Here is a 72089-nt window from a genome sequence, read left to right on the forward strand (position 1 = left end):
TCAAAAGAGATGCAACTTTCTTCTCATGGAAATGCGTTCCTCCATCACTCATGATTGCTCTAGGAACTCCAAATCTTGGGAAGATTATCTTCTTGAAGAGCTTGGTGACTGTTTTTGCATCATCATTTGGGGTGGCAATTGCCTCCACCCACTTTGAGACGTAGTCTACGGCCACAAGGATGTACTTATTCCCATTTGATGTCACAAAGAGTCCTTGGTAGTCGATTCCCCAAACATCGAAGATCTCCACCTCTAGAATGCCCCTTTGTGGCATTTCGTTCCTCCAAGAGATATTCCCCGTTCTTTGATAAGCATCGCAATGAATGATGAATTCCCTTGTATCTTGAAACATTGTAGGCCAATAGAAGCCCGATTGAAGAATTTTTGCAACGGTTCTCCTTGCTCCATGGGGCCCACCGTAGGGTGATGAATGACATCCTTCCAAGATTCCTTGGATTTCCCAGGGATGCATCTCCGGTAGAGCCCATCACTACACTCCTTGTAGAGGTTTGGGTCATCCCAAAAGTACCTCTTCACTTCGAATAGGAATCTCTTCCTTTGGTTGTGGTTCAAATTGGGAGGGAGTACCTTTCCAACAATATAATTGGCATAATCGGCAAACCATGGGGTGATGTGCCTTTCAAGTTGTGTTTGAATGGCCATCAAAATATCGTCGGGGAATGAGTCATTGATCGGGGTTTCTCCATTTTCATCATGAAACCGGATCCTTAACAAATGATCCGCCACTACATTCTCGGCTCCTTTCTTGTCTCTTATATCCAAGTCAAATTCTTGAAGGAGCAAAATCCATATCAACAATCTTGGTTTTACCTCCTTCTTTATCAAGAGATGTCGGAGAGCGCGATGATCCGAAAATACTATCACCTTGGATCCAAGCAAGTAGGAACGGAATTTATCCAAAGCATAGACAATGGCGAGAAGCTCCTTTTCGGTTGTGTCATAATTCACTTGGGAAGGGTCGAGGGTCTTGCTTATGTAATAGATGGCGTGAAGAGCTCTGCCTACCCGTTGGCCAAGAACCGCTCCAACGGCGTAGTTGCTAGCGTCACACATAATCTCGAAAGGTAACTCCCAATTCGGGGGTTGGATGATTGGTACCGAGATTAATGCTTCCTTGATTCTATTAAAAGCTTCAACACACTCATCAGTGAATTGGAATTGGGCATCTTTAATCAAAAGTTGAGTGAGGGGTTTCGCTATTTTTGAAAAATCCTTTATGAAACGACGATAAAAACCCGCGTGACCGAGGAAACTTCTTACCCCTCTAACATTCACGGAAGGTGGGAGTTTCTCTATCACCTCAACTTTAGCTTTATCGACCTCGATGCCCTTTTCCGAAATCAAATGACCCAAAACAATTCCTTCATTGACCATGAAGTGACACTTTTCCCAATTTAAAACAAGACTAACATCTTTGCATTTTTGCAATACAAGAGAAAGATTGTGCAAATATGAGTCAAAGTCCTTTCCATAAACACTAAAATCATCCATAAAAACTTCCATTATGGTCTCTAAGTAATCGGAAAAGACACTCATCATGCATCTTTGGAAAGTGGCGGGGGCATTACATAAACCAAAAGGCATCCTCCTATATGCAAAAGTACCATAGGGGCATGTGAAGGTAGTCTTATGTTGGTCATCCGGGTGTATAGGGATTTGGAAGAATCCCGAATACCCGTCAAGGTAACAAAAGAATTTGTTGGAGGCTAACCTCTCAAGCATTTGGTCAATGAATGGTAGGGGAAAATGATCCTTTCTTGTTACGGAGTTTAATTTTCGATAGTCAATACACATACGCCAACCGGTGATCATTCTTGTGGGTATTAGTTCATTCTTTTCATTTGTCACTACCGTGGTGCCTCCTTTCTTAGGTACCACTTGGATGGGGCTAACCCACAAAGAATCCGATATGGGATATATGATTCTCGCATCAAGTAATTTCATGACTTCTCCTTTGACAACTTCTTGCATGTGGGGGTTCAATCTTCTTTGGGGTTGAATGGTAGTTCTAGGGTCTTCCTCTAGATGAATTCTATGCATGCAAAAGTTGGGACTTATCCCCTTAAGGTCATCTAGACTATAACCTATAGCCTTCTCATGTTGTTTCAACACATCAAGCAATTTTCCCAATTGATCATCATCAAGTCTATCATTAACAATCACGGGTTTGGTCTTTGATTCATCAAGGTAAGCATATTTCAAATTTGGGGGAAGGGGTTTTAAACTAAGAGTTTGTACCTCACTTTCCTCCTTTGGAGTTTCATTGAGAATTTGCTCCATCTCCATTAGACATTCCATTCTCATAGCATACTCAACTTCATTTTCATCAACCTCATCATATTCAAATTCCATGATGGGTTCCTCTTGCTCTTGAGCTTGTAAAATATCTTCTAGGATGGATTGCTCATCTTCTATGGGTTGACATGCTTCCACAAGGATGTTATGCACTAATTCGGATTGTGCATGAGTAAGTTCTTTGTTAGCTAGAGCGGCCTCAAAAAGATCCACCTCCAATTCCCAATACATATTTTTAGCCTCACTTGCTTCCAAGGCCTCCAATGCTTGCATAGGATCTTTGAAGAAAGGTATACTTAAGTGGTCCTCTACAAAACAATCTATAAGATCCATCTCGCAAAATATCGAACAACTTGAAAACGATTAGAACAAACCTTGAGGAGTTTTACTTCCCCAAGGCAAAGAAAAGACACAACTAATAACAATAAAAGGAAATCTAAATCAAGTAAACACCGTCCCCGGCAACGGCGCCATTTTTGATCGGTCCGTTTCGTGTTCACAATTTAAGGTGTGGTCGTTGGGTCACGTCCGAATCAAAACACAATTTATAGCTTCACAAACAACTCTACAATTAGTAAAGAGGCAAGTAAAGGTCGGATCCCAAGGGACGGGTATTGAAACGAGATTTCTATTGCAACTAGTGGTGTCTTAAGGGTGTCACAAATTGGGTTGATGTAGAAGGTCACTAAACTAAAATATCAATGGAAATAAACAAGCAAGATGAATTAAAGGGTTGTAAACAATTGATTAAAAAGCACTAGGGTGTCATGGGATCATAGGGGAATCATGGGAATTGATCATACAAACATGTTCTCAAATTATAAGCAAGCAATTATTGTTGTGATGAATTGAGTTGGGTTATATCTTACAATCCTAGGAAAGTTTGGGTCCCGGAGCCGAATCGATTAGATTGTACAACACCTACAAGTCGACTTAGTCTTCCCTACTCAACAACATGCATGGTCTAATGAGACTCGAGTTGGGTTATGTCTTACAAGTCTCATTGAAAAGATAGGAGATGGTGGTAAATGCAAGGATTCATAGGCTTAGCATTTCATCAAATATAACATGTGCATGAGTTGAGATCAAAACAAGCAAGCAAATAAAACATGAAAGCATATTAATTTAAGCATGAATCATTCCCCATGTTGGTTTCCCCTAATCACCCATTAACCCTAGCTAAGAGACTACTCACTCATTATCATGTTGATCATGCTAGCAAGGTTGTCAATCATACCAACAAAATGAAACATGATGAATAAATGAAAGTAATTAACAATAATTAAAAAGGGATTAAGAGAATTATACCTACTAATGATTCCAATAATAAAGCAAAGATAAAAGAAGTACTTGATGCTTGATTGAGAGGTTGTCAATCTCCCAATAATAACCCAAATAATCTTCAATTACCCAAAATAAAGGATGAACAAAAGAGAGATTAAGAAAATAAAACTTGTATTTGAATTTGATTAATTGTTAATTACAAAATTAAATAGAGATTTGATTGGTATTAACTACTCTAAGAATTGATAAGAAGAACATGCTCTTCTAATTAGACTAATGGGGTATTTATAGTGGAGATTAGGGGGATGCATTAGGGTTAACTAAGGGCTAAACTAGTAATTACACTTTTTAGATTGAGCAGGGAGGAGCCAGTATTTTTCGAAGGAAGGGCTTCTTTCTTTGTAGCTTGGAGAAGACGAAATTGCGCTGTAGAGGAATCCGAGCGGATTAGTGTCGGGACGGGCGGATTCTGGCGGTGGAACACGAGCGGCTTTGGATTAATCCGGGCGGATTGTGGCAGAGCTAACCCGAGTGTCTTGTGATGAAACCGCACGGATTGTGCAGGTGGAGGACGGCCGGATTGTAGTCAATCCGCACGGATTGTTCTTCAGCAAGATTTCTTCTTCTTTTCTTCCCTTTTCTTCATAAATTCCTTGGGGATTTCCTTGGGGACTCAAGGATCCTTTCTTAACATTGCTCATCTACTATAATATGTACAAAGGCCTTCTAATCTTGTCTCTCCTTGATGCTTGGTCATTGGATTCGATCAATTTAGTCTCGTTTTGCCATGAAAATGCAAGATTCTTACTCTTTTCCTACCATGGGATCAAAATCTCAAAGAATATGCAAAACAAAGAACTAAAGATAAGAAATGACCCAAATATGCACTAAAAAGCATGGGAACAAGGCTAATTCGGGGGCTAAATATGCGCTAATTATGGTCACATCACCTTTTCAAGTCAAGTTCCTCAAACGCGTTCTGATTTGAAATTGCATGTTTTATCGAGTCTAAGTTGCGGCACCTTGCCCGTTTCGAATGTCCTTTGATCTGTCAAATTCAACATCCATTAGCACTAAAACAAAAACCTCTGAACTACGAGCATGGTTTGATTTCACCTCTTCAGGTGGATACGTAGGCAGTCCCTCTTATACCTGAGGGATACAACCACAAAACCCAATCAAATCTACAAAACATTTCGAACTACGATCATGGTTTGATTTCACCTATTCAAGTGAATACGTAGGCAGTCCTTTCTTACACAAGAAGGATACAACCATCCCCACAATCAAAAACAACCATCCCCATACGACAAAAAACCCCACATACAAAAAACATCCCCATCAAAAAAAAAAAGAAAAAGGGAAAAACATTCCCCTTTCCCACAAAATACAAAAATAAGCCTTTCTCCCTTCCCACAAAAATTCCATTTCCCAAGTGCAAACGTTTAGGACGATTCGAATCGAATCGCCTTCACCAAATGGATGGAAGAAATAAGCGTTCTCAATTTTCGACACGGGCAATCCCCTTATTTAATTAATAATGGGAGGGATTACATTTCCAACAACAAATAAAGCTCGACGAGTCTAGAACTTATCGAAGCTAAGGTGTCAACTAAAACATCTCACATAATAAAACTAGCACAAAATACATAATAACTAGCTAGTACAACATAATAAAAACTCACAACAATAATACAACATAATAATAAAACGGGTAATGGAGGTCTTCACTATTCCATTCTACCCTTGCCTTTTCCATCGGGGTACATCTTCCCCTTGTTCTTCTTGTTGGCCCGCCTAGCATGGACTTCCTCCTCGGAACGGATCCTCAACGGATCTAAGACGGCGACGGCCTCCGGTCTAGCACAAGACCTCGTGTTCGACCCAAAAAGAGCCAATGCACGGCCCACCATTTTCTTGGGGCCGGAACTCCTCCTCTTCAGTGGTCTCATCACGTCGGGGGCAGATCCATCAACATACTCCTCAAAGAAGGCACGGTTAGCCTTGCCAACCTCTCGGTCCTTCAAGTCGACAACCTCGTCCTTATGAAATTTGGATCTCTCTTCCAAAGACGGAGCTCGTGAACACATGACATAAGAGGGAGTCACCCATGTCGTGGCAACGGGGTTTGGTACCTCCCAAAGCGGCCGAGTGGCCCACCATCTTTCGAAGACCTCCACAAGCTCGGAGTTCCGGAAAACATTCTCTTGGACAAGAGTATCTTGAGCGGGCACCTTTTGTTGACGCCCCATTTGCCTCATGAGCCTTTCGGGATAAATTAAGGAAGCAACCTTCAAACCCACCACCATCAAAGAACGAGGACTAGCACCCGAAGCGGGCAACCCCGTGAAGGACCTCAAGTGCCACCACGGCACCACTCAACGGATGTGAAGGCCACCCTCCTCCGCCAATCTTGCGGTCCAATAAGCCTCAGTAGAAGCAAAACTATCCGGGTACAACTTCTTCCTCATGGTAAGGTGACGGAAGGAATAATAAGAAGGATTAACCGGAGACTCCACATACCTTAGTCTCTCCAATAGCCACACTTGAAGGATCCTTGGGGACCCAAATGAGGGATCTTCTCCACAAGAGCCTTCCTTGTCCAAAGCTTGGATGATCTCTCCAAGCACCAACCATGATGGATCTCTACCATGCTCCATTTGCTCAACCACATTAATAAGGGTCATGCTACCATAGCATTTTGGCCCCTCCTTCTTCAAAACATCAACAAAGAGGTACACATGGACAAGGCAAAAGGCAAGAGCCCTTCTCATAGCCACTTCCGAGACATTGACATCTAATCGGTTTGAAAAGATGTTGATAAGAGCCAACATATCCACACCATGTGGAGCAAGAAGAAAGTTGACTTGACTTGTCGACAAACCCAACATGGAACGGAATTTCTCCTTGTAGCACAACCGAGTCGGAGGAAGCACCGGAACACAACCCGGCCACCCACCAATGGCTCCAACTTCTTGGCAAGAGGACAAATCTCACCCTTCGGGAAAACGAAAACATGGTGTTTCGAATCCCAAAACCGAGAACATGCTTCGAGAAATGAAGGTTGTACCTTGACTTGACGGAGCATCAACAATTGACCAACTCCCATGCAAATGAGTTGATACTTTTCGGGAGGCGACAAATCCCGGCACCATTGTCGCAATGCATTCTCAAAAGCATCCATAAAATATTTTTGTGGAAAAAGAAGAAGTTTTGTAGAGATGTTTTTTTTGTGTTTCGGATGATGAAACAATGAAGCACAAACATCACTATTTATACAAAAACGATCAGCGCGTTTTTCAGAAAAAGGGGGAGAGCTGGCTTCCATCGTTAGGCTGCTCTCGCCTCTTTGGACCTTCCCTAGGATTCCCGATGTTGACTTGTCTCTTTCAACTTGTGTTTTCTCCTGACACCTCAAACATCCCGCCAGGACGCTCGTGCCTCTTTAGGATGATCCAGGACGTTTTTGTGTTTCCTCATACTCACATTTCCTTGTTTTCGCATTTTACGTAATCCGACACGGTTTCCATGATGCAGCTTTAAACATACGGATTTTTTCTTTCATTTTTTAAGGCGGGAAGGGCTAGTCGCCCCGATCCGCGGCGGATCGTTTCCATGACAGTCGAAATTCCGAAATTTTTTTCGCCTTTTCGCAATTATCCATCCAATAAAATTTGAAAATTGATAACACGACGTCAATTTCCTCAAAATTTCAAGCACTCACAAATTCGAGTCTTGACCTCAAAATCAAATACACTCATAAAAATTGTCTTCTAAAATTCATCCGTGACGGTTTGAGTTTGAATTTTTTGAGTGACAAATCAATTTCAATAATTTCGACGCAGTTTAATTCACGACACGAGGTAATTGCTCAAGTTTCCAAATCAATTCCTTTTTAATTCCGAACGTGACGACTTGTCGCCGAATTTTTCAAAATTCATTTCAATTTTTCAAAGTTCAATTTTAACTTCGAGCCATCTTGGTTAATTTGTGTTCAAATGCTTCTATGTGTTTACGTTTATGCATATGTGCTATCTGTTGCCTGTTTTCTACACTAACGATGCAGGAACTAGTGCAAGACAAAAGGAGAATCAACAGCCGACAGCGCTCCTCCGAAACACAACACAAAAAAGCCAAAAATCACAAAATGAGCTACAATCCAAAAACACATATATACAAGCCGCCTCACGCAAAATACATCGACACGCATGATACGGACAACTGACCGTACAAACAGGATCCAGTACAGACATCTATCATACAGACACTGGCCCAAAACAACTATCTATCATACAGACACTGGCCTAAAACAACTATCTATCATACAGACATTGGCCTAAGACAACGAACTAGGGGCTATCCGCCACATACCGAACTAAGCACTCCCTACCCTTCCAATCAGAAAAGAAAGGGAGCAACATAAGGGACAGAGGAGCAACAGCGGAAGCAGAGGTGGTTACCATGACGGTAATACCTCGTTCCTGCTCCACGACAAAAAGAAAAATGGTGCCTGGCAGATTTTGGACGACGCGATAACCGAAGATCGTAACTCAGCACGTTAACCCGACGTTTGCCTCCAATCGTCAGAATTCAAAGGTGAAAAGGGACCAGGACAACGGATACTACCCCGATGTTGAACCCCAATAAGCTGAATTCAACGGCGATTGAAAGCGGCAACATGGGATAACACACCCGTATTGAACCCCACTCATCGGTCATCCGAACCTCTGCAGACAACGACCGACGATCGATACCCGATCATTGGCCGGGCAAAGGCCACCAGGGAGAAACATAACCAAGCCTGTAACAAAAAACAGTCGTTTCTTCCCCTCCAGGATCATCCTCCTCCTCCAGTGCCTCCACGACAGACTCCGTAGGTCCCAAATGGTACTCTACAAAAATAAAAATAAAAACAAAGAACGTCAGCCGAAATTTCGGCATTACGACGGCATAAATGGACAAATCCAAAACAACAACACAACCTGCAAAGCAAAACAAGGGCAATCCCGCCCAAAATCCAACCAAACAAAACCATTCACAAAAAAAAACAAAAAAACGACTCGTCCATCTTTTCAAGCAAAAGACGAGTCAAAACCACCACAAAAAAACGGCATTTCAAGACCCATATAAGGTCCGCCAACGAAACAAAAATACATTCCCAAGGCAATGGGAAATTTTTTTACGGCTCAAAAAGGCAATTTATGCGCCAATTTGAGCACAAGCCAGTCAAAATTCAAAAACAACCGCAAAAAAGGCAAACGTGATTTTATCACGCCTCAAGGCAACCTAAACTACCAATAAGGTCCATTTCAAGGCAAACTTACTCAATTCAAGCTCAAACAGACGCTTATTTTGTCAGACATAAGACCGTCACAAAAGGCAAAAATTCCAATTTTGCCCACAATACCCAACAAAGGTCCACAATGGCAAAAATGATCTTTCCGGACTACAATGCAACCTAGTGGGACCTATTATCCAAGCAAATAAACTTGGCATTGTGAAATGAGACGGTTTCTCACCTCACTCACATTTTTCGAGCATAGGGAGCGGGAGCGGGGACCAAAATGCAAACTAAAAGCACCCCTATACTCCTAAACAGGTTTCTAACCTAATGTAATCATCAATTTCACTCGAAATGGGCTCAATCAAAAACGCCCAAATCGATTTTCTAGGGTAAAATTTCGCCCTAATTCAATTAAGCCAAAAGATCAACAAAAACAAATGGATTCGAGAGGAAATTCATACCTTGAGACGACATCATTGTTGATGGCACGAATGGAAGCTAGCAAAAATCCAACAATGGCGAGTTTTTGCGGGTTTTTGTGTCGAAGGTTGAAGATGAATGAGGAATGACGAGCAGCCAAACCTCGCGTCGTTTTACAGAAAAAAGGGAAGCCCCTTTGATTCGCCAGGTGGCTCGCGCCTCAATCAGGCGTCCCTTACTCTTTCAGCGAATTTTGGGCTTCGGCCCAATTTCCACATAACAAACTTTAAATTTTCATCGACGATATTAAAGATCGTCATTTTCTCAAAAGCAATTACTGAAAATTTAACTTCGCTTTTTTCGAAATTTTCAAACAAACGGCGATCAAGACCGCCAACTTCAAAATAATAGTGAAAACTCAAAATTCACTATTTTCTTCAATTTTCAAAAATAACAGTGAAAATTCAAAATTCACTATTTCATCAAATGTCAACGGCGGCACATAAACCGTCATTTCAAATAATAGTGAAGATTCGAAATTCACTATTTCATCAAATGTCAACGGCGGCACATAAACCGTCACTTCAAATAATAGTGAAGATTCCAAATTCACTATTTCATCAAATGTCAACGGCGGCACATAAACTGTCACTTCAAATAATAGTGGAGATTCCAAATTCACTATTTCATCAAATGTCAACGGCGGCACATAAACCGTCACTTCAAATAATAGTGGGGATTCCAAATTCACTATTTCCATCACATATCAACGGCGGCAGATAAACCGTCACCCCAAACGTGATAGCAAAATTCAAATGTTGCTATTTCCTTCAAAATTCAAACAAACGGCGATCAAAACCGCCACTGCAAATTCAAACAAACGAATGGTGAAGATTCCAAACTCACTATTCCTTCAAATACCAGCAGGGGGCTTCCTCGCGGAACCCGCTCATTTCAACAACATTGATAGTGAAATTCGAAATTCACTATTTCCACGGCGGCATCACGAATTCGCTACTTCCAAAACAAGCCCATTTGACGCGGCTATTATCACGGTCCATTAACCGACCGCTCATGGTTGGCGAGCCTTACTACGCATCATGGTTGGCGAGCCTTACTACGCATCATGGCTGGCGAGCCTTACTACGCGCCGTGGCTGGCGAGCCTTACTACGCCCCATGGCTGGCGAGCCTTACTACGCGCCATGGCTGGCGAGCCTTACTACGCGCCATGGCTGGCGAGCCTTAATACGTGCCATGGCTGGCGAGCCTTTGTCCGCATACACCCAAGGACATATCCCAAAGATGCCTCGGGTACAACTCCTTATCACAGCTGGCGAGCCTTTGTCCGCACACACCCAAGGACATATCCCGAAGATGCCTCGGGTACAACTCTTTGTCACAGCTAGCGAGCCTTTGTCCGCAAACACACAAGGACATATCCGAAGATGCCTCAGGTATGACTCCTTCTTATGGTTGGCGAGCCTTCATACGTAGTCTAACGGACTTTAAACGACCCGTACGGATAGTCGACAGACTCTAAACTGTTCTCGACGACAGGTCCTTGGCTCGTACTCTCGAGTCGCCTTGGCGTCGCCCTTCCCGACGGCAGGTCCTCGGCCCGAATCCTTTCGAGCCGCCTCGACATCGCTTGGGTCTCCAGGTTGTAATCTTCGATTGACCTGGGGGCTCTACTTTGACTTTTGCCCTGTCCAAGCCTCAGTCAAAGTGGGGGCTCAGAGATACCCAAGATCTCGCCGAGACTCGACAAACACCCGATGATTATCGGACTATAACATGCTTTGGAATCGCGGCGTTTGATCGACAGTTTGTGTACAACTTTACGTCGGAAAACTTAAAAGGATTTCGAAAATAAAATATCTCAAAACATTTCAAAAATACCTGAAGTGTTTAATGCACGACGACGGGGTCGCAATGACACTAACTAGAGTCAAAACCGACACCGGACCAAAAACCGACTCAAAAATTCAAATCCCGACTCCAACAACGAGTCAAACCGAGTCAACCACCAAAAACAAAACATTTCAAACCTTTTACCTTAAGTTTTCCCGGATTTATGTTTGGTCAAGTACCAAACATATGACTGCAAAACCTATGATAGAACAAATCTTGATTGTTTTTGTGTGAAAGCGACAACTCACCTCGAAGACCCGCAACGTGGTTCGCGCCTCTTTGAGCAGCCCAGGTGGCAACGTCGCTCAAAACTCACACAGCCACTCATTTCCCTATAAATACCCCTCAAATGCCCCCCATTTGAGAGTTACGCGAGTGTCCGCCCCCTCTTTTCTCCCTTAAAATTCTCGACTCGACTTCTTAAGTCACGATCCGACGCGTATTTACGACCTACCGATTGTAAATACAAGCCTTACACATTGTTTGGTACCGTCATCGTGCATTAAATCACTTGACCGACCACTCCGACCACTACACCGTCACTAATCTTAAAACATTCTCTTTACTTACCAAAAGGGTTTTAAACCGAGTTTTTTCCGACCAAACGAGTTGTTACACTTACGTCGGTCACTCGCCATAACCAAACATGTAAGTATGAGGGTGTAAAAATCCTCCTTTTATCATGTTTTCATTTGTTTCATGACTATAACATGCTAAAACGTGCATAACATGAACAGAAATATGGGATAAACGAGCCAAAACTGATTTTTGGCCTGAAACAGAAGCCCCTTAGGTTGCAGCCATACCCGCGCCTAAATGGGGTGTTCAGGTCAGAGATCAACCATGTTTGTTCTCGTCTTTCCCCTTTAATTCATTTTCATATTTGTAATCGATTTTTACCATTTCAAATATTTTCAAACCCTTTTTATTTTATTTCATTTGTTTTAACCATAAAGCATTTTTCAACCTTGGTTCCTCATACCATGACGGTTAAATCCATGTTTCGGTGATAATATTTGGTTAATGACATTTAAAAGGCATTTAAAACCTTTTATTTCATTTCTTTACATTTTGGGAGGTATTTTAAAGCTTTTCATCATTTCTTTACATTTTCGAAACAAATATATTAGTCACCAACACAAAGTCATCCTTGGTTCTACATACCATGCCGGATTTTAACCCGGGTGCGATGATGAGTATCGACTAATTATATTCAAATGAACTTAAAACAATTAGTTCATAATTATTTTAAAATCTATTCATGTCAAGCTTGTCAAGTCGAACCCGACACCGAATATTATCAAAATAATGATGATTATTCGAGTCTAGTTCTTCAAATCAACAAATGCGGTCTAAATGACCCTTTCAAACCAAATCGGGTTCAAATACCCATTTCTCAACACGTTTTGTAACGTTTTCAAAAGGTCATAACACGGTATACAACCGTAGGCTGACCCGCGCCTCAAGCAGGCCTTTTCTTACTCATTTTCAGAATCACAGGAGGCCCCTTTACACCGCCGGCTGGCTCGCGCCTCATGTAGCCGTCTGGTACAGGGCCTGCTCCCTTTCCAGCATTAGTCTAGGACGATCCCGACTCCAATTAGCCCGGATATAGGACGGATCAGATGACTATTTCAAAATCACATTTGCAAAATGCCTTACTAAGACCAATGGATCACGTTATGCACCCTAAACCTAATACGGTAAATGGTTGTTTAATTTCTGTCTTGCATGCAAATCAATCATTAATCCAACCCGACATCTTATACTTGTTAGGTTTAAATTATTAGGTTTAAATTATTGGATGCGCATTTATGCATTTAAACCGTTTTATTAACTTTTGCATTCAACCAACCAAGATCGATCAGTAGAGGCCGCTACCGCGGGCGGGATTGGGTGTCTGATTAAAGTAGGGCTGAGCAAAATAAACCGAACCGATTTTTTAAACCGAAACCGAACCGATAACCGAATTAAGAAACCCGATAATTCGGTTTTTTTCCGGTTCGGTGCCCGATCCGGTTTTTTTTTGGGAAATCCGGTTCGGTTTCGGGTCCTAAAAAAGCAAAACCGGGCACCGATTTTAAACCGGTTTAGTTTTTTTTCTGAAAAAAAACAATAAAAAAATGACATAAAATAAACAAAGACGTATGATTTGGTTGAATTAATGGGGATGCATGATGGTTTAGGTAGGAATTTAAGAGTTAGGATGGAGAGGTGTGTTGAAAAGCGTCAATTTGGAAGTGAAAAAAGTTAAAAGCGGTTTATAAATTCGGATTCGGATAACCGGTTTTCGGATCCGGTTTTAAAGTTGCTAAAAAACCGGTTATCCGGTTTAATACCGGGGCGGTTTCGGTTTGGGAAAAACCTCTTTTTGAAAACCGGTAACCGAACCGGTTTTCAAATGCGGTTCGGTTAACCGGTTTTGCTCACCCCTAGATTAAAGGGCTTCCCAATACGTACCTTCACCTCTTACTCAGAAACTTTGGATAGTGGACGACCTTATCCAGGGCGTACGAGAGTCATTCTAGAGATAGGATGCTAAAGAGGGACGATTTCCTTATCTTTAGTACTTATGTCAAACGCTGCTTTGTGCTTCGATTTGACCGAGGTATAAAGTGGATTTCGAACGGGTTCCAAGCATCCCACAAATGCTTGGTGGCGACTCCGAACATCTCTAATCGTTTCGAGTCCCTTACCGAGACGAAACTGACCGATCTAAAACGATCCGGTCGAAAGCATTTTTACGCCGCCGAGCGTGGCTTTCAAAAGATCGCTGCCATTATCCACAGATCGGCTAGGCATATGCAGGTGGGCCATGTCCACAACATCGAGGAAGAGGTGCACCAAAGATTGGCCCACAAAATAACGAACTCATAACGAATCTTCGAAAATTCTTATGGAGGGAAACTGAGGAAGAGGCGCAGCACCTGCTGCGTCTTTTCCTGAGCGTAGCTTTCCTGGGTAAAAACCCGATGAAACAGAGGTTTTATTTCATAATTTCAAAACATAATTCTCTAATTACTCTCTCAAATTCCAACTATTTTTTCATCAAAATTTGATCAAAAACTCGCATTTGCCATGACTAATCGAGGTATGTGTATTATTCTTGCATTAATCTTCTATAATTGATCAAATTGGACCGACAAAATCAGGGTTTCAACCCTAACTATGTCGAAAATTTGGGGCTTTTCCCCCAAATGATTTTGCCTTGCAAAATTGACCTTGTAAATGGCTAATTGGTAGTATAAGGATCATAACCATGTATTTGTTTCGAATTTTCGTTGAATTTTGAGCATTTGGGTGAAATTAAGACGGTCTCACAGCTAAACCGTAAATCGCTTCGAAAATAGCCTTAGGATTACCCATTTGCGACGAAACTTGATATTTGAAATCCTTGTATGCTGGGTAAACATCCTATCATCTCGGAATTTTAATTTGTGACGGCTTTTTCAGGACACTTTCTAGGGCAAAATCGTCGTTATAACGAAATGCTGTCGAAATTCCGACTCGAACCCTTGACTAGGCTTCAACTTAGGCTTGACTTGACCCAAATTACCACATGAGCAGCCGGGCTTGTGGGAAAATTGCCAAAGATGGCGAGAAAAGAGCGATTTTCGGAGCTCCGAAAACTAGAAAATCCCCTAATTAAGGCTTGTCGTCACTTGACGCGGTCTAAATTCACTTTAATTTTGCAGGTAATGAGGCTTCTACGTCAGGTAGAGCTCCCATGGACGTGGATACTGCTATTGACCCTTCTCGTTCGCTTGAGGAAGCGTCAGAGTAAGCTTTTACTGCTGCGGTGATGGCTGATGACGACGAGGTCCTTGAGAAGGAGGTTCTTGAGGAGGAGGAGGCCCAGAGACGGGCCAACGTTGGACGGGGTGGTCGTCAGCTGAGGGGAGCACCTGCATGGGTTGAGACTTGGGACAACAGGCACCTACTTTGGGCTGCAGAGGGTCACCTGTCCTACAGGACGGTGAAGAGCTTGGAAAATCGAATTCAGCACTCTTCATTCATCTTCTTTCATTCCTTTTTGTTATTCCTTTTCTTCTTCATTCAAGCTAAAGATAGCTTTTGTTTTGAACCCAAATAGGAGGCCGGGAACATCAGATCGTTCTCGGGCTACACGACGGCGATGGGGTGCTACGAGAGGCTACGACTGAGGAGCGAGCCATCATCGAGCGGGGAGCGTTCGGTGCTTTGGTGCAGGCTTGGAGGGATATCACGAGAAGGAAGCTTCAGGCTAACCTCAGCCTGGTCCGAGCTTTGTTAGACCGGTTTTGGGATACGACCTCCAAATTCCCCATGCCTTTTGGCGAGGTGGGGGTCACGTTGGAGGACTACGGCATGATTTCTGGTTTTTCGTGTGGGACTGAGGTGGTGGAGTGGTTGGAGACAGCCATGAAGGTAGACTCGGTTGAGGCTAGGAGATTGATCGGCTGGAACTTGATGCTGAAGGCTGCTGCGGTGCCTGGATTGGTGCCTAGTTCTTACGTCCGGGACTATTTTGCGGGGAAGACTCCGGCGTCGGTGGTGATCGAGGGGAGGGAGACGGCTCCTCCTCCCTGTACTACAGAGCAGAGAGTCCGTTTGTGGCTCTGGTGGTTCCTGTCTTTGATCTACCTCGGAGACAAGGGAGAGAGGCTATCGACGAAGCTCCTTCCCTTTCTTTCTGACTTGAGCGACCTAGGCCGTTCGGACTGGGTCACTGCTGGTTTTGCGCTCCTCATTCGCTTTATGAGGGCCATGGTTCGTCCGGAGTTGATGGAGAAAGGAACTTCTCCTGCGGCTGTTGGCCCTAGACTACTGTTGGAGGAATAAACCTTCATCTTATTTCATGAAAGATCATTTCCTTTTCATATCGAACCACGAAAGTTCGTTGTTGACTATCTTGTTTTACATGCGTGGGTGTACTCCTACTTTCCGGGCCTCGCGCCCAAGAGGACGGAGCCGGTGGAGAGGGCATATCCCGTTGTGAGGGATTGGGTGATGTGTCATACGAGGAGCCGGCGTTCCTTTCATGACGTCTGTCGACGGGAGGTGAACGCTCTTCAGTTGGACGGCGTGAGTACTTCACCTTGTGTTTGTTTCTCTTTCCCTCTTACTTTTAGAACTGATCATAAGAATGACCCTTCGTTTGATTTTCTTAGTGGGTGCCCAGGCCTTGGGTAGACTACGCTGGCGCTCCTCCCTTTGTGGCTGAGGTCCTTCGACCTAGGAGCTCGAGCCAGTTGCTGCATAGGACGTCGATGGGTCTTGTGTGGTACTTGGGCGAGCGTTTGCCTCGTCAGTGCTCTCGGGATGTCTTGACGGTTCCCATCGATCCTCCTCGGACAATGTTCAGCGATCCTTCTGAGGCTGAGAGGGAGGCTGACCTGGCAGGCGTTGGTGGTGACGCCCTCCTTCTTCCTGGTGCGGACTACTCGGCGTTCCTCTACGGGAGGCTGGCGTACTGGCCGGTCATGGTAAGTGTGTTACTCTTTCTTTTGATCATTTTGAGAACACGATGAATGATTATCGGTTAACGGAAATCATTTGACTTTGCAGGAGGTCGAGGCGGCGGGCATCGATCCCCCAGAGTACCCCGAGACCCTTGAGTACACTGACGCGACGGGGATGACGACGATCTCCGAGCTGCGCGACTTTGATGCGGCGGTGAGAGATGCTGGTTTGGACGAGTGGCAGCATCTGATTCAGAGGGTGAGTCTCCTAACTTGTATAATTTTGTGTAAGAACACATTTGCTTGAGTCTGTCCAATCGTTTAAGAATCTCTTCTTTTGAATGCAGGTTGCGCCATCCCGGTTCATGGCTTTGTGGAGGGTAGCCAACCTGCGCGGCTATCGCTCTTTGTCGAGGCACTTGTTGGCGGCCGAGGACGTCAGGTATGAACCTTCCGTTTACTTCATTTTCGAATTTTCTAACTTTCCTCATGTTTGAAATGATTGACATGAGCCACTTCTTGATGTTTGCAGAGGGAGCGTGAGCTGGAGTGAGAGCTTGCCCAGTCCCGGGAAGAGACAGCTCGCCTGTTGAGGGAGCTCGAGGTCCGCGACGCCGAGGTTGCTGCTCTCGAGGCGAGAGTTAGTGAGCTAGGCGACGACCAGCAGTAGTTTGCTTGTCGTTTTTTTTTGTCTTTGGCTGTATTTTGCACATTTTGTACATTTTTAGGACCCACATTTTGGACATTCGGACTTTGTTTTGGGGCTCGAGCCCCCAGTTTGGTGTACATATCCCCTATTGGTTGTATATATGATGGCCTGAGTGCCTTTTTTTTGGTTTGCGTTGTTTATACCTGCAGGTTAGCTTTGAACAGGTTTGGTAGATGACGGTTTATGCCGTCATGCTGCCGAAATTTACACAGAAATCACATAGAACATACATTTGTACACATGTCCTAAGTTAGCGCAAAACAACGACTCGGAAATGCAAAAATGCAAAAAAATTTGCCGAAAATGACCGGACGGTAAGGAGGGCTACCCCCTAAAAAAGGGAAAAAAAATAGAAACATATAAGTTTGAAATGTAATGTGGAACGAGAGTGAAATAATTCCCCAAAAAGAAAATTAAAAAGGAAATGTATAAGTTTGAAAATGAATAAATTAAATTGGTGAATGATTCCCCAAAAGAAAGTAAAAAAAAGAAATGGATAAGCGTGCTAAGATGACGAAAATGTCGATATCGCCTCGAAATGCGTGCCCCTGGAATTAGGAAACACGAAACATGGCAATTTGACGGATTTACCAAAATAATAACCCGTATGAAATAATGACGGCGCTCAAACATTCTAGGCAATCTTCATCAATTTCTGCAACAAAAAATCATAAACACTCGAATAAAAATCGATTTTCTTCTTTGGATTTCACTGTTGTTGGTCCTGCATCCTCTGTTAAGATCGTCTCAAATCCGGTAGACCTTGAATCGCTGGATTTGGATAACCTTTTACCTGATGATGAAACTGGGGGATGGTCTGTACAGAAGAATGGAAAGAGTAAGGAAAAACTGCCTACCATTGATGAGGAACTGGAAGGTATGATTCAATTTTCTGCTTCTGATGTTAAAAAGGAACTTGATTTCTGGCAGAATTCTGTTGTATGCTTTATTTTGGGGGCTAGTCCTCCATGGGAGGTGGTTGAGGATTTTATATATCGTTCATGGGATGAGTATGGTGTTGATAGAGTCTCGTTCTTGCCTTCTAGGGTCTTCTTGGTGAGATTTCATAAGAAAAAAGATATGGACTCTGTTTTGCATCATGGTCATTATTTGTTTGAGAATAAGCCAGTAATTGTGCGTCCTTGGTCTCCTACTGTACCTCTCACAAAAGCGCAGGTTGAGGTTGTTCCTATGTGGGTTAGACTACTAGACCTACCTTTGAAATTTTGGGGCAACTGTATACCTCGCATATCTGGTTTGATTGGGGATTATGTTAGGTGTGATGGTCCAACAGAAGAACGTACGAGATTGGCTTATGCTAGGGTACTAATTGATGTCCCCTTTGGGAAGTCTTTGCCTACTACAGTCAAATTTCTGGATGAACATGGGGAAGTGGTTACTCTCAAGGTGGAAAGTGAGTGGAACCCTATCCTCTGTAAGGATTATGGTGGGATTGACACTCTGAACAGATGTGTAAGAAGGTTAAGAGTAAGGTGCAGTCTAAACCAAGGATTACTCAGAAGTGGCAACCTAAGGTGCAATCAACCAAGCCAGCTCCTACTAAAGTGGTTGTGGCTAAGTCTCTTTCCCCCAAGGTGGTTACTCCTCGAGTTGGTGTGCCTGTTCCTAAAAAGATAATACAGAGTACTCCTTTGGATAGGCCTAAGATACCTACTGCGCAAGGGTTGAGTATTGGATCTCATAGGCCTAATACTCCTGCTAGACCCATTATAAGATTAAGCATACAGGAATTGATAGACCATGGGTCCAACTCTACATTCTTTGGTTAATATTCTTTTCTGGAAGCTTTAAACAATGCAAATCCTAGAGTGGGGATTGGGACGAGGTCTGTGATTTTGCCCCCTGAGGGGGGTGGGTCACAATGATGGGCTTTTGGAATGTCAGGGGGTTAAATAGTCCAAGCAAACAAAATTATGTTAAATGGTTTTTGCATTATCATGATATTGGGCTATTTGGCCTCCTTGAGATGAAGGTTAAGCCTTCGTCTCTAAATAGGATCAGGGATAATCTTTGTGCTGGGTGGTGTGTTTCTACTAACTCCCAGTGGCATAAGGGGGGAAGGGTGTGGCTACTATGGAAGCCTCATTTGTATCATATCCATTTTATGGAATATAATGCACAATTTATTCATGTGAAGGTGGAGGATTTAAACTCTGGAGGCTCATTTTATCTTACCATGATTTATGCCTTCAATGATGTTCAGGATAGGAAAGGCTTATGGAATAGACTTGCTTACTTTAAGAGTCTTATTAATGGACCTTGGATTGTTTGTGGGGATTTTAATACAGTTCTTAGTCCTTGTGAAAGGTTGGGTGGACAGTCAACTGATGAGGAAATAGCTGATTTCCAGGAATGTGTGGACTGTTGTAACCTAGTGGACATTGCTGCAACTGGTTCTTTTTTCACTTGGAACAACAAGCAGGAAGCAGCTACTAGAGTGTACAGCAGGTTGGATAGGGCATTAGTGAATCATGAGTGGGTTAATGAGAGAGCTGATTATTATGCTCATTTTCATGTTGAAGGGTGTTTTGACCACACCCCTTGCATTATCCAGAGGCAGTCTTTAAAACATCAGAGGAAAAAATGCTTTAAATATTTTAATATGTGGAGTGGATCTGTTTATCCCAACTGTTCAGAAGATTTGGGAAAAGTGCATCTCTGGTACTCCTATGTTTTAGATAGCAAAGAAGTTAAGGATGCTCAAGAATCCATTAAAAGAATTGAATAGAGATTTATTTGGTGATGTTGAGAACAATTGTATTAGGGCTTGGAAACATCTTGAGTATGTGCAGACTCAACTGAGAAGTGACCCTACTAACTCTGAATTGATTGGCATTGATTTATTAGCTTTGAAGGATTATCAGAAGTTGCAAGCTGCTTGTAATAGTTTCCTGGTACAAAATCTAAAGCAGTTTGGCTTGCTGATGGTGACTCTAATACTAAAATGTTCCATAGTTATTTGAAGTCCAGACAAGCTAGAAATAAGTCCTTCAAATTGCTAATATGGAGGGACTTTGCTGTAATGCTCTTGATGACATCCAGCAGGCTTTCCTAACCTTTTATCAACATTTGTTGGGTGAGTCTGCTGACCTGAAGCCAGTTAATGCAGCTGTGGTTAAGAAGGGGCCCATTTTTACTACTGAGCACTGGCAGATTTTGTTGAGTCCAGTGTCTAATGAGGAGATCAAGGATGCTTTATTTTTTATTCCAAATCATAAAGCTCCTGGCCCTGATGGCTTCTCAAGTGCTTTCTTTAAGGACTCTTGGGAGATTATTGAAGTTGATATCTGTAAGGCAATTTCTGATTTTTTACTCATGGAAGGTTACTTAAACAAATGAATCACACTTTGGTTACACTGATCCCTAAGGTGCCTTTACCTGAGAATGTGACTCAATTCAGGCCCATAGCTTGCTGTAACGTCCTGTATAAGGTTATTTCTAAACTACTTTGCTCTAGACTTGCCAAGATACTCCCTCATATTATCAGTCCTAATCAAGGAGGTTCTATTCAGGGAAGGAATATTATTGAAAATATTCTATTTTGCCAGGATATCATCAGGTTGTACAATAGGACATCAGTTTCACCTAGATGACTTATTAAAGTAGACCTAAAAAAAGCTTATGATTCAGTTAATTGGTCCTTCCTCTTTCAGATGCTGGGGGCTTTGAATTTTCCTTCTCACTTTATTACAATGATTCAGGAATGTGTGACCACTGCTTCCTACTCTCTGGTACTTAATGGTGAACCTTTTGGATTTTTTCATGGGAAACAAGGCCTGAGACAAGGAGATCCTCTCTCACCCTTGTTATTTACAATAGCAATGGAGTATTTGTCTAGGGTCCTGAATTTTGCTACAGAGATGCTACCTTTTAAATTTCATTCCCTCTGTAGTAGACTTAAACTGCAGCACCTTATGTTTGCTGATGACTTGTTACTTTTCTCAAAAGGTGATACACAGTCTGTTGAGGTTTTGTTGAGATCCTTTGCCACCTTTTCTGCAGCTTCTGGACTACAAATGAACAAACACAAGTCCAATATTTACTTTTCTGGAGTTCAGATAAAGGTTAGAGACTATATTATTGGCCTTTCAGGCTGTGTGGAAGGGCAGATTCCATTCAAGTACTTGGGTGTACCTATCACTGCTGGTAGACTGGGTAAAAAGGAATGCCAGGTGTTGATTGAAAAAATTGTTGAGAGAATCAGGTCTTTTGGAGCTAGGAAGCTCTCTTATGCTAGGAGGCTTGTGTTGGTTAAATCAGTTCTCACTTCACTTTTTACCTATTGGGCAAATATCTTTTTGATTCCTAAAGGTGTGATGAAGAAGATTGACAGTATATGTCGAAATTACTTATGGGATGGTACTAATGTCTATCTTAGAACCCCTATGGTTAACTGGGAGAGGGTGTGTACCCCGCAAAGTGAGGGAGGACTTGGCCTTAGGTATAGCCTTGACTGGAATAGGGCTACTATTGGGAAGCTAGTATGGTGGATATATAGCAAGCCAGATAGTTTGTGGATCAAATGGGTCCATCAAGTTTATATCAAGGGTAGCAGTTAGGATAGTCATGTTCCTAAGACTCATATGAGCTGGAACTGGAAGACTATCTGCAAAATTAGAGATGATTTTAAGTCTGGGTATGCTGCTAGTACATGGCTTGTTGAAAAGAAGGGTTATACTGTTTGTTCAGGATATGATTGGATTCGATATAAGGAACAGAAAGTTGGATGGGTAAAACTGATTTGGAAGAGTTGGGCTATGCCTAAACATAAATTTATGTCCTGGTTAATCCTCAGGAATGCGTTGAATGTCAAAGCTAAACTGTACAAGCATGGTATTTGCCAGGATGATCTCTGCTGCTTGTGCAGTGCTGGTCAAGAGACAATTGAGCATGTGTTCCAAACCTGTCAGTATGTGTCAATGGTCCTGTCAGTGGTGTGTGATTGGCTATGTATCCCTAAACCTATTGTGAATGGTATAATTTGGGTGGGGAGAAGAAAATGGAGTCCTTTGAAGAGAAGTATCTGTCTTGCAGCTGTCATGGCAGTTTACTATGCAGTGTGGCATCAAAGAAATAAAGCAAGATTGGAGGGCATTGTACTGAGACCGAGTATCGCGATACAGCAGATTCAGCAATGTCTCAAATTAAGAATGATTAGTTGTAAGATTGTAGCAAGTGTAGATGCAAACTGGCTGGCTTCTATAATGTAGAAGCTTATCTTAATTATTATTGTCCATAGTTTGTAATAGATGTTTTTTGAGCTTAATGAGAACTTACCTTCTACCAAAAAACAATAACCCGTATGAATAGGAAATTATTATTTGAGGAATTAGGAAAGATCCAACGCGGAAAAAACACAGAAAGAAGGCTGAGGAAGAGGCGCAGAAGAGCTCAAATCCCTTTGAAGAGGCGCGGGTCTGCGCTGTTCTGATGTATCCGTCCTGACGGATTTTAGGAAACAACTTTTAGTATAAATAGAGACGTCGAGGGAGGTTTTATTCACATAATTCTTCCGTCTTCCCTTTGTCATCTTACATAAAGCTCTCAAAATAAGCATACATCATGAATACTCTCGAAATTCGTCTAAAAGAATGGACAAATGAGTTCTCTAATGTGGAGAAACATGACATGGGTGCTTATAATTTTGGATCACTTTTGAGCTTGAAGTTGATCAAGTTGGCCAAACCGTTCCTAGATGCTTGTCTTGATTATTGGGACCCGAATTATCACGTATTTGCCTTCCCCGGAGGCGACATTTGGCCATTTCCCGAAGAAATTGATGCGATTGGTGGTTGGGACCCGGAACATTTGCCTGCTATTCCCTCTACTTCTCAAGGATATAAGAACAAGTTTAGCGACTTGCTTGGGTTGACAAGAGCTGAGGTGGACCGTCTTGTGACCTCAAAGGGAGTGCGAATGTTGGACATCATTGATCGATTCATCAATAGGGCCGATCCCACTATCTCTAATGTTGCCAGGCGAAAGGCATTCGGGTTTTGCCTACTACATGTATATGTCCTTCAAGGGCATGTTGATGAGGATTTGAGAGGTGATCCTCGTTATTTGAGCTTGATTGAGCAAATGGAGATGCGCAGGAGCCTGGCTTGCCTGTGCTTAGGAGAGATCCTGTTGGGGTTAGATAACAGGAAAGTCAACCGTGACCTTCCTTATCTGGGAAGTCCCATTATTTTGCAGGTAAAAGAATTTTTTCTTTCTTTTTTTTTCGTTTTTTTTTTCTTTTTTTTCTTTTTCTTTTTTTCTTTTTTTTTCGTTTTTTTTTTCGTTTTTTTTATACCTGCTTTTGGTAGGTCTGGCTTATGGAGCGTCTTCGATTGATCAAGCCCCTAGTTAATGTTCCTGCTTATCATGCTTGCTCAATCACGATGGGAACCAGGCTCTACATGGTGGACTTCACTCGAGTCTGCAACTATTGGGAAAACAAATTGAAGAGTGACGATGGCCCCTTGATTAGATGGATCGTACCATGGTGGCATCTCAAATCTGTCACTGGAGTATCATCCTTGGATCCTACCCGGTCTGTGCGCATTCCTGGCTTGGAGTTTATGATATGCATCTTCCCGGAGAGGTTGATGAGGCAGGTTGGATTGAAGCAGATGATTCCGAAGCTTGACACTGTCCCGCAGACTACCGTGGCGCTTACTACTGAGAGTCAAAGAGAATGGGCCATCAAATGGGCTCAAAGAAATATATGGTTCTTGAACTCTTCTGTTAGTGCTCTATGGGTGTCGGATTCCTATCTGTGGTGGTGGAAAGCTACTACTCCGGAGGAGCGCGAGAGATTGAGGAAACGCGAGCCTGTTGACTACAAGGTTCGTGATAAAGAAAAGGAGAAAGAGAAGCATCTGACTGAGGGAGAGGAAGAAGCCGGGTTTCGAGTTGTTCATCCTTCGAAGAAACCAAAGACTTCTCCTGCCGTCGAGATGGTGGTTGACAAGAATGGCAAAGCTAGACCATGAGAGGGACCATTGGTGATTAGGTCGGAAGTGACGCAAGAGCGTCTGGCTCGAGGTCGGGACAAAAAATATGATAAAAACGACAAAGGCAAAGGGAAAATGGAAGAATAGCCTAAGTCTTTATTATTTATTATTATTATTATTATTGTAATAAGAAGGTGGGGTTTTTAGAATCCTAGCCTATTTTATTTTTAAATCTTTTATTATGTAGCGTATTATTATTGAAAGAAATGAAATAAAAGAGGTTGATTGGTTATGAAACCGTTACGATTTTCTATCATTATTCTTGTCGAATTCCAAATGCATTTGCAAATGTCCTTCTATTTACATTTAAAGTAACTAATGGGTTGTATCCTGTAAAGGATTGCCTACATATGTTAGAATTATTTAATCTCATTTATTTACATATTCATATATGAAATAATTTATTTAGTCATAAAATAAATGTTAGATCTTATGCATGCAAACTAAAGCAAGATAAGAGAAGAAATCGTCTTTCTTACATTGGGATTTCGGATATAAGGGCACCAACAAGATTTCCTTCTTGTTAGTTCTTGAGCTTCCTTATAATGGATGAACAAAAGGTCCAAAATAGAACCTCTCCCAAAAGTATATACCCAAGGAACTTCTTAATAACTAATATTATTATGATCTAGTAATAATATAAGTCGTACTATAAAAATTGACACAAAAATATTTTGTATTTCCTCTTGAATATTTTCGGCCAAGAGGGGAGATTTTGTGAGGTTTTATTTCTCTAAGTTTTCACAAATTATAGAGAGAAATCACTATTTTCTTACACTAGAAAAAATGTATTATGAAAGAGTGAATCATAATGGGAAAAAAAACACTTAGCTTTTTCTCATCAAAATCGGTTGGAGGGGGAAGGAGAGACCAATGCATGGTCTTGTGTTCTTCTCAAGACAATACTAGGCATGCATGGCTAGTCATTAGGCTTTAATCATCATGTTTTCCACTTAAAATAAAAACACAATATATTCCTTAAACTCCCTCCAATTTTCGGCACTTTTAACATAAAAAGGATGGTCCATTTTATTTTGTCATTTGTCAATTGTGACATATGTGACATGTTACTTGACATGTGAAATTGTAATGTATTTTTAACATATTAAAAATCAACATACTCATAAAATATGTCATATACAATATCGACTAGTAATTCGTAATCACTTGTACCAAACTGGTTTATCAAATTATAAATTACAACGTCTTGTATTTATAATAAATTATTCATTCAATTTTAATTGTTTCGTAAACAATAATTTAATCTAAGTAACGAGACAATTTGATTACTTAGACCGTATCTAATTTAATCGAATTACAATAAGACACGTTAACTTTACTCACAAAATCATCCGTCAATTTTAAGCAATTTAATTAACTCGTATCGGCATACGATTAATTAAATAATCAATTAAGAGTATTTCCCTATAGGTATGACCTAAGGGGATCAATCGATCACCACCGTCGTGCGACGTAATGTCAAACTCTAGTCGACATATCATTACCGATATGTGTGGACCGATTGATTTGTAAAATATTACATCCCACATGTATTCTTAAAATGAGATTTAAACATGTAATCATCATGATCACTTGATTGTGATCGCATTATTGTCGGAGGACACATATTCCAACAATCTCCCACTTGTCCTCGACAAGTGTGCGTCACCAATTCTCTTGTCCTATTACTATCTCCCACTCAATGCAAGGTGTCTTTCAGGTCGTACTTGCAAGTGATCATATCGAGAGTGGTTTCCTCGATCTGGAGTATAACTGATTGACCTGAATTATCTATCATAGATACCTTCCGAGCGTGGCCACGCATTTTCAGTTCATTACTCCTCGAGTGGCCCTGAGATATTGTTTTAACCCTGACAAGGGGGTGGACAATTCCTATCGCACTAATTCCCTTCGGCTAGCCACAGCCATCATAACCCAAAATATGCCCATTTGACCCCATTTACGAAGGTCGTAGTAACATAAATCAAAGTTAATCTGAAACTGTGCCACCTTAGGTGAACAGTCTTTAGTTAAAAGAATCGACTCATTAGAATACTATAGTAGCTCTCGCCACGACCAGGCTATATAAATTTGCCAGAACTCTATAAGCGGTCACTAGGCCCGACAAAGTGTTCCTAACAGTCTGCCTATGTGATCGACAAGTCATCTCATATGACTCTATGGCACTTGAACTTGCCATCAATCGCATCACACTCTAGTCACTTTAAGACGTCACCTCATACAAGTGACTATGGGCAAATACCATGTTAATCCGAGTTCACTTTAACGGGGTTCAATATTGTCTCTACAACCCGTTTGGATGTAACAAAGTATAAAAGGAGTTTTCAGATTAAAAACTCGAACGACAAATGTGATTATCACATATGAATAGTCAATACCTGATTACTATTTCATATTTTTATAATCCATTTTCATCTTATATGTAGTTGTTCATCTCAATGCAATTGAAATGACATATGACATGACTCATCATGTTAAGCCCATGAGAAGACTTTGGTTAGTAGGTTTTATCAACTTCTTGTACCTAACTCATGATTGCAAGTGTACTCAATTTCCGTTGTAAGCATCTCTCATTGTTCTTTATTGCCTAGAACAATTCTAGCAAATCCATTTCTTAAATAATATAGCCACAATGGTTCCTTAACCATCTTTAGGTGTTTCGAATACGGTTTTGTCGGAAACCATGCGCAATCTCAATTGTCAATTGTCATTTGTGTAACACCCTTATACAAATTGGTGAATTGCATCAAAACACTTAACTTTACACCCTTAATGCTTCTACAAGCACTTAAAGATAATCTATATCGCTACTTGGTAACTATTACTTGAATTCGATTTTAAAACAATTCATCATACTCAAAGCATATGAAGTGTTATACATCATTACTTATTTAATTGATCCGGCAGCGGAAGCAAATGGAATCAATCAAATATGTTCAACTCGATTGAAATAGTCATGAATCTTATCAACATAAGACTTCTTATTTGACGCTAATATCATGTGGATTTATCTCCATAAATCCGGATATTAAGATGTATTATAATACTCCAAAAGTCTTAAATCATTCCCAATGATAAATATGTCATCCACATATAAGACTAATTAAAATTTCCGTAACTCCCACTAAACTCCATGTATAAACATAAGTTCTCGACTTATCGAGAAAAGTTTTATAACATGATCAAAACATTTATTCCAACTCATTGATGTCCTACTTAAGACTCTCTATTAAGTTTCACATTATCTTAGGATTGCAAGAATCTACAAAACTCAAGACATGTATTGAATACATTCCTTCTAATTGAAGAAGTGGTTTTAGATTTACTCGCTATATATCTCATAATGATACACAATCCTTAAGAAGATCCAAATAGACTTAAGCATTTAACCTAGTGCAAAACCCTTTGCCACCAATCAAGCTTTGATATCTAACAATTCACTTGGAATTTATTTCGGATTTTCATGGCTCTAAGCCTTGTATTGAGTTGTGACTTAAACACTCTCATGTAAGTCATATATTCATTACTTTCCAGAAGTAACTTGAATCAAACAATTTCTTTGTAAATTGTAAGCTCTATACTTTCTTAAAAATAACATGAATTCATCATCTTCAACAAGTGGTGAATTTAACCTCCTAGGTTTCGAAGAAACAACGTCATGTAGCCAAGAAAGACAAGTTTCTTGCGACATATTCTTTGTGGCTCTTGAAAATTTTCTCCCACTCTGTCTTCTAGAAATAAACTTGTATTCTAGAAGGACAGCTTTATGAGCCACAATCATGTTGTACTCGTGATTATTGTAAAAATGAGCATTTGTTTCTTGTGTAAACTTACAAACATGGTACCCTACCATTTCATATCTCATATGATTCATTTTAGATTTAATGGAAAAATAATTTAGACAAAATGATAAAATCCCCAAAAGGATCAAGTAACTCAAAGTAACTTGATTAAAGTTCAAACTATATCGAATAGTGTTTTATTTCTTTATCCAACCACACATTATTCCATAATACGTGTTAAGAGAGATTAACTTGTGATACTATATCACATTTCCTTTGGCTTATATCAAAGTCTTCACTTTGATAATCCCATCACGACTAAATCGTGATTCCTGGAACTCTTTGAACTTCTTCAAAGATTTCTCTTTTTACCATATTAAGTGAACACATTAGTGTCAACTTAAATCGTTGGTAAAATAAAATGATCAACCTATTCTGGATCAATGATTTACAACCTCGATCTCCTTTTCAACCAAAAGCACGAGACATCTTGCTTTGAATACAAGATACGCATGTACCATAAGATTAACAATCTAATGGTTCCAAGAGTACTCGATAACTCTTTGCGTTCATCTTTCCAGAATTTATGGTTTAATCTTTGGTTACCAATTTGAGTCTTGTATCATCTACATGATATGTCATTCTAGTTTGGTTTAGAATATAATCACCTTGATGATGGGCTTGCCATACATTAAATCATGGTGTATAGGGTCACAAAAGTGAAACCTCTTTTGTATCTTAACAAGTTTATATTCTTATTTAGAGTTTATGCACTTAATAGTCACAATTAAGTACAACTTTAAACCCAAAAACTAGATTGAGTACACAATGACTCTATCTCTCAACATCATTGTTGCTAGTCGTCATATTCTAATCATCCTATGTATCAAATACAATGATGAAAACCACCACCGGTTTCTAATATTGACGAAGTAGTATTAGCAAAATATATGTCAATCAAATAAACATTTAAAGAAGAAAGTCCCATTAGATGTCCCACAACTAACTTGTTGATTCTTCAATAATTTAGGGTAGTTTCCTCTCTAGCGTCCAACAATTAAGACAATGGAAACTTTATCGGTCAGGATTGATAGGTTTAGTATCGTTATTCTCAATAACTTTACTTTTACCATTACCTTGTATCAATTCCATTCTAATTTTACTTCTTAGAACCTCGTCCTTGTCCTAACAGTTTAAGAGAATGCTCCCACTTATTTCAATGAGTCTTTGCTAAGAGAAGCAAAATTGAAATTCATGAAGACTACTCTTCAATTTATTCGTTTAGTCTTAAAACTTTCATTGAAGTGGTTGCAGTATTTTGGTCAATTTTGATTTCCAACAAATCTAGTTACCAAAATGATTTAACGTTTCAAAGTACTTAACTCAATTAAGCATATGAGAAACAATTTATTGTAAGTAGATATGTTAGTCAAGAATCAAAAACCCTTTTGATCACGAATAACTTTTATCTATACTCTTCACAAGAGATCCTTTCAATGGATAATACGAGGTTTTTAGAAGAAAATTCAAATTTTGTCTTCCGTTACGATGTTTTAATGGAGATTTGAACTAAAATCGAAATGATATCGTATATAAATTGTGGTGAAGAAATAGAATGATGCGAACGATGCGACAACGGAATGATGAAAACTAACATTTATCGTTATAATAATACTTGTAAATAATTTAACAAGATATGAGCATTTATATAGTGACCTCTACCCAACTATAATAAATGATTCCAAGATCCAAATTCATATTAACTTGGGCACGGTAGGGTCGATTCATCCCTTATCAATATAACTCGGTGGATTAACTCTTTAATCGATTCTACTTTTAGAACTCTTGGTCGATAAAATTACATTAATATTTATCTTTAGCCCAAAACACATCCGACAAAGGTCGAGAATACTTTTGTTGAGTTCAACCCAAATTTCAAATAAATGTGTCCATGATCCAAATCCACATCAACTTGGGCACGGTAGGGCCGATTCATCCCTTATCAACATGAATTCGGTGGATAGACATTTATCACCCACTTCCCCTACGTAACAAGGTTTGTACCCCGGTAAAGTCGAGTGCACTCCCTCACGAAATAGGTTTTCATGGTTTCTACTTTTTGGTAAGGCTATGTCTCAATTGTTTATTTTTAGCGAGAGGTCATGTCAATTTATTATCTATCACGTTTTAAGTGAACTAAAGCGGTGAACTATGATAATTGTAATTGACACGGTCGATAAACTCGATTAAAATGCATGTTTAGTTATGGAGATTTAGCGATGCATGCAACATATAAATAAAATGCAAAGCATAAAAATAAAATCCTAGTATGGCCTTCCTAAAATAGTAAATCTAATAAACTATTACAAATTCGGAAACCAACTCCTTTGGTCCCTTGAACTTCGGTCTTGGCACGCATTTCAAGGCAACACCTTCTTTGATGGACCGCCTTCTCAAATGGCACCGTCTTCAAGGAACTCCGGAATAATTAAATTACAAGATGAATTACATAATTTCCTATTATACATTTGTAATAAAAATAAAAATAAATCTATCAAATTACAAAACGGTGATACGAGATCACAATAATTACAACCGAATCGATTTTCCCATACATTTCGGGTAATATCAATTAAAACTAAGGTCATACTAAGTAAAATTACATAATTCAAAAATTACATAAAATTAAAAAATGACAATCATAAATAAAATGCAGCATTATAATATGTATAAACATGCTAGATTTTATACTAAATCGCCTTTAAAGAGCCAATATCGTATATTAATCGGTTTTACGGATTTGCGTGATTTAACCTTTTAAAATCACAATAATTACATAAATTCATATTTATATACAAGTTAATTACCCTAACCATCTTAGGACTCAAAATTAGTCACCACTAACATTTTGACAATAATTAACCTTGATTTCTTAATATTGTTCATAAATGGACCTAAAAATACAAAAATGCTATAAACTTCAAATTAAATTATAAAATTTTCAAATAAATTCAAAATTTGAAATTTAAACTCTTGAACATTCTGGAAAAATAACATGACACTCATAATGTTCAAAACTTAGGTTAAAAATTTCGAAAATTTATCGAGAAAAACAATGTTGCGGTTTATCGATTTTAACAATTATGACCATAAAAATATGAGAAAAATTATTTTCATCAACTTTTCACTTTTAGATCTGAAATAAGTGATAAAATGCAACATGTGACGTTTTTCCTTTAGTCATGAAGTATGTTTTAGCATTATTACTAATTATAGTCACTATTTATGTGATTTTTCATCAAAAATTCATAAATCATGCATAAAGACTTAATTATAGCCAAATATTTTACACACATCTTGTAAAATTGCATATGACAACATACTAAATTTCCATGATCAGATTCGAAATATAACTCATATTAACCTATTTACCCATTTAAATACGATTTTAACTTGAAAAATCCATATTTCGAGCAAAACAACTCATTTTGTCATGAACATTTACAGGCCATCATTAGATAATATATGTGAAAACATATCCAAAAACCACTCAAAAATTCGAAGTTTAGCTATTTTTCGTCCAAAAATGACATTTTTATCATAAAAATCACATTTTAATGTCAATAATATATAAAATGAACAATAAAATCCATAAATAAACCAAAATATCCTAAAAATCAGGACCATAAACTTTTCACATGCAAAGTTATTTTTAGGTTTATCTTCATAAATCCAAATTAATTAGTTTTGTATGTTAATCATATAACTCGGAAAAACTATAAACCGATTTGCATGCAAACAACCTAAGGCTCTTGATACCGCTTGTTAGAATTATTTAATCTCATTTATTTACATATTCATATATGAAATAATTTATTTAGTCATAAAATAAATGAGAGATCTTATGCATGCAAACTAAAGCAAGATAAGAGAAGAAATCGTCTTTCTTACATTGGGATTTCGGATATAAGAGCACCAACAAGATCTCCTTCTTGTTAGTTCTTGAGCTTCCTTATAATGGATGAACAAAAGGTCCAAAATAAAACCTCTCCCAAAAGTATATACCCAAGGAAATCTCTTAATAACTAATATTATTATGATCTAGTAATAATATAAGTCTTACTATAAAAATTGACACAAAAATATTTTGTATTTCCTCTTGAATATTTTCGGCCAAGAGGGGAGATTTTGTGAGGTTTTATTTATCTAAGTTTTCACAAATTATAGAGAGAAATCACTATTTTCTTACACTAGAAAAAATGTATTATGAAAGAGTGAATCATAATGGAAAAAAAACACTTAGCTTTTTCTCATCAAAACCGGTTGGAGGGGGAAGGAGAGACCAATGCATGGTCTTGTGTTATTCTCAAGACAAGACTAAGCATGCATGGCTAGTCATTAGGCTTTAATCATCATGTTTTCCACTTAAAATAAAAACACAATATATTCCTTAAACTCCCTCCAATTTTCGGCACTTTTAACATAAAATGGATGGTCCATTTTATTTTGTCATTTGTCAATTGTGACATATGAGACATGTTACTTGACATGTGAAATTGTAATGTATTTTTAACATATTAAAAATCAACATACTCATGAAATATGTCATATACAATATCGACTAGTAATTCGTAATCACTTGTACCAAAATGGTTTATCAAATTATAAATTACAACGTCTTGTATTTATAATAAATTATTCATTCAATTTCAATTGTTTCGTAAACAATAATTTAATCTAAGTAACAAGACAATTTGATTACTTAGACCGTATCTAATTTAATCGAATTACAATAAGACACGTTAACTTTACTCACAAAATCATCCGTCAATTTTAAGCAATTTAATTAACTCGTATCGGCATACGATTAATTAAATAATCAATTAAGAGTATTTCCATATAGGTATGACCTAAGGGGATCAACTGATCACCACCGTCGTATGACAGTAATGTCAAACTCTAGTCAGCCAATCATTACCGATATGTGTGGACCAGTTGACTGTAAAATATTACATCCCACATGTATTCTTAAAATGAGATTTAAACATGTGATCATCATGATCAACATTTGTGATCGCCTTATTGTCGGACACATATTCCAACAACGTATTATTTAAAAATAAAATCAAACCCTTGCGCGTAGTTCAAGTAAATGTAAAAGAATAATTGTTCTAAGCAAGAGCTTGTAATGAACTTAGAAAATAAGCATGAGCTTTCACTTACTCCTAAAATGCATTTCAGTTTATTTGATGATATGAGGATGACAAATTGTCAAAATGCAAGAGCAAGATGACATTAGCTTAATTCAGCTTGGCCAGGGCCGTTTATTTCGTGCCACAAGAGCGACACGTGAGGTTACACGTGGGTGCGTTTTTGCTCCTATTCTAGGCATAGTAACGTTTCAGTTGGTCGAGGTTTGTCGGGTTGGCAAATTCGTTCCCATCTAAGTCTGTGATCCTAACCGCACCCCTTGGAAGTATGGACTTGACTAGAAATGGCCCGGCCCAATTGGGTTTGAATTTTCCTCGTGGATCGACAGGTAAAAGAGCTCTAATTGATTTGAGGACCAAGTCTCCTTCTTTGATGTTCCTTAACTTAACCCTTTTGTTGAAGGCTCGTTTGATACGTGCCTGATATGTTTGCACATTGTGTAATGCACGCAATCTTCGTTCATCTAGGAGGATGAGTTCTTCAAATCTATCCCTCTTCCAATCGGCTTCTGGGATTTGACTTTCGAGTAAAATACGCAAGGATGGTATTTCTAGCTCGACTGGTTGTACAACTTCCATGCCGTAGGTCCAATAGAAAGAGGTGGCCCCAGTGGGCGTCCTGAGAGATGTATGGTATCCCCATAAAGCAAAGGGTATCTTGCTTGGCCAATCTCGATAGTTGTCAATCATTTTCTTGAGAATCGTGACAACGTTTTTGTTTGCCGCCTCTACCGCGCCATTAGTTTGTGGTCTATATGGCGAGGAGTGGTGATGTTTGATTTTGTACTTGGCTACCAATTGCTTAGTCTCAGCTTGGAAATGTGATCCATTGTCACTGATGATCTCATGTGAGCAACCGTATCGACAGATGATGTTGGTTTGTATGAACTTTGCCACGTTCTTGGCTGTAAGACTGGTGTAGGAAGCCGCTTCTACCCACATGGTGAAGTAATTGATTGCTACTAGGATGAAATAGTGACCTCCTATTCCTGCTGGAGTGATCTTGCCGATGATGTCAATTCCCCAAGCAGAGAATGGTTAGGGAGATGTCATGGTCTAAAGCAATGAAGAAGGGACAGGTTGCACATTCCCAAAGATTTGGCAATTGTGGCAATGTCTTACATATTTGATGCAATCAGATTCCATTGTGGTCCAATAATACCCCAAACGTGTGATTTTCTTTGCCATCATGGGCCACTCATGTGAGGGCCACATTCTCCATCATGGACTTCTTCCATCACTTTCCGTGCCTGTGAATGATCAAGGCAGCGTAAGATTACACCAAGAGGTGTTCTTTTGTATAACTCTCCTTGCATATGAACGTATTGGGAAGCTAGTAAGCGTATGGCACGTTGTCCCCTTTTGTCCATATCCGGTGGATAGGTGCCGTTGAGTTTGAAGTTTAGGATCGCTTGGAACCAAGGTTCCTCTGTGATTTCCTCTTCATCGGTGATTTGGTGCACATAAGCTGGCTCTAACCGTCGTTCGATGCATAAAGGCATTTCTACCATGTTATCCGGCATATTAATCAAAGATGCAAGTTTTGCAAGAGCATCTGCAAATTGATTCTCCTCTCGAGGTAGGTGTAGGTAGGTTACTTGATCGAAGAATTGGGCTACTTGGTCTATTCTGGCTTGATAAGGTGCTAAGCTTTCACTTCGGATTTTCCAAGATCCCGTAATTTGGTTGATGATCAAAGATGAATCCCCATGCACTCGAAGATTCTTGATGCCTAAACCTACTGCCGCTTGCAATCCAATGAGACAAGCCTCGTATTCTGTAGCATTATTTGTCACCTCGAAGTCGAGCTTGGCAGAGATTGGTGTATGCTCGCCTTCAGGAGAAATGAGAAACACTCCTATTCCAAATCCTCTTAAGTTCGATGCTCCATCAAAATAAAGGTCCCAGGAGTCTACATCGGTTTGGAGTATATCTTCATCCAGAAACGACCAAGTGTCTATCGTTTGTGTATCATTAATGGGATTTTCTGCGAAGAATTCGGCAACGGCGCGCCCCTTTATAACTTTCAGAGGTACATACTTGAGATCGAACTCTGAGAGCATCAAAGTCCATCTTGCTAAGCGTCCATTGAGAACGGGTTTCTCGAAGAGGTATTTGACAGGATCCATTTTGGAGTATATTTTGACGGAGTAGCTAAGCATGTAATGGTGTAGCTTCTTCGTTGCCCACACAAGAGCGAGGCATGTCTTCTCGAGTGGCGTGTATTTGCACTCGTACTCCAAGAACTTCTTATTAAGGTAGTAGATAGCTCTTTCTTCTTTCCCTACGGTTTGAGCTAGCATGGCGCCCATGGCCGTTTCGGTTACCGTGAGATATAAACCAAGAGGTTGATCTCGTTGATGTGGCATGAGCACTGGTGGTTTGGCTAATATTTCCTTGATTCGGTCGAAAGCCTTCTGACAGTCATCATCCCACATGGTGTGATCTGTTTTCTTTAAATTCATGAAGATAGGTTTGCAGATCGTGGTGAGTTTCGATATGAATCGACTTATGTATTGCACCTTGCCTTGGAATCCTCTAACTTCTTTCTCCGTTTGAGGTTACGGCATTTTGATTAGAGCTTTGATCTTAGAAGGGTCTATTTCTATTCCTCGTTGGCTAACAACTATCCCAGGAGTTTACCAGATGTTACTCCGAATGCGCATTTCTGGGGATTGAGCCTCATGTTGTACTTCCGTAGCCTTGAGAAGAATTTGCGAAGGTTCGCAATGTGCCCCTCTCTATCCTTGGACTTGACAATCATGTCATCTACGTATACCTCAACTTCCTTATGCATCATGTCATGTAAGAGCGTAGTTGCGGTGCGTTGGTATGTAGCTCCGGCATTAATTAACCCAAACGGCATAACCGTGTAGCAATAGGTTCCCCATTGAGTGACGAAGGCGGTCTTATGCATATCTTCTATGGCCATCTTGATCTGGTTATATCCTGCATATCCATCCATGAAGGATAGTAACGCGTGATCTGCTGTATTATCCACCAATATGTCGATATGTGGTAGAGGAAAGTCATCCTTAGGACTTGCTTTGTTTAAGTCTCTAAAATCAACACAAACACGGATTCTCCCATCCTTTTTGGGTACGGGTACTATGTTAGCTACCCAGTCTGAGTACTCGGAAACTTTGATGAACCCGGCTTTGAACTGTTTATCGACTTCTTCTTGAGAGCCCATTCTGTACTCATTCGACGAAGCTTCTGTTTCACGGGTTTGAAACCTGGTTTGATTGGGATTCTATGCTCTGCGATATCCCTGTCGATCCCTGGCATGTCTTTGTAGGACCAAGCAAAAATGTCTTTGAACTCGTGCAGGAGGTCTATGAAACTGGCCCATTCGGTAGGGCTCAAGGCCGTCCCTATCCTAAGTTCTTGGGGTTCTAGTTCGGTTCCTACGTTGATGGGTTCAGTGTTTTCTATTACAGGTCCCCCTTCCCCCTTTGTAGTATTTTTTTGGCGATGTGGGGAGGTATCTCGATCGAGTCTGGGTCTGGGTCATCCTCAGTATCATCGTAAACATAATTACATTCAAGATAACACGAAGAGTAAGCAGAACCTGATTTATTCATATTAAAATTTGAGAACAGTTGAAACATAGAAGCCATCTGATCTGTAGTCAGTGGCGGTAAAGGGACAGCCGTTGAGACATTTCCCGAACTACTGTTACTACTCGATACTAAGCTAGGAGAAACAAGGGGAGTGGGAATGACGACAGGAGAAGACTCTCTAGGAACTTCTCTAGACTCCGACTCTGACTCTGACTCGAATTCATCGACTTCCAGTTCTCCTTTGAACATCTCTCCTTCTCCAGTGGTGAGCTTGAAGAATCTTCCTTGATTGTTTGTCCACTTGATCGACTTTCTCCATCCTTTCTGCTGATTGGTGTTGGTTTCTGTGATTAACGCGGTAGGGTTGAAGTGATCGTCTTGAAGTATCATGGTAATGATCTCATCCTGCGCGGCTCTAACGAATCGATCTTCTCCAAATAGTAGACTAACAACTTGTTCGTCTAAGCAAGGTGCTTGACGAGTTTTGACGGTAGGAACCGTTTCTGGAGGAATGAAGTAGCAATCGTGGAAGATCTCGATTGCGGCTAGCTTCCATTCGAGATAGTGCCAAGGTTCGGGAAATCCGTTAAAGATATCTTGACTTCCTTCCCTAACGAAGTATCCATTTAGGGTAGGGAGGTAGGATCGCATTTGGATTCCCACATTCTTACGGTTTTGAACTTGAGCGAGCATCTCGAGAACTTCCTCTTTAGTGGGTTTGTATCCTAGTCCAAGGGGTATTCTTTGTGAGTTGCCTTCTTTGTAGGGTGCAAAAGTGTTCCTTCGGATAGGATTCAAATGCATTCCCGGGAAGTATCCCTAGGATTTGAGTATGTGGTTGACCACCAAGTTGGAGTAGGGATTGAAGTATAAGGGTGCCAACTCACTTTCTATGACATTTATGATATGGAAGCCCCCAAGTTCATGTGCTGGATTCCCAAGGACTTGATTACTTAACTTCTTTTCGATTATTGCCTTGATGGGTGACGAAGTGATCGTCACCACTTTACCATTTAGTGGGATTTTGATCTTCTGGTGGAGGGTGGATGTTACCGCTTTGGAAGCGTGAATCCAAGGTCTTCCCAGAAGTATGTTAAAGGATGCTTCAATGTCCACTATTTGGAAGTTGACTTTTCGTTCAATCGGCCCTGTGGCTATGGTTAGGTTAACAAGTCCTACTACCTTTCGTCGTGTACCATCATATGCGCGAACACCTTGGTTGGTAGGGGTCCAATCCGACTCTTTCATGCCCAACTTGTATGCCGTTTTCAAGGGTATGACATTGACTGCGGAGCCATCATCTACCAAAGTCATTGGCACATTCTTCTTTAAGCAAATGACAGTGATATAAAGAGCCAAGTTATGACTAGCACCAAAGGGTGGCAAATCTTCATTCGAGAAATTAATAGAATTACTTAGCTTTGGTGATTCTTGGAAGACCAAGTTGACTACATCATCGGGTGTGGAGTTATGTGCCACATTTAGTTTGGCCAAGGCTTGCAGTAAAGCTTGGCGATGTGGGAATGAGCTTGCCACTAGTTGCCAGACTGAAAGATCAACCTTTGTCTTCTGCAGTTGCTTTACCAAATGGTCGGTGGAGCCATCTTCATTATCATTTTGTGTGACCACATTGGTTGGACCGTTCGCTACGGGACCATTTTGAGAAGTGTTTTGGTATGGGCGTCCCGAACGAGTACGGTGGTCTACATCTTGATCTTCACAATTTTGGACTATTTGCTTACTGATTTTGACTAGGTAGTGTTCAGTGAGATACTCATCTTCATCATTATCGGCCCATATTCCATTGACAGTAGCAAGTTCCCATATTCTTATGATTTCGGCCTCCAATTGGATAATTTGGTCGACTAGTTCATCAACCATGGCTACTACTTCTTGCATTGTAGTGTTTTGAGAGAAGACTAGTGGTGCACGTTCTTTAGGTGTTGCGTTGGGATCACGTAGGGTTTCCACTGCACTCTCTAGTTCCATGACTTGCCTATTCACACTTTTTGCCCATGCAATGAAATCGGTGATGGTTGGGGAAATGGTAGAGTAGTTCCCTTCATTCTCTATTGCATGAATTTCATCTTCGACTGGAGAAATGAGGTGTGAACAATCTATGGTAGACTCTTCACATTTCTTGAAGTTGTTAGGCTAGAATTCCAAGAGGATTCTGAGTGTTATTAGGCTTACCTCCAGGTGGTATTGGTAGGCGGTCGTCTTCAATCATGTCTTGAAGTACATTTTTCAGTTTGTAGCATTTTTCTGTATCATGTCCCTTGCCTCTATGGTATTCGCTGTACGAATTCTCATCCCAGAACTTAGATTTCTTTTCTGGTTCGGGTGTAGGGCCTATGGGTTGAAGTTTACCCAGTTTCATCAACCTTTTTAGAGCATTGGAATATGTGTCCCCAAGATTTGTGAATTTCCTTGGTGGGGTACTCTTCTTAGATGGCTCGAGAAGGTTAACTTCATCAGTTTTGCTAGTAGAGCCGTAAGAACGACTTGTTGAGCCTTGATATCCATGACCTACCGTTTTGGACAAGAGCCCTTTACGGATGTCATCTTCGATCCTTGTTCCTAGTACGGTTAAGTAATTGAAGGTCTTAATGTTTTGGTACCTCAAATGACTTGCATAGATGGGCTTGAGGTTGTCCACGAACTTCTCCACGAGGGTAGCTTCATCTGGACGTTCAACAAGTTGAGTACTAGTCTTCCTCCACCTACTTAGGAAGTCGGTGAAACCTTCTTTGTCATTTTGGGTAAGAACCTCTAAAGTGCGCATGTTGACTTGGATTTCAGTATTATCCGCATATTGCTTGGCGAATTCAATTGCGGTATCGTCCCAGGTAGCGATCTTCTTATGCTCTAGAGAATAGAACCATTTTTTTGGGATGGTGTCAAGAGATGAAGGAAAGATCCTTAAGAACATCTTGGGTTTAATGCCTTTGATAGACATGTAATCCTTGAAAGCACGGATATGGTTCAAAGGGTTTTCATGCCCCTTGAATTTAGGGATATCCGTCATGTTGAAGTTGGTTGGCAACTTGGAACTCACGGCTTCATATATGCGATTATTTTCCCTATAAATGTCATCCCCTTTGAGATACATCAATTGTTTCTCCAATTATTGGAGTCGTTTCTCAGCTGTAGTCATACCTATGGGAGGGTTTTCGTCCCCGAAGTTATTCACAAATTCATCAGACACTTCACTTTCTCGAGGAGGCATCCTCGTTTCCACGGCATATATTCGGCCTTCAATTGTGTCAAGGCGATCATACACTTGGTCTTGAGTGACTTGGAGACGAGCTAGTGCGGCTAGGATTTGATCATTACCATTCTGGAGTTGGTTGAAGTTCACATCGCTTGTTTCAGGCATCTTGGAAACTGGATAAGAGATCGACGACGAATCAAAACACGATCGACCATTCTAGCACACTTACTCGAAAAGAAATGTTTTGACTCGTGAAGTGGGAGTGTGCCACTTGTGTCAAGTGAGTTTTGAGGAAATGACAAAGTTTGAAAATGTTGGTCCTAGTCAACTTTAGTGTAGTTGTAGGAGTGGACTCGAAGTGAGGTTTTGAAATGGGTTTTGAGGCCCGAATTTTGACTCGACAGAGTTTCGACTGGTTTTGCGCTAATATTAGGCCTATGTTTCGAAAATTTTTACATTTTAAAAGGGATTTTGATTTTACAAAAATCGTCATGGTTTTGTTTAGAAATGGTGATCACATATGGTACAAACATTATACAAGCATTATAACGGGATGCTGAGTGCATTTAGAAGGGTTTTGGCTTTAAAGGGTGGGTTGCCATACCAAAAAATCAAACTCGAGGTCTGTGGAGAGGCTCGTACCAAACAAGAGTAAGGCCGATTCCTAGTCCATTTCCTCAAGTAGTGAAAGTCCTTGATACAAACAAGAGTAAGTACCATGGTATGGATGACGTCAATCGCTATCCATCCTTAGGCGCAAATAAGAATTAGGACCGTTTAGACGGGACGATTGGTCGAATGGGTTGGGTTGGGCCTAGGAAGGCCGAAAAACGATCTAGGAAGACCGAGTTATGAAACCGACAATTGTCTTGTACCATCTATTCCCTAACCTTGTTCAAGTTTCACCCTTTTGGCTACACGTAAGTGTATTATCCCCAGCGGAGTCGCCAAAATGTGGACGCGGGCCCACGGGGGCGAAAAGCGAAGTAAGCTTTTCCTCTCTTGGTTTGTTTGCATTTGTGGAGTCGCCACCAATTTATTGTGGAAAATTGGAAACCGTTCAAATACCTCGTGTCATGTCAAGACACAAAGTAATGACATGAACACTAAGCACTCGTCACCCTTAGCATTCTATGTCTAGAATGACTCTCGTGGATGCCAATGAACATGGATGTTCACAGAGATCTGGAGTAAGGGGTGAGGGTACGTATTAGGAGGCTCTTTTGATCGAACACCTAATCCCGCCCGCCTCGATAGCGGTCTCTACTAATGATTAGGAAAATTGTCTATACTCGATATATTGTCGATTTAAATGCATGCAATGCAACATCCATTAGATTAATCCTAGCATATGAGAATTAACTAAGTCGGTTAACACGTAATTTAACATATAATTAATGTCCAAGTAGAGATTTAGATCGATTGCATGTGAAAGCATACAAACAATACAATAAAAGAAATACAATAAAAATACAATAAAGGAAAATTACAGTAATTACATCGGATTTAATGATTTATGTCGAAAATACATTTAAAACGGATAATTTTAGAAAAGAAAGAATAAATGAATAAACGAATAGATATTAGGTGATAATACGAGTAATATTTAATTAAACACGTAATTAATAAACTAGGTCAAAGTAGAAACGGAATTCAGAGACAGAAGTCAACCGGGAACAGGCGCTGCAGAGCTGCGTCCCTTGGAAGAGGCGCAGCAGTCGCTGCGTCTGTTTCTGGGTTGAGTTCTGGCTGTGAAGCCGGAACCGCAACTCGTTAATGCTCATTGATGATTTTAATTCTTGATTAATGGATAATTGACTCAGATGAAAGTGATTAACATATTATTTACATGTGATTGAGGTCATAAAAACGATAAAGCATGAATGAAACTAATTAGAACGAAATATTACAACATTTATAAGATTATTAATTACAAATTAACAAACTAATCAAATTAATTAGACTAAACAGGTTATTAATGATGGATTAATGATGGTGACGGTAAATAACAGATACAAGTATATCAAAGATGAATTCCAGAGATTCAATATGAGTAAATCGAACCTCTAAAACCCGAATTTATTTCAATGACGAAAACCCGCAAATATGAATTATAAGGGATTTAAGTCGGGATTTAATGATGGATTAATTAATGATGATTTATTTACATGTTAAAATTATTATGTTCAAATTATCGGGTTAAAAGAAAGATGAACAATTGAAAACGAAACAAAACAATCGAATTATCAAAGACGAAGGAAGAAGAAAGGAAGCAGAAACTGCGACAGCCTCACGAAGAGGCGCAGCAGGTGCTGCGTCCTTTCTCGACGGTTGTCCTCTGATAATCCGTAAAAAGGGTTTTTAAACAAGGTTTTACAAATCGGTTTTAAGAATAATTTCGACATAAATCTTACAATGATTACGATAATAAAGAACAATAAACAAAAGAAGGATTTACACCCTCAAACTTACATGTTTGACGAAACGAGATGAACTAAGTTAACGTTTAGTGATGCTCGACTCGAATGTAGACGAAAGTGCCCTCTAGGAGGAAAACGAATAAGATTGATTAATGTTGATTGATGTGGAGTTGGTCAAATTGGTCGGTCATGCAAAACGAGGGTCGTACTCAGAAAGATCCGAGCTTACGTGGTCGAAAGTTCAAGCACGTAGACGCCAAAAAGTAAGAACGTGGTCTAGAATGCAAAGGGAGAAGAGAAGGGCGGATACTCGCGTGAGAAATATGTGAGACCGAAGGTCTCTATTTATACTAATCACACGGAGGAAGTAGGGTTTTCGGAGAAACTTTGGAAGTGAATCTCGAAAAGATACGGAAAATACGCAGAAAAGGACTAAGGAAGAGGCGCAGCAGGCACTGCGTCTGTTGGAAGAGGCGCGGCACTTGCTGCGTCCTTTCCTCAGTTGTTTCCTCCCGTGGAAGAAAGATTTCCGCGTTTCTATTATGGAATAGCGGATTAATCTCGTTTCCTTAATATTTCGTGTGAATATTACAGGAGATATTTTACCAAAGATTAAAAGATTGGAAAATATGGAATAAAAATATCCGGAACATTCCAGAACATTCTGACTCGGTTATTAGAAAATGAAGACGGTTTTTGACACGGACTCCAAATGTACTCTAATTGCTGCCAAAATGACCGTATCGGCACGTAGATGACAATTAAGAGGTAGACACAAGTGTTTAAGCAATCACTTGACGATAAACTTACGAACTGTCACAAATCGTTCCGTATACCAAACATGCGGCCCAATCATCACCGCGTGGTTTGCGGGAGGTGCAGAAATGAGGTATCTACAGATCCGAAGTCATTCGAAGTAGTCAATGAAGAAGAGGAAGAAAAGCAGGCCGATCCGATTAGAGAAGAAAAGATCGAGTCTTTCGATGTTGCTATTAAAGAAAAAGAGCCAGAGGTTGAAGAGGGCCTGATTAATAATCCGAATCTGTCCAAGGGTAAAACAAACAATTCTAATCTTATTTCGGATAATGACTTACAACATGTCAACGATTACTCAGGTTTTCGAGGTAGAGAAACTTATCGATCGCCACTCGATGAATCGATTGGCAAGAAGCTTGGTGACTATCGGTGCTGTTCTCTTTTGAGTTCGGTTCTTGGTATTGCAATTGTTGGAAAGTATGATCCCGATTTTTCTATACTTGTGCACGGAGGGAGGAGGGGTGGAAGGCACAAGCTCGGAAGGTACGAGTTGAATTGGCACGAGCATGCATGGAAAGCACAAGAAGAGTCTGAAATCAAACAAGATAGACGTGCTTAAAGTTTGTATAGAAGATGACGAGCTGAAAGATGATCCAAGTCCATTGCCAATATTCATCACCGATCTTGCATTCAAATTTGCAAGGTTCATATTTGATCCCGGAGGTCGTTGGTCAAAGAATCGGGTTGATTCGTTTTTGAAGAAGGGGAGAATGATGCGGGTGCAATAGGGCAGCGAAGAGGAAATAGCTAAAAAGCACTGTTTCCAAGGCCGTGTAGGAGAGCACGGTTTTCTGAAGTATTTAGCTTATTTTATTTACTGTTTTCGAATAAATTTAGGAAAAATTATGTATTTCCTAATCCTAGTTTTATTAGGTTTCAACAAATCTAGTTGTTAACTTAGTTAATAATTAAATACGTTTCCTAGTTAGTTTAGGAAAGACTTAGGGAGATAGCTTATTGTCCAAGCAAGCTTAGATTTAATTTGTAGTATTAATAGGGCCTCTTGTAACCCTATTTTTCATATTATGAGTTTAATAAAAAAAAACGTTCCCTGTGTGAGAACAATTGAGTTCAAGGCTTGCGAGTTTTGGCTTCCCCGTCTTCCTTGCGAGGATTGACCTGAATGTTTCAAGTTCGTACATTGCGAGGCGGAGAACGAGATTCACATACTATTCTTGTTTTTCTTTGTTACTTTTCACGACATTACAACAAACATAATAAACAGTTAAATTCCGCTGCGTTAATCCTAAAATACTTAGACGAACATTCAAACAAACTGTCAGATTTACACGTTTTACATTCTGGACAGACCTTCGATCTGTTCAACCTAATTCGTCCGAGTTATTTTACAATAGCCTGCATGTCTGGCGACAAACAAACAGTGCCCATCACTACAAGCTGCCACTGTGGGAACCACTACTTGTTGCTGCGTTTTGAGTGACTAGTTTTGAGGAAAAGAAAAGAAGAAAGGTAGAGACTCCCCGGCACCTCATTTTCATTTAAATTGGTGTTTTGTATGTTCTACATTGACTACTGTATCATTAAACGTGCTTTACCTGAATAACAGCAGCTCTTTGGTTTATTAAGGGGCCTCATTTTACTTTTCAAAAACAGTAGGTAGAGGGCAGTAGTAGTAGATTTAGAAAACCCTTCTCTTGTTCCTCTTAATCTCTCATCTTCAAGTTATTTAGGTTGATTTTAGTCACTTAATTATAGGTACTATATTTAATAATTTATATGTATCCGACGCTACATTTGTTCAAGTTTACTTCAAGCTTGGTACTATTTCTTTCCTCTTCTCATTTTATTGTTGTTATTTTTCTTAGTTTTACTTTATTTCAATTGTTAATTATACTAGTTTAGACCTCATGCAACGCATGCACGGTATATAAAGTTTTTTTTTAACTTTAGTATATTACTTGTATAAAATTGGTACCTCAATAATTATTCGCATTTTTCATCATTGTATTTTGCTTTGAGAAAAAAATTTGGAACTGAAAATTAATTAAGAGAATTGAGTAATGAGCTTAAATGTGTGTGAATAAAAAATAAATTATGCGACATAGCTAATGATTTCAATTTATAAATTTTTTTCTATTTATTTTGTCACGAAACTAACAAAAGCAGTTTAAAGTTTGTTTTACAAGGAGTATGGGTCAAATCATTCTCTAATAATAGCATCAAAAAAACATTTAGCAATTTATAGTTTATCAATTTTATTTTATTTTAATTAGAAGCTTATAGTTTAAAGAAAATAATATAATTTGATAAAAAAAAATTAATTTTAATGAAAAGATTAAAATAAATTTATCAATATTAGTTTCTTTATTTAAGTGAATGCACTTAATAGTCATTAATTTCTTTATTTAAGAAAACAAATGTATTTTGGACGGAAAAATTTTGAGAACTCTTATTCTCTTAGTAAGTAATAAAGGAATTGAAGTCTTAAAATGAAATCCAATAGCAACTCCTTATCGTCCTTTGTGTTCAACCCGCATATAGTATAACAATCATACCGTACACTTATAGGAGGAAATTTAAAATGTATCAAGTTTGACGTTGTCCGGGACGGTGTCTAGGATTGATCTTAGTTGTTATTTGAATTTACGACTAGTTTCTTTGACTATTTGTTTGTTTGTGCACCAGTAACGAAGTAACGAAGAATGGAATGCACAATGACGCCATAAAACTCATGCTTTTTCCCTTTTGTCTTAATGATGGAGCTAAGAGATGGTTGTATTCACATCCTTCTAATAGCTTCTCTTCCGGGAATGACCTGAAGACCTAGCTTAGCCCTTACATAGCAATGTGCAATAGGAAGGGCCAATTTAGGTTTCGTGGTGTGGACCCTAATGACAATACAATGAATTATTACGACCCTGACGTAGTTTTGTATAAGGAGCGCACTCATCGATTCATTAGCACTCATGCTACTTCTTAACCATCAATGGGGACACTTCAATGGGAAAAGTTCAATATCTTCTATGTTTACTTATTATTGTTGCCTCTATCATACTTACGCATATTTCTTAGGTTATTATATGTGATCCTATAGTATTATTTCAGGCTCATGGATTTGCACATGTTCATATTGAAATATCATAGATCCAAATTAGACACTTTAATTAAAATTCAAATTATCTCATAATTTGTGTTTAGGTGATCTATGTAACATGCATGCAATATTAAAGCATTTTTAATAAAAGATTTAGAAGAAGGAAATCGAATCTCCTTACATTGGGTATGGAAAAATTAGGGCACAATCTAGATCACCTATCTAGATTGTTCTTGAGCTTAAAATGATGGAAGATCCTCCTTACACAAATCTCCAAATAGAAGATCTCCTTCTAGTAGCACCCAAGAACAAAATACCCAAATTTCTAACAAATACTAACTAAATATTGTGCTAGAAATACCCTTGATTATATAAGAATAATACTAACACTTTTAGTATTTTTTAATCTTTTTCTTTACTAACAATTAGTAAGGTTTTATTATGGGTTTTGATATATACAACCCATTGGGTTGTATTTAAGCATTTAATATCTTCTATATTTGGTATTAAGTTAGGAATTTAAGACCAAATTATGCACAATCCAATGTAATTAATGCATATATTTACAAATTCCTTCCATATTTAGTTCCTTAAATACAACCCAATGGGTTGTATATATCAAAACCTTTTTATTATTTTAGAGAGAGAGAGAGGAATTTTTATTTTTTACACAAACACAATGTTCAAGTAAAATGAGAAAATGAACAATATGTGGGTGTGTAAAGAGGAGGGAGGCCGGGTAGGTGGTGATGGGGAGTGGAGTGCTTTTTGCAATTTTTATGTCCAATAACATTTGCATGTGGAAGACAAATGTTGTGAGAAGTTGCACAACCAATAAAACAATGAGGTGCATAATCATTGTGTTCATGCACAATAATTGATGTACACACGGTCCGATGTTACGTAATCGGGTCCATTTGGGTTCTTATATTTATCGCACAAATACGCGCAAATATTATTTTAAACATCGTTTTATGTTCAAATAATTCTCGATTAATTTTGTCCAAAACACTCCGTTAATATATGTGTACAACTACACATATTATTTACGTACTAATATTAATCACATTAATTGATTAGTACAATTTTAGTGAATTAACAGTTAATTAACTAAAACCCGTTTCATAAAATCTATTATTCAATTATCGCATAATTAAATAATAACTGCCGCGCCTCGAGTTCGTAACTCCAAATCTCTCTAAAAAAGATCGACTAACCTTTTAGTCAATAAATCAGGGGACTAAATAAATTGTATCTCATACAATTAATTTGTTGTCAATTGGGGTTTGTTCCTTTAAGTGTGACCGAAAGGGGTCATTTGATCACCACCGTCACACGACAATAACGTCAAACTCTAGTCAGTCAACCGTTATCGATTTACGTTAACCAACTGACGAGGATCATAAAATAAATATCCTGATGATATTCCTTTAATGAGATTTATGATGTAAACGCCCTATTGTGGAGGACACTTACTCCAACAATCTCCCACTTGTCCGACACAAGGTGTGCGCTACCAATTCTCTTGTCCGTTTTAATGTCCCACTCAATGCAAGGTGTCTTTCAGGTCGCACTTGCACATGAACATATCGCGAGTTGTTTTCTCGATTGGGAGTGTGACTACAAGACCGGAAAAATCTACCATAGATTACTTCCGAGCGTGGCTACGCATTTATAGTCAAGACTCTTCGAGTGGCTTTGAGATATAGTAACCCAACGTGGGTGGACAATTCATGTATGCCCTATTTATCTTTGCTCAATACAGATCACCATGACTCAGAAGATGCCCTTTGGCCTCCTTTAACGGCACGACCTAGGACAAAAACCAAAGTCACTCGGAAACTGCACTGACTTGGATAATAGTCTCCAGTCAAAAGAATCGACTCATAGGAACATCTTAGAGATCCCTGCCACGACCATGCGTCTATAATAGAACTAAGGGACTCTCTAAATGGTCACTGTCCGGCAAAGTGTCACACACTCTGCCTATGTAATTGACTAGTCATCACATATGACCTCATGGTGTTGAACTAACCATCAATCAACTTACAATCTAGTCACTCCGAGACGTCACCTCATTAAGTGACTAGGGACAAAATACAATGTTCATCTTATTCACTTGAATAGTGTTCAACATTGACTCCACAACTTATTCAGATAAACAAGGTATTATAAATTTAGTCACACTAAATAAAAGAATTCATAAAAGAATGCTTAAACAATGAATGCGATTATCATCATATATATAAAAAGTGATACAATATCCAATTATTACATATCCATAATTAAGAAAATCTGGTACTCGTCTCAATACCATTGCGACGACATGACCATCATGCTTAGCCTTTGATAAAGGCTTGGTTAAAGGATCAACAATATTATCGTTTGTCCCAACCTTACAAATGTGTATTTCCTTCCTTTCCACATAATCTCTAATTACATGGTATTTCCTTTCAATGTGTCTAGATTTATTACTAGACTTCGGCTCTTTGGCTTGAAAAATAGCCCAGCTGTTATCACAATATAGAGTGATCGGGTCTTTGGCGGAATGGACTACTCCTAGTCCCTCCATAAATTACCGAATCCAAACAGCTTCCTTTGCAGCCTCAGACGTTGCAAGGTACTCAGCCTCTATTGTAGAATCCGCGGTAACGCTTTGCTTGAAGCTCTTCCAGCAAACAGCTCCTCCATTTAGCATAAACACATAGCCAGATTGGGATTTCACATCATCCCGATCGGTTTGGAAACTTGCGTCCGTGTAACCTCTTACACGCAACTCAGTTTCTCCTCAAAACACTAAGAACGAATCCTTAGTCCTTCTATCCAGTGACTCTCACCGGGCTTGGATTGATAACGGCTTGTCATGCTCAAGGCATACGCGACGTCGGGACGAGTGCAAATCATAGCATACATGATAGACCCAACAGCGGAAGTATAAGGGATGGTCTTCATGCGTTCAGTCTCCTTAGGGGTAGAGGGAGACTGTGACTTGCTCAAAGTGATCCATTGGCCCATAGGTAGAAATCCTCTCTTAGAGTCTTTCATATTGAACCGGTCAAGAACTTTGTCAATATAAACTTCTTGGCTCAATGCTAGTATCCTCTTGGACCTATTTCTATAGATCCGGATACCCAAGATTCGTTGCGCCTCTCCCAAGTCCTTCATCTGGAAGTGATTCCCAAGCCACTCCTTAACAGAAGTGAGCGATGGAATATCATTCCCGATGAGCAATATGTTATCCACATATAAGACAAGGAAAGCAACCTTACTCCCACTAAACTTCATGTACAAACACAGTTCTTCAATCATTCGAGTGAAGTCGTATTGTTGAATAACATGATCAAAACGATGATTCCAACTCCGAGATGCTTGCTTAAGACCATAGATGGACTTCTTGAGCTTACACACCTTCTTAGGGTTAGACGTATCCACAAAACCTTCAGGTTGTGTCATGTACACTTCCTCTTCTAGAATCCCATTTAAGAAGGCGGTTTTGACATCCATTTGCCAAATCTCATAATCATGAAACGCGGCAACCGCTAAGATTATCCTAATAGACCGAAGCATAGCGACTGGAGCGAAGCTTTCGTCATAGTGTAGATCATGAACTTGGGTGAAACCTTTTGCCACCAATCTAGCTTTGTAAACATCTATATGTTTATCCACGCCGAGCTTAATTTTATATATCCATTTACACTAAAGGGGTCGCACTCCCTCAGGTAAATCCACCAAGTCCCATACTTGGTTCTCGTACATGGAATCCATTTCGGACCGCATGGCTTCTAGCCAATGCGTGGAGTTGAGATTAGACATGGCCGATTTGTAGGTAGTGGGTTCGTTACCTTCCAAAAGTAACAAAACACCATCCTCTTCGATGTTGCCAAGGTAGTGGTCAGGTGGATTAGAAATCCTACCTGATTTTCTAGGAACGGTTACCATTTCAGAGGAGGGGGGAACGTTATCCTCCACGTTCTCCTCTACCTCATTCTCGGTTTGTGGCTCTCGAACTTTGTTTAGTTCAAATTTTCTCCCACTCTCTCCTTTTCTAGGAAGACGGCATCATGAGCCACAAACACTTTGTTCTCATTTTTATTGTAGAAGTAATAGCCACGTGTTTCCCTTGGATATCCTACAAAAAGACATTTGTCAGACCTGGGTGCAAGTTTATTGTCAGATTTAATCTTGACATAAGCTTCGCAACCCCAAATGCGCAAGAATGACAAATGAGGGACTTTTCCTGTCCATATCTCATATGGAGTCTTATCAGCCGCTTTAGTCGGGCTTCGATTTAGTGTAAATATTGCAGACAAAAGGGCAAAACCCCAAAATGAATCAGGAAGCTCGGTTAGACTCATCATAGAACGCACCATATCTAATAGAGTTCGGTTTCTCCTTTCGGCCACAGCATTTAATTGTGGTGTGCCAGGAGGAGTCCATTGTGATACTATACCACAATCTTATAGGTGTGAATCAAATTCAGAATTTAGGTATTCACCACCACGATCTGATCGTAGGGTCTTAATCTTTTTATCCAATTGGTTCTCTACTTCATTCTGAAACTCTTTGAACTTGTCAAAAGCTTCACTTTTGTTCTTCGTCAAGTAGATATACCCATATCTACTCAAATCATCAGTAAAAGTAATGAAGTAGTGAAAACCTCCTCTAGCGGTGATGGTTAATGGTCCACACACATCCGTATGTATGAGAGCCAAAATCTCACTTGCTCGTATCCCTTTTCCCGCAAAAGGTACACGAGTCATCTTGCCTAAAAGGCAAGACTCGCATATACCATAGGATTCGAAATCAAATGGTTTGAGCACTTTTGATGAAGCAAGTCTCTTAATGCGTCTTTTGTTTATGTGACCTAAACGACAATGCCAAAGGTAGGATTCATTTGGATCACCCGTTTTGAACTTTTTGGTTTCCACATGATAAACGACGTTAACATCATTTAAAACATAAATTCCTCCGATTGAAATGGTCTTGCCATAAACCAAATCATTCAACGAAAAAGTACAACTATTGTCCTTAATCATAAAATATAAGCCTTCCGCATCTAACGCGGAAATGGAGATGATGTTCTTGGTTAAAGTTGGTACAAAATAACACTTATTTAAAAACAACTCTAAACGACTAGCTAAAGTGAGCACATAGGTCCCCACGGAAACGGCCGCTACTATAGCTCCATTCCCCGTGCGGAGATACACATCACCTTTTGCTAGAGCTCGCACGTCTCTTAAACCCTGCAAATGATTATCAAGGTGAGACCCACATCCGGTATCTAATACCCAAGTGGAAGTACAAGCATAATTATCGTCTATCACATAGAGAGAGGAGATCATACCAATAGGCGTCACACGCCCTTCCTTTAGGTCCTCCAAGTATTTGGGGCAACTCCTCCTATAATGCCCTTTCCAATTACAATGGAAACATTCGGCCTCGAAGAGTTTGACATTCTTTGTCTTAGGTTTGCCATTTTCAATGGCTTTCCCCTTTCCCTTGTCTTGTTTCTTTGACGGTTTCTTAAATTGGGACTTTTCTTTTCCCTTTCCCTTCCTAACTCCAAGGGACATGTTCTTTAACATCATAGTGAGAACGTCCCCTTTCTCACTCCCACTAGCTTCCATATCCCTCTCCACTTGGGTGAGGAGCGCAAGAATTTCATGATAACTCTTATCCATACCATTTATGTTATAATTTACCCTAAAGTGGGCAAACTTGGTAGGAAGTGAGTAGAGGATGCGATCCACCACAAGAATTTTAGGAATGTTACACCCTAGACGCTCTAGGGTGTCGACATGTTCGACCATTTTTAATAGATGGGGACCAACCTTTTGGCACCTCTCAAGCTTTACGTCAAAGAAGCGTGCCACCGTTTCGTATTGGCGGACTTTGGGTGTTTGTGAAAACATAGTAGTCATATGAGTGAATATCTCATACACATTCAAGGAAATGCATGAAAGCTTGAGACTTGGGGACATCGACAATATCAATACATTTTTGATATCATTGAACATTCTCATATAGTCATCATAGGCGGTCCGCACCGCCGATGAAGCCCTTGGACCGGGCTCGATGGGAGGGGCATCAATCAAGTAAGCGAGCACGTTGTCGGACAACGAGGCGCTTTTGATGTTAGATTCCCATTCAAGAAAGTTACTACCGTCATCTTTTAAGGTACATTTGTCCATTACAGACCTTAGCCATGAATCTTTGCCTGGTGGAGTAGATGGAGATGCCATTGCGAATTAAAATGCTACAACAAAACAAGGAAATATTAACATTCATTGTTTTAAATTTACTGGTGAAACATTTTTAATAAGTTTTTAACATTTCTATAATGATCTCCCACTAAATTATATAAATGATTCCAAGATCCGTTTTTAAACAAAAATGAGCATCGCTTAGGCGAAGCATCCCATAATCGTGTAAATTCGGTAAGTCAACGTTTGACTAATTGTACCTTTAGAACTCTCGGTCGACGGATTTCATTAAATCCATCTACTAGCCCCGAAATACAAGACCGTCATAATATCTCGTTGAGTCCAACCAAGTTTGGCGCGTGATAACCTTTTATCACCCTACTTACCCGAGTTAAAAAAAAGAACACCCCGCTTGGGCGAGCATGGCTCTAATAAAAAGGGATTCATAGGTGTTACTAATTGGGAAGGCTAATCTCAATTTTAGTTATGTGAGAGATCTTGTCAATTTAGTCATAAATTCCCTACAAGTGAACTAAGTCGGCGAATGTAAATGACTTGAATTGACAACCGCGAAAAAAAAAATGCATGTGAATGACGATTTTGGCATGCGCGGAAAAATAAAAGCAAACAAGCATATGAATAATCCTAGTATGGCCTCCTAGTTAAAAATAACTAGACTATTACATATCGGAAACCAACTCCTTGGTCCCTTGCCTCTTCATAGGAACATCTTCCAAAAGTGGCTCCTTCTTGTGGGATTTGGAACACCTTTCCAAAAAAATAGACTTCGTCTCGATGTAAATCCGTCTTTTGAAAACGCCTGTAAAAATAACTATTACAATCAAATTACATAGCTATTCCTATTATACATTAATTAATAAAAATAATTAAAAACTATTAATTAATTACAAACCGACGATACGAGATCGTATTTAAATTACAAACAAATCGTTATTCCCATACATTTCGGGAAATAACTGTTGGAGTTATATGCCTCACCTTTAATTCACTCCTAGAGAGTTAATGTGAGATTGTGATGTTTTATGTTAACTTCATGCAATTGAAGTTTGGAGTTAAGGAAAACTTATGCAACGGATGCTAAAATATGCATTTGATGGAGTAATGAAGAGTATATGTAACATATGGTGAAGTAACGCAAATGAAGACAATTGATGGAATTGCTACAAACGCATTTGCTCATTTATTTTTAATACACTATAAATACATACTCAATCCTCCGCAAAATAATCACACAACAAAACTACAACATAATATATTCTTCTCTTCCTCCTTTATTACTACTCTCCATAATCATTTTGGGTGCTAATATTTAACACCTCTTGAGAGTTTATTATCTTGGCTATTTCAGTAGTCTTTGAGGAAATTATCCTTGTACTCCCACATCATTATAGTGAAATACTTGGCTCTCTCGCCGGTGGTTTTTTACCTCTATTTAAAGAGGGTTTTTCCACCTAAAAACCTTGGTGTTATTTTATTGTCTTTTTATTATTTCTCTTAAATCTTTGGTTGAATTTATTCGCTTCCGTACTCTATACCCCAACAAATTGGTATCAGAGCCAAGATAATAAACTCTCAAGAGGTGTTAAATATTAGCACCCAAAATGATTATGGAGAGTAGTAATAAAGGAGGAAGAGAAGAATATATTATGTTGTAGTTTTGTTGTGTGATTATTTTGCGGAGGATTGAGTATGTATTTATAGTGTATTAAAAATAAATGAGCAAATGCGTTTGTAGCAATTCCATCAATTGTCTTCATTTGCGTTACTTCACCATATGTTACATATACTCTTCATTACTCCATCAAATGCATATTTTAGCATCCGTTGCATAAGTTTTCCTTAACTCCAAACTTCAATTGCATGAAGTTAACATAAAACATCACAATCTCACATTAACTCTCTAGGAGTGAATTAAAGGTGAGGCATATAACTCCAACAATAACGATTAAAAATAACTCGGCCATACTAGGTACAACAAAATAAATACTTTAAATAAATGACATTCATTCATTAAACATAAATAAATATGCTAAAAATGCTGTAAAATGATGCCAAAATCGCCCTATCGCTCAATCGTTGGTATCTTGCTCGGTTTTGTGGATTTAGTCGATTTTTAACTATGAAAAATCAATAATAAACACTTAAATCTCATTTAAGTCCAAACTAATTGTCCAAACTGTTTTGGACCTCAAAAATTAGTCCTCACTAATTTGATGATGAATAATTAGTTTGATTTGGTGTTATTTGCTAATTTTATCGGTAAAATCATATCTCTTAAGTAATAAATCCAAAATAATTGAAAATATTATCAAAAATTGAAATTAAAAATTTTGAGTATTCTGGAACACTTCCAGGAACACCAAAAGGTCAAAACAAATTGCCCAAAAAATTCGGATAAATTTTATGAAGAAATAGATCGATATTTATTGGTTTTTAACCATTAAAACCAATAAACATCAAAACAAGGTGAAATTACATTTTAAATTTCACTTTTAACTTTTAAAACATATTTTTGAATGTACATAAATTTATCAAGGACAGAAACATTTGTTTCAAATTTATGATTAAAATAATTCACTTTTATCGACTTTTATCTCATAAAAATCAATAAACACGCAAAACTCCAAACCAACCTTCGAAATTTTACATACAATCTGTAGAAAATATATATGAAACAATATAAAAATTTCAAGACCCGAATCAACCATTAACTATTTTTAGTTAACTCTTAACCAAAATACGGCATTTTTGACTCGGTTTTCTACAAAAAATCATTAAAAATAGCAAAATAACTTCACAAGTCACGAAAGTTTACCACAAATTCTTTGAGAACAGTAGGTATGCATGCCCAAAAATTTTCTGCTAAAACCTCTTTTAACACCATTTTTTATTTTTCCAAATTATCTCATAATTTGTTAAATATGCTAAAAATTAACATGCAAATTACAAGGTTAGCTCTAATACCACTTGAAAGATCATAGATCTAAATTAGACACTCTAATTAAAATTTAAATTATCTCATAATTTGTGTTTAGGTGATCTATGTAACATGCATGCAATATTAAAGCATTTTTAATAAAAGATTTAGAAGAAGGAAATCGAATCTCCTTACATTGGTTATGAAAAAATTAGAGCACAATCTAGATCACCTATCTAGATTGTTCTTGAGCTTAAAATGATGGAAGATCCTCCTTACACAAATCTCCAAATAGAAGATCTCCTTCTAGTAGCACCCAAGAACAAAATACCCAAATTTCTAACAAATACTAACTAGATATTGTGCTAGAAATACCCTTGATTATATAAGAATAATACTAACACTCTTAGTATTTTTTAATCTTTTTCTTTACTAACAATTAGTAAGGTTTTTATTATTTTAGAGAGAGGAATTTTTATTTTTTACACAAACACAATGTTCAAGTAAAATGAGAAAATGAACAATATGTGGGTGTGTAAAGAGGGAGGTCGGGTAGGTGGTGATGGGGAGTGAAGTGTTGTTTGCAATTTTTATATCCAATAAGATTTGCATGTGGAAGACAAATGTTGTGGGAAGTTGCACAACCAATAAAACAATGAGGTGCATAATCATTGTGTTCATGCACAATAATTGATGTACACACGGTCCGATGTTACGTAATCGGGTCCATTTTGATTCTTATATTTGTCGCACAAATACGCGCAATTATTATTTTAAACACCGTTTTATGTTCAAATAATTCCCGATTAATTTTGTCCAAAACACTCCGTAAATATATGTGTACAACTACACATATTATTTACGTACTAATATTAATCACATTAATTGATTAGTACAATTTTAGTGAATTAACAGTTAATTAACTAAAACTCGTCTCATAAAATTTATTATTTAATTATCGCATAATTAAATAATAACTGCCGCGCCTCGAGTTCGTAACTCGAAATCTCTCTAAAAAAGACCAACTCATCTTTTAGTCAATAAATCAAGGGACTAAATACATTGTATCTTATACAATTAATTAGTTGTCAATTGGAGTTTGTCCCTTTAGGTGTGACCGAAAGTGGTCAGTTGATCACCGCCGTCACACGACAATAACGTCAAACTCTAGTCAGCCAACTGTTATCGATTTACGTTAATCAACCGACGAGGATCATAAAATAAATATCCTGATGATGCTCCTTTAATGAGATTTATGATGTAAACGCACTATTGTGGATGACACTCACTCCAACACATATGACATGTGATAAGGAGCTTTATATCATGCCTCCTAAGGTGCCCCTCATTTTTGCTCCATGGTGACCAACCTTCGCAAGCACTCCTCTCGATCTCGTACATGTACACTATGCACATGTTCTGCATCCAACCCTAGAAGCAAGGGAAAAAGGTTCAACTAGGATGGTGATGAACAATCACTTGATTAAATTGTCGTGGATGACAATAATACTTGCTAACGAACTCGTCACTCTACCACTATGTCCTATCAATGAACAAGGTATCTTAAACGGGGAGCGGTTGTGTTGTCTAAGAGGGAAGAAGAAGAATTAAAACAATTTAATGTAATATTTTAGGTGTTGGATGTATGACATTTATGTTTAAAGACTTGTTGTTATGTAAACATGTTTGTCCTATCAATGACATTTTAATGTGTGTAAGCTTTTTTTATGAAAACAAGTTCTTCTGACAAATTTCTTGTTTTTGTGTTGTGGCTATGAATTATGTCATCTGAAGTATACATGCGAAGACGTGTTTTGTAATACTTTAGTCGTTTTATGTCTTGACATTTTAGTTCTAAGACTTATAATGTAAACACCTGTGCTAAACACTTGTGAGTGTAAATTTTTTTTTTTATGCAAACAAGTCGTTCTTGTGGCAAAAATTTGTTGTGTTTGTGTTATTCTGGGTTACCTAATTCGCTAACATAGGGTGCGTATTGCGAATTAATACGCGCGTATCAATTCGCAATACGTTTTCGAATTAATTCGCACTAATTCGCGAATTATATAAAAAACTAGCAAATTCTAAAAGTTTAATTCATGTATTAATTCGCACTAATTCGCGAATTATATATAAAAATTAGCGAATTTTACAAGTTCAATTCGTGTATTAAAAACTAAAAATTCAGTATAATATGATCAAGTTCAAAGATCATCAAAGGGAAAGTAGATGTATCAGTAGACTAGCAACTTAATCTTATTTTGGTTTTTGTCTGGTTTCGTCACTTTGTGTTTACTTAAGAAACCAGAAAAAAATGATCAGTAGACTTATTTTGGTGGTTCCGTCACAATACTGAATTGCTGATCTTTATGCAATGAACCTTTTGTTTTATTTGTTATTATCATCAAGTAAACGAAGCGTATTAGTAATATGAATTCGCGAATTGCTTTTTTTGTAATACTTTGCGTATTCAATTCCCTATTTTGAGCGAATTGCGAATTCGAATTATGTGTATTATGAATTCGGCAACCCTCTGTTATTGTAAATGCAATATTGTAATGTTTTGCCAAAACTAAAACACGTTGTCTAAAAAAACTTAGGCTGAATAGACACGCCACTACCAATAGCATGTTTACTACAGGAAACACGTCAGTGGCAGTGGCAGTGGCAGTGGCAGTGGCAGTGGCTTGTTTGTGTGTCATAGAGGTCAATAGCTACTAACTTCACTTCTGTTGACTCCATTTCTATTGCAGCTTAATAATCACACAATTACTAATGGCGTGTCTTGTAAAACAAACATGACATTACCAATCTTGCTCTGGGCTAACAAAAAATTTTGGGCAACAATACCCTTTTCAAAAGTTTTCAAGTTAGCATGCAAAGTAAAAGAAGTTGAGAGCAACGGGAAAAATGGCATAATAAAAGATCCAAAGGAAAAAAAATATGAAAAGTGCATACTCGTGAACCACACTAGGTGAGTCTTAGCCTAAAAGGTGCACCTAAAATGCACCGAGTCGCTTTGGCTAGTGCCTCATCCAAGGCGCGCCTTAGGTGGACTAGAGGCCCACCTTTTAAACTAAGTCGTGCGCTAGCGGTTGTTTAGGGTGGGCAGTGTGAGGTTTATAAGAGATGAAGTTGTATATTGAAAGTGTGTATATTACAATAGGAGAGCTAGGCTATTTATATAAGTGCTATGAGTTATTTTACTCTAATAGCTGGAGCCTTATACAAGAATAATCATCCTATATTTACAAGATATTTATGTGTTAATTTGAGTAAAATAATTATGTACATATTTGAATGATATATTGCAGTTTATGAGTCGATTTGCTTGGTTGAGGAATATACGGAAGATATATTGTTAATACGCCCCCTTAAGATGGACGTCGGAGAGAGGAGTCCAATCTTGTCTCGTAGGTCATGGAAGCGGTGCTTGGGAAGTGGCTTTGTAAGAGCATCGGCTAGTTGATATTTGCTAGCAACGTGTTGTATACGGATGTGGCCAAGCTGAAGTTGCTTACGGGCGAAGTGAAAGGAGAGAGCCATATGCTTCATTCTTGGGTGAAAGACTGTATTTTTGGCATAGAGTGTAGCGGACATATTATCACAGTATAATGCTGGTGGTTTGATGATGTTTATGTGAAGTTCAGTGAGGAGATTGCGGAGCCAGAGGGTTTCGGTTGTTACTTGCTGCGACAGCTCGGAATCCGGCTTCTGTGGTTAAGATAGCAAGGCCTCGTTGCTTTTTCGAGGACCAGGAGATCGGATTACGGCCGAGATAGATGATGTAGCAAGTGGTGGAGAGATAGTTATCTTCGTCACCTGCAAAATCAGCGTCGCAAAAGGCATGTAAACACATAGGAGAGTTACGGTGAAGTTGAATACCATAAGTTTGGGTTCCTTGGAGATAGCGGAGTAATTGTTTTAATGCAGACCAGTGGTTTAATGTAGGGTGGTGAAGAAATTGGGCGAGTCGATTTACGGTAAAAGCGATGTCAGGTCGAGTAAGAGAAAGGTATTGTAGACTACCTACAATAGCTCGATAGTCTGAGTGGTTGTGAATTGGTTTGTCATCTTCACGAATTAGGTGACTTTTGGTTGCCATGGGTGTTGTATTTGGTTTTGCATCAGACATGTTGTATTTAAGAAGAAGATCATGAACGTATTTGGATTGATTGAGATGAAGACCAAGACTATTAGGTGTGACTTCAATACCGAGAAAATAGGAGAGCGGTCCAAGGTCTTTAATAGAGAATCGATTTGCTAATTGGTTGATAAATTGTTGTAAATGATGGTGATTCGGTCCAGTGATGATAATATCATCGACATAGACATGCATGTAAATACATATAGCATTTGTTTTGAAAATAAATAAAGATGAGTCAGATACTGATTGTTTGAAACCGTAGGTGAGAAGATAGGTTTTGAGCTCAGTATGCCAAGCTCGGGGAGCTTGTTTTAGGCCGTAGATTGCTTTGTTTAATTTGCAGACATAGTCAGGTTTAGATTCGTCAATAAAGCCTTAAGGTTGGGCCATATAGACATCATCGGTTAATGTACCCTGTAAGTGAGAGTACTAGACGGACAGTTGTGGGTTATATTACGGGGCTAAAGGTTTCGGTGTAGTCAATGCCAGGGTGTTGATGAAAACCTTTAGCTACGAGTCGAGCTTTGTGTTGGTTTAGGGACCCATCGGGATTGTATTTAATTCGAAAGACCCATTTACATGCAACTATATTTTCGGATGGTTGACGAGGAACTAGTGACCAGGTTTTGTTGCGATCAAGAGCTTGAAATTCGTCTTGCATTGCTTGTCGTCATTGTGAGGAAGCGATCAAGAGCTTGAAATTCGTCTTGCATTGCTTGTCGCCATTGTGAGGAAACAAGGGCTTGTTTGACAGTGGTTGGTAAAGAGGTTGGGGTAGCGGTCGCATGAGCAAGATTCGCATATTTCGGATTAGGTTTACGAATGTTGTTATCCAGGCGGGATACAACATTACAGGGAGGAGGAGGAGGAGGGATCCGTGGAGATGTGGCGGTCGGAGGAGAGGCAGGGGAGAGCGGTGTACTAGGGATGGTGGAGGGAGAGTCATTGGCCGATTGATTGACAGTAGTAGATGCGGGTTGTTCAATTGGTTTTCGACGAGTGTAGACTTGGGTAATAGGGTGTCGAGATGGAGGGGTAGTGTTAACAGGAGTGGTATTAGGTGTTTGTGTAGGAGGGGGAATGATAGGGAGAACGAGCTGACACCACTCGTCGATACTGGTGTTCGTGGTGGTTGTAAACGTTGAATTTGCAAACGGTAATTTGGTGCTTTTGCTAATTAAACATGAATCACAATGAGATAATTTGGTAAAATTAAATGGTAAATCTTTATTAATAATTCTCATTACATCATAAGTAGGATGTCCTAGTTTGTGATGCCACGAGATTGGAGATGAGCCGGGTTGTGACGAGTAGACAGTTTTGCGCGACAAGCTCAACTCATAAATGCCATTCTTAGCCTGTCCCTGGAGAAGGGTTGCTCCCGTCGTTATTGCCTTAACAAAAAAATTGGAAGAACAAAAAATAACATAAGCATTATTATCTTTGCATAATTGCGAAATTGAAATTATATTTCGAGACATTTTCGGAACATGTAAAACATTAGATAATTTAATTGAAGAGAAAGGTAATGTCAATGAACCTATATTGGCAATATTGAGCGCGGAGCCATCTCCGATGAGAAGATCATCAGAGCCAAGGTACGGCGAGTGAAGAGCGAGCGTATCCAGGTCGTATGTGACATGGTTTGAGGCGCCGCTGTCAAGTAGGTAATGGGGATTTGGTGTTGGTATACCATTGGTTGTGACGGCATGAACCTGGGGTGTCGACTGGTGCTGACGGGTCGGAGGTGCAGGAAACACGATAGTAGGAAATAGCTTGCGGAATAAGGGGCAGTCGGCTATGACATGGCCAACTTGGCGGCACCATTGGCAGCGGGGCCTGGGGTTCGGGTTGGTTGAAGAGGGTGTATTACTAGTAGATGGTGTGGTGTAAAGGCAGGGGTGGAGTTGGTGTTGTGATGATAGTTTCCACGATACTGGTTGTTGTGGCGGAAATTAAGATTGGCAGTAGGTTGAAATGGGTCGGTTGTCGGGGTTTGTTTAACGAGCAGTTCGTGTTGAAGTAACTTCTCGTGAAGTGCTTCAAACGAGATTGGGGTGTCTCGGGCTCGGGCTCGAGCTCGGACTGCATCTATTACGGGTTTGAAGAGGTTGTAATCAAGACCTTTAAGGACCTTGAATACGACATCTTCGGGATCTAAGACCTTATCCATTAATGCCAATTGGTCGATACACGCCTTAATGGCATGCATATACTCTGTGATTGATTGGTCAGCGGTTTTTATGATCGAGTCGAGACAGTCTTTTAATTGTAAGATGTGGGTGCGAGACGAGTTTGCATAGGTTTGAGCGAGAATGTCTCACGCCTCTTTCGAGGTGGTTGCGCGGACGATTAACACTTGAATGGTGGTTGATAAGGTACCCATTAAGGCACCTAAAATGAGACCATCTTGCTTGAGCCACATGAAATACGCCGGGTTGGGGCGTTCTGATTTATCGTCAGAGACGATGGTGGGTGACGGTGATGGGTTGGTACCGTCAAGAAATCCCACAAAAGGCTGAATCCGAAGAGGATATGAGTCAGTTGGAATCCAATCTCCATGACGTGTAGTTAACTGAGGTAAGTTTCACTTAATGGTTTAGATTGAGGGAGGTAAGAGGAGTGGTGGCATCGTGAGGATTTTGAACAATATTTTCGGTTTGAGTAATGGTGATGGGAGGTTGAAGGGGTTTAGCAGTGGGTGATTTGGTGCGTTTGAAAGTGGCGGAGCGTGGGCAGAGGTTGGAGGAGGGTGATTTTAGGGATCGTTTATGGCCTCGGGATACCATATAAGAGATGAAGTTGTATATTGAAAGTGTGTATATTACAATAGGAGAGCTAGGCTATTTATACAAGTGCTATGAGTTATTTTAGGCTAATAGTTGGAGCCTTATACAAGAATAATCAGCCTATATTTACAAGATATTTATGTGTTAATTTGAGTAAAATAATTATGTACATATTTGAATGATATATTGCAGTTTATGAGTCAATTTGCTTGGTTGAGGAATATACGGTAAGATATATTGTTAATAAGGTTGTGTGGAAGGTAGTCGTGGTTGATGGTTGTGTAGGAGAAAATGGGTAGTTAGTGATATTCCCATTCCTGCAGTAACCAAACAAGAATGAAAGCTTGGGGTAGTCCCTTACCTTTCCGGCTTTCCCCTATTATCCCTCTCTTGCTTCCATTCCCTTACCCTCATCAAACGCGTCGTAAGAGTCTAACACTACCATCTATTTTTATTTCCTTAAAATTTTACAAGCAAAGTCACAACCGACCTAAGAATGTTGAAACTTTAAAGTAGTACACATCAATAGTCAATGATAAACCATTCTAACCAACTCAATATGAAACATGCATACCCAAGACAATTTAAATACATGTGGCAAACAAACAATATGGAATAACAAATCTGTAAACAGTAGAGACAATGTTAATATGTATATGCCCCACTCTCTAGAAATCAAACATGAAAGTTAGAGTCACAACACTGACCTCATATATTGTATTAAGGGAAGCACTTCATTCTCTGTCAAGAGGGGGGCAGAAAAAAGAGGTCAATAGCCATGACAATAACATAACAAGAAAGAAAAATTTATAAAGAACTTTAATATAGCATATTGGTAACTCCGTATTACCCATCTCTCGATTTCAACAGATAACGCAGCAAGCCGTCTTCTTAGAATTGATCTCTCATCTTCACATGTCTCGCCATTAATATCTAGAAGAATTACAGATATGGTATGGTCACTACTGAGAATGGGGAGGAATAAAACAGCCGCATGTTTCATTTGTTTGATTTCATGTGTTCTTATGGCCTACTAATGTACAGATATACTCGCCACGTATCATATGTTACACATTCACCTAAGTCCAGAGGAACGAAAGATTAATCCTGTCAACAGAAACTAAATACTCTTGATATTAGACGTGAATATAGCATTCCTAGTTAAAGCTCAATTTATTGTCCATGAATAAACAACAACAACATCAGAGCCTTAATCCCAAAATGATATGGGGTCGGCTGACATGAATCATCCTTTAGAACCGTCTATGGGTGAACGCACACCTCAAAATGCGAAAAGAATAGAAAAGGGAAAAATGAAAAACAAAAGGGAGAGCGAAACATAATACAAAGTCAAGGTAAACTTATAGGTTTTAAAATCGAAGTCCGGATGTCTTTTATAAAAACTTAAAATTTAAATCGAGAATAAAGATTAAAACGATTTTGAAAACCGAAGTAGAATTTAAGGATCCGGATACCTTAAAAGTAAACCAAGTAAAATATATAAGAAAATGGTTAGTAAAAAAGTGTAATAAAGGAGAGAAGAACAAATAATTTTTTAAAAATTAAATAAAAACACTAAATATGTCAAATAACATCAAATACTAAAAATCCACATGTATATTTTCCCTCCATTGTGCATGAATAAAAATCCAATTTTTTTTGCACAACAACATTACCAAGTGCCTCAAGGGCTCTTGCAAATTGTGGGATAGGAAGGTCGGATGTAAGCAGCCTTACTCCTGTTTTAGCAACACGGAAATGTTATTTCCTTATTAAAAGGTTCTGAAAACGAAATGCAAAATTATAAAAAGGAGATTCATAGACATAATAACCACATTCCACACATAACATACATAAAAAAATTAAAAATTAAATAAAATAAAAAATAGAGTGATCCAAGTGGAAAACTTATTTATGAACACCCAAAAATAGAAATTAGAAAATTTATTCTCGGAAAGGAGTATGACATGCAGATAGTCATATACGCAGTTGTTATAGGCACCAACTCTTTACTCGTTATCTATATTCTGACTATTTTGTTTTTGAGAAACAGTTGCGAAAAATTTGACTAATAGATAAAGTAAGAGTGGAAAAACGGCATCAACAGAACTACTATACAGCACACACAACCACTAACACTATACTTCAGAGGGTTACGTAAATGGACTAATAGATTAGGAACATACTTGTTCATTCATATTTGTAAAGGTGGCTCTTATTTCACAAATCTCCTACAAACTAATCCAGAAGAGGTCATAACTATTACTTGATCTTTTCTTATGGTCCATACTCCATCAGAATGATGATGCAGGCATAAGAAGAAAATACAGTAATAAATAGACAACAAGGAGTATAAGGTGCACAGACATGGAAAGGCAAATGTGTTCCTCACCATAGTAGTAAGAAGACAGGATTGTGATCCGCTCCAGAGGCTGAAAAGGAAAAGGATAAGAAACTAAGACAAGTTTAAACACAAAGTTGAAATTTATTCACTTTTGATATAAAATAGGAGGAAAGTGGGCGGGAGGGAAGTGGGGGTGAGGCTTTTGTTTCCCTCCAAATCTTTCCTATGTTGGAGGGACTTTAATGTCTTTTACAAGAGAAAATATATCCCTCCATTTCCCTCCCCACTCCAATACAATTTGTTATCCATACCTTTCTCTTTCCAACCAAATGTTCAATATAAAGTTTGACCCGTACAAGTTATAACTCGGTCATCTCGGGTCGTGTACAAAGTTCTTTGCGGGTTGTGTCACATAATAAATTGGTCGTTTCGGCCGATTTTTCCTATTTTTACTATAACCGATACATCTCTCAATATCTAAAATCGGTGATCTCTGACATCGATACATCTCGGATGATCCGAGAAGTATCGACTGAGATCTAAACCATGATATCGTCAACAGTTTCTTTCAAAAATATTAATTGTTGGAATGGAGGGGGGAGGGGGGGAGTGAGGATGGAATAGGAGAGAAAATGCTCTTACAATAAAGGGAATGAGAGAAAGAATTGTTTAATAAGAAAAAAAAGGTAAACGAAAGAAAAAGGGAGGAAAGATAACTAGGAGGAGCCAATTTTCCACAACTTTCAAGAAACCATATCCTTCCCAAACAAGAAAGTTAAAAAGTAAAATTCATGAAATGGCTCATGTGCATGTATACTTGTTTCTCACGGTAAACTCTGAGAGAAGACGAAGTTGGGTAATCAATAGAAAATTCTGTAACGAATTTCCAAGGAAAATACTGCATATTTGACAAGGCTGCCTCCTTATATAATGGTGTCCACCGAGTTATTAAAATGTTCCCTCTACGGAACGACCATTATGTAACATAATATCAAGCTGACGTTATGTAACGATCATTATGTAACGAAATATAAATAAAGCCGTCATCCTCCATAACGAAAAAAAATTGTGTCATAAAATGCATCGACACACTGCAACTTCACTATGCAAGAAGCATAGAGGTTAGAAACTATAATAATGAAGATCAATCTTGATCAAGTTCCAGAAATTGCTTCAGGGAAAGCAAGAATTTTTTTACTTTTTTTTTTGGAGCAGCAGAGTGAGGGTAATTGATGCTCACAAAATTTCTCTAGCATCTTAGACACTCAATTCTAGCTAAATCACATATCGACAATTATGCTGCTACAAACAAAATCAAAATCACGGTGCACCTCTCCATTAATAACACAAAATAAACAGACTGATCACATAAATAATGGGATTCAAACTGACAATCTGTTGGAACAAAACAGGACAAAGTAATAAACAAGTACCATCACGAAGATACCCTCCTTTCTGGTGGGCAACTCTTCAAGTTTGCTTAATGTCTCATCACCTTTGGTGACCTTACCAAAAACTGCATACTGAAGAAATTTGGCAACAACGTACATCAGAAACCAGGCCTATAAATCAAATTGTTCTGCAAAAATATCAAGAAGTCAACATACTTTTCCATCAAGGTGAGGTGCATTATTAAGAAGCATGGAAAAGGAAGATGATGCACTATCAGGATCTTCATACCTACAACAGGCATTAGATTTCAAGGGAATAAGGTACATATCTATATAATGGACTAGCACACAAATCCATAGCCTAAAGCATGCTAAGGATGAGACAGTATGTAACAAATAAGTCAACAAGGTTACTTTTAACCCTTCTAAAACAAAACAAAAAAAAACATGACCCAGGACATGCTTTGAAAGTTTGAAGTAGTAGCAGAGATGGGACTAGCAGCACCTGCAGCCTTCAAACCCAGTTTAAGGAAATATAATTGCAGCAGAAGAATGTTAGTTTGGATGTGTCATAGTTGTTGTAAGGTTTATGTACTCTATCCTAGTGAGGTCTGAGTTTGATCCTTCCTAGGACCTTCTAAGTGTTTTGATTAATTCTGAGGCTCTCATCTGACATTGATGGAACAGTTCAGAGGCAAGAGGATGAACATTGTAACTGAGGCGGTCATGGAGGCTCCAGTTTAGTCTTTCTTACCAGCATTTTCTATATAATTTGTAATAGACCTGGCCGCATCGTGTTCGTGTTACACACCTGAACCCTAGCTCAAACTATTTAACTTTCTTGTGACCCAACCCGACTTTCTTAACACGTTTATTTTTAAACAGCTCAATTTCATCTAATTCAACCCACCTAACCCATTTAACTTGAATGACCTGTTTAACCCAAAATGACATGTTTAACCCGTCATAAAAAAAATGTAAGATTTCAACATTTTGTTTGGATATCTTTATATAGCTTGGTTTAGGATATATATGATAATGGGTCCTATGTGTTAATGGGTTAACATGACATCCCAACCTGATTTCAACCCATTTAACTAAACGGGTTACAACACTAACCCGACTCATTTACCTTTCGTGTCGCGTTCATGTCGACTCAAAAAAAATACTGGATGGGTTAAAATGTCTCAAGCCGAACCCGCTAACTGCGTGCCGGGTTCGTATCGTGTTATCGGGTGAGATCACTATTTGCAAGCTCTACTTTGTAACGTTTTCTTTTGTTTTTTTATTTTTGCCCCCATCCCAACAAAAGAGCCTTAATCCCAAAATGATTTGGGGTCGGCTGACATGAATCATCCTTTAGAACCGTCCATGAGTGATCGCACACCTCAAAATGCGAAAATATAGAAAAGGAAAAGTGAAAAACAAAGGGGGTGAAACATAATACAAAAGTGAAGGTAAACTTATAGGTTTTAAAATCGAAGTCCGAATTTCGTTTATAAAACTTACAATTTAAATCGAGAATAAATATTAAAACGATTTTGAAAACCGAAGTAAGACTTAAGGGTCCAAAATATCATAAAAGTGAACCAAGTATTAATATACTAGTTTTAAACCAGTGCAAATTGCATGGGTACGCTTTTTCAATTTTCTTTTAATTATAGAATTATACAAAGATGTAAAATATCTAAGATTAAGTTTTGTACTATCTAATTATACTTTTCTAAAATAACTATGTTTAGAAATAATGTTTTAAAATAAAGCAATAAATCACTCTACTTCTTGATGTACAATTTTAAATAGCAAATGTAAATATTGAATTATAAAAGTCATATTTGAAACTTAGAATTGAATTATAAAATTCATTTACAATTAGAGCAAATGATACATTATGTTTGGTTCAATTGGTAAAGGAGTTGTTGTAGTACAATATGTCCCTTCGTTAGTTAAATTAGAGTTATTATTTTGTCTTGTTATTTAGATGATTTTAAAATGAATATTTTGACATATTTTTCATTTAGTAAGGATTGTTAATGAGTCAAACGGGTCCAAAACAAAATTTTGACCCGGACACATTCAAGACGGTTTAGTTAAATTGTAAAATATTCAAATTTTTGACATCATCGTATAAATATATAATAATTTAAAAGAATTGTTTAAATAATCATTCATATTCACCCTTCCTAAATGAACAATTAAAATAATTCAAAAATTACTATCATTCCCCTAAATTAGGCAATTAAAAAAAACAATATGATTATTGTGCGATATACAGTAATAGCCTATTTATGCAAGTGCGATGCTATAAAGTAACGGCATATTTATGCAAGTGAGATGCTATTTGACCCGTTTTTAATTTTAAGCTGGATATATCTGTCTTAAAATAGACTAACTGAATAAAATATTATTTCAATTTTTTATTTTTGCAGCTCACATAAAAAAAAAACTAATAGTTAAATGAACATAAACATTCGCATTTAGACTTATTTGCTATTGGTTGGTTTAATCATAAATTTATTCAGTTGTCTCACGTAAGGTGGATGTTTCCGTCTTAATATTAAAATGGGCAAGTATCATCCCACTTGTGTATATAAAATAAATATGTTAGTTTTCGCTATTCATTCTGCTTCTGTTGTATTTAAATAACTTGACTCGTCTTAAATTTAACACGAATATACCCGTTTTAAATAAGAAATTGAGATAACAATTTTATGATTGATTTGTTTATAAACATATATAGTTGTTGGATAACTCTTTGCTGAAAACAGATAGTATTATATTTGGACATGTCTTTATGTAGATTGGGTCGTACATCTCGTATACAAAAGAACCCGCGAATTCGGTTTGTTTTTGGGGAAAATATATGATAATTTAGCTTGTTATTTGATGAAAATTGTGATTAAACTTTTTATTATACGTGTAAAGTTTAATATACAAAACTCAAATTATAATTAATCTTCAATTTTCTTTTTGTTAATGATATTAACATGCCCCGAATATGGTGGCCCAGCCCGTCATTTTACCACACATTAACCTATTCTTCTTTTATTTTAATCCTAATCCTATTACTATTAGATTAGATTGCCGTCACAATTAATCTCTCATTTACACTCACCCATTTAGCCATTTTCCATCTCTCATCTCCCATTTACACTGTCGTCTTTCTAACCTCACTGCACAAACCATATATACACATTTCAATCGTTGAAAACTCACTTATAACAATGGCAACCCATGCAAATTATGGATCGCAACCCTTCACGTGTGTTTATTTCAGTGTATTTATTGGTGTAGCTCCCTTTTATTTTCATTATTTTTTTTATTGATTAGTCAGGTATTCTATTTAATCTAAACTCCAGGTCTAAGCATAGTACAATTGCTTTTGTACTTTGTTTTTTTTTGTTAGCTTATTATGTTCAGATTTGATGCATGAATTTTGTATATGTTTATTTAAATTGTGTAATCTTTGAAAGTCTTTTTTTCAATCGATTCATCGTGTGCATAATGAGTTTGGCGATAATATTGATTTTTTTTCATACCAGTATTTTAAAATTCAAATTTATAGTAATATTTTTAGTTTAATTTTGAAATCATAACAATGGAGATTATAGTGTATTTGTGTTTTTTTTTTTTGTTTTAGTTTAATACGTATATATAATAAATTTGTACTCCATGGATTGTATTATTTCATTTGTTGATTATGTTATTTTTAATATAGGTTATTAATTCCTATTTTATTTATGTTAATAGGTAATTTACAATAGTCACATATCTGTTTAATAATTGTTCAGCTTTATTGTTGTACAAAGTGAAAAACAAATCTTAATTCCCTATATAAAAGATGATAGAGATCATGGGGTAATATGGTGGGGCCTTAAATAAAATAAAAATAAAAAAGAAGATTAAACCACAAAGCGACACATAGGCTTTGTGGTTGTTCTTTTAATAAAGAAGATAAGAAAGTTGTTGGTAAAAACGTCTAATAAATCCGAAAAGAACAAATAATTTTTTTAAAAATTAAATTAAAACACTAACTACTTCAAATAACATCAAATACTAAAAATCCACATGTATCATTTCCCTCCATTATGCCCTCTCAGTCACCATTCCCTCGCCAAGCCCGAGAAATCTCATATCGTGCTCTATCACTCTAGTCATGTCTGTTTTAGTCTCCCTCTACCCCTAGCAACCTTTTCTGTTCCCAAAGTTTCCAGCCTCCTAACTGGTGCATCCATAGGTCTCCTTCTCACATGGCCAAACCATTTTCGTCGATTTTCCATCATCTTGTCCTCTATTGGCGCCACTTTCACCAATGTAGAAGAATTGAGTACGTAGAAGAAGCAGATACAAAAACAGAACATACCCCGAAGTATAGAAACAAGAAGGTAAGGTAATACTCACCTTCCCATGGAAAGGATTCCCCTAACATGTTTGACCGTACTAAATTCACCAACCACCGTTTTCTCAGCTTCTGTCCTCTGGTCAGCATTCATTGGTGCTGTCCTTCCTCCTAAAACATCAGCAACTTGAGCTACAAATCCCTTATCGACCTGTCCAAGCAGATAAACTTTACATCATATTCTAATTTAATGTCAACAGGTTTAAACAAAACTAAGGCAAGTTTAAAAAGTCAACATCTCACCCGAAAGAAGTGATTGGTATTGTAGCAACCCAAGCGAACAAGTTTGAAAATGTGTTCAACTGTTTTAGGAGCCACGGTAGGATAGAATCCAAATTCAATATCTCCATAAGTGGTCTGTCATCAGTGAGAATGCCGAAGTTATTGAAACTTGAAACGCACGCAGAAAGAAGGTTATGCCCCTAGGTCTGTACTCATCACTTACGCAAAAGAGAAAACCAAATCCCAGATTAGTAACCTTGATTGCATAATCCATATATTCGAATTTTCTCTGTGGAATTCTACCCAAGTAGCACAAGCGGGCAAAGAGAAATCTATAGGCGACAAACTCACAAGTAGAGTTGCCAATATGTTCGAAACTATATGCTTTTCTACATTGAGAGTTATCTTTATGAGATTATTCATATTCATACTACATGTGAGTAAACTTAAATCAATACATATTGAAAGAAAAAGGGCATTTTATCAATAATCAATAGTTACTTAAAAAGCCTGAAACTTTATCATATGGGACGGAATCAAGATCAACCATATTCTTGAAAATGTAATAATTACGATCAACTGATCACCAATATTTTAATGTGATTAGAATAAATGATCTGGGTAGACGCATCCCTAATTTCAACCAAACCATATTGCAAAACCCAACCTTACCATTATAAAAAAAAGCTGCAGTTTCACCAAAATTTCCCAGTGTTGTACAGAATCAATATTATTTACATTAAATGTTTAAAAAACACGCAATACCAAATGATCAGTAAAACCATCCAAATTTTGAGTAATTTTGTTACAAATGCAAGTCGTAAGATTTTAGATTTTAAAAAAAATAAGGGATGTGAAGATAATTGAGAGACATTTGATGTTACCTGGAAAACAACGCGAGCCGATCCAAGTTGGGGTTGTTCACCAAGTCCAAATGTGAGATTAACGATTAGGAAACCCAGAATTATGAAGGTGTTTTGAATCCCCATCATTTTTCACTGCTTAGTAATTGGGTTAATTTGCACCTTTCAACTCAAAACTCAAGTGTATACTGTACACTAATTCGTATGACTTATTGTCTTATTGACTTATGAGTTATGACTTTAAGTACACCTGGCAAAACGGGTCAAATGGGTCGGGTACAAGTCGGGTTAGTTCGGGTCTATCATGTATTTCAGGTTGGGTCGAG

General features: G+C 38.5%; 3 protein-coding genes across 7 annotated transcripts; 2 read left to right on the top strand and 1 right to left on the bottom strand.

The window, feature by feature from the left end:
• The first annotated feature begins 19252 nt into the window (after nt 1–19252).
• On the top strand, nt 19253–21947 carry LOC141617806 (uncharacterized). Its single transcript, XM_074434949.1, has 4 exons — nt 19253–20049; nt 20153–20315; nt 20434–20682; nt 21042–21947. The coding sequence occupies exons 1-4, from the start codon at nt 19253–19255 to the stop codon at nt 21945–21947; spliced, it is 2115 nt and encodes a 704-aa protein (XP_074291050.1).
• A 24-nt stretch (nt 21948–21971) lies between these two features.
• On the top strand, nt 21972–22598 carry LOC141617807 (uncharacterized). Its single transcript, XM_074434950.1, has one exon. The coding sequence runs from the start codon at nt 21972–21974 to the stop codon at nt 22596–22598; it is 627 nt and encodes a 208-aa protein (XP_074291051.1).
• Nucleotides 22599–53203: 30605 nt separating this feature from the next.
• On the bottom strand, nt 53204–71970 carry LOC141623448 (peptidyl-prolyl cis-trans isomerase CYP23-like). Of its 5 annotated transcripts, none has more exons than XM_074439557.1 (9): nt 71785–71970; nt 70922–71035; nt 70681–70829; nt 66496–66568; nt 66322–66411; nt 64937–64976; nt 63395–63477; nt 63252–63285; nt 53204–53490 (listed from the first exon to the last, which is right to left on the bottom strand). In XM_074439557.1, the coding sequence occupies exons 1-8, from the start codon at nt 71890–71892 to the stop codon at nt 63265–63267; spliced, it is 678 nt and encodes a 225-aa protein (XP_074295658.1). In that variant the 5' UTR covers nt 71893–71970; the 3' UTR covers nt 53204–53490; nt 63252–63264. The 5 variants fall into 5 exon arrangements, with proteins under 5 accessions (XP_074295658.1, XP_074295657.1, XP_074295659.1 ...); XM_074439556.1 differs by lacking the exon at nt 53204–53490 and adding an exon at nt 56643–57039; XM_074439558.1 differs by lacking the exon at nt 53204–53490 and adding an exon at nt 59413–59430.
• Nucleotides 71971–72089: the final 119 nt, after the last annotated feature.

This window comes from Silene latifolia, chromosome X, assembly GCF_048544455.1.
Source record: "Silene latifolia isolate original U9 population chromosome X, ASM4854445v1, whole genome shotgun sequence".
NCBI lineage: Eukaryota > Viridiplantae > Streptophyta > Magnoliopsida > Caryophyllales > Caryophyllaceae > Silene > Silene latifolia.

What these genes read in the sequence shown, in the direction of transcription:
- LOC141617806 (XM_074434949.1), top strand. Translation starts at nt 19,253, where the DNA reads ATGGGCTTTTGGAATGTCAGGGGGTTAAATAGTCCAAGCAAACAAAAT. An exon ending in TTGGGAAAAGTGCATCTCTG is followed by an intron (nt 20,050 to 20,152) that starts GTACTCCTATGT and finishes CAATTGTATTAG; the next exon opens with GGCTTGGAAACATCTTGAGT. An exon ending in TTGAAGTTGATATCTGTAAG is followed by an intron (nt 20,683 to 21,041) that starts GCAATTTCTGAT and finishes TTCCTCTTTCAG; the next exon opens with ATGCTGGGGGCTTTGAATTT.
- LOC141617807 (XM_074434950.1), top strand. Translation starts at nt 21,972, where the DNA reads ATGAGCTGGAACTGGAAGACTATCTGCAAAATTAGAGATGATTTTAAG.
- LOC141623448 (XM_074439557.1), bottom strand. Translation starts at nt 71,892, where the DNA reads ATGATGGGGATTCAAAACACCTTCATAATTCTGGGTTTCCTAATCGTT. An exon ending in GGAATCCTTTCCATGGGAAG is followed by an intron (nt 66,569 to 70,680) that starts GTGAGTATTACC and finishes TGCCTGTTGTAG; the next exon opens with GTATGAAGATCCTGATAGTG. An exon ending in CTGTTGAAATCGAGAGATGG is followed by an intron (nt 63,286 to 63,394) that starts GTAATACGGAGT and finishes CCCTCTTGACAG; the next exon opens with AGAATGAAGTGCTTCCCTTA.